The sequence below is a fragment of the Amphiprion ocellaris genome, chromosome 22, assembly GCF_022539595.1.
Source record: "Amphiprion ocellaris isolate individual 3 ecotype Okinawa chromosome 22, ASM2253959v1, whole genome shotgun sequence".
Lineage (NCBI taxonomy): Eukaryota > Metazoa > Chordata > Actinopteri > Pomacentridae > Amphiprion > Amphiprion ocellaris.
Genome location: NC_072787.1, coordinates 15961391 through 16031414, shown reverse-complemented (window position 1 = coordinate 16031414; position 70024 = coordinate 15961391). Strand labels below are relative to the sequence as shown.

General features: G+C 39.3%; 7 protein-coding genes across 10 annotated transcripts in view; 3 read left to right on the top strand and 4 right to left on the bottom strand.

Annotated features, from left to right (window-relative positions):
* The window catches only part of fam162a (family with sequence similarity 162 member A), a 4205-nt gene extending 3613 nt beyond the window's left edge, over positions 1-592 (bottom strand). The window contains exon 1 of the mRNA XM_023266273.3: positions 431-592. Within this exon, the coding sequence (XP_023122041.1) occupies positions 431-473 (43 nt within the window). The 5' untranslated portion in view covers positions 474-592. The remainder of the gene's footprint in view (positions 1-430) is intronic.
* A 1082-nt stretch (positions 593-1674) lies between these two features.
* Positions 1675-6428, top strand: mix23 (mitochondrial matrix import factor 23). Of its 2 annotated transcripts, none has more exons than XM_023266306.3 (5): positions 1675-1781; positions 4000-4125; positions 4230-4376; positions 5961-6020; positions 6126-6428. In XM_023266306.3, exons 1-5 carry the CDS (start codon positions 1731-1733, stop codon positions 6174-6176), a joined length of 435 nt encoding a protein of 144 aa, XP_023122074.1. In that variant the 5' UTR covers positions 1675-1730; the 3' UTR covers positions 6177-6428. The 2 variants fall into 2 exon arrangements, with proteins under 2 accessions (XP_023122074.1, XP_035802351.1); XM_035946458.2 differs by having other exon boundaries at positions 1736-1758.
* A 3989-nt stretch (positions 6429-10417) lies between these two features.
* LOC111563104 (E3 ubiquitin/ISG15 ligase TRIM25-like) lies at positions 10418-19402 on the bottom strand. The gene is made up of 2 exons (XM_055006930.1): positions 19068-19402; positions 10418-13082 (listed from the first exon to the last, which is right to left on the bottom strand). The coding sequence occupies exon 2, from the start codon at positions 12953-12955 to the stop codon at positions 11288-11290; it is 1668 nt and encodes a 555-aa protein (XP_054862905.1). The 5' UTR covers positions 12956-13082; positions 19068-19402; the 3' UTR covers positions 10418-11287.
* Positions 15905-16814, bottom strand: LOC111565970 (cystatin-B-like). Its single transcript, XM_023266307.3, has 3 exons — positions 16657-16814; positions 16471-16572; positions 15905-16252 (listed from the first exon to the last, which is right to left on the bottom strand). Exons 1-3 carry the CDS (start codon positions 16726-16728, stop codon positions 16124-16126), a joined length of 303 nt encoding a protein of 100 aa, XP_023122075.2. The 5' UTR covers positions 16729-16814; the 3' UTR covers positions 15905-16123.
* An 8173-nt stretch (positions 19403-27575) lies between the features above and the next one.
* On the bottom strand, positions 27576-29077 carry LOC111565952 (cystatin-B-like). Its single transcript, XM_023266286.3, has 3 exons — positions 28916-29077; positions 28710-28811; positions 27576-27886 (listed from the first exon to the last, which is right to left on the bottom strand). Exons 1-3 carry the CDS (start codon positions 28979-28981, stop codon positions 27758-27760), a joined length of 297 nt encoding a protein of 98 aa, XP_023122054.1. The 5' UTR covers positions 28982-29077; the 3' UTR covers positions 27576-27757.
* Positions 29078-29313: 236 nt separating this feature from the next.
* Positions 29314-37541, top strand: si:ch211-161h7.8 (thiosulfate:glutathione sulfurtransferase). Of its 3 annotated transcripts, none has more exons than XM_035946452.2 (4): positions 29314-29422; positions 36524-36646; positions 36723-36885; positions 37115-37541. In XM_035946452.2, exons 2-4 carry the CDS (start codon positions 36556-36558, stop codon positions 37167-37169), a joined length of 309 nt encoding a protein of 102 aa, XP_035802345.2. In that variant the 5' UTR covers positions 29314-29422; positions 36524-36555; the 3' UTR covers positions 37170-37541. The 3 variants fall into 3 exon arrangements, with proteins under 3 accessions (XP_035802345.2, XP_023122053.2, XP_035802344.2); XM_023266285.3 differs by lacking the exon at positions 29314-29422 and adding an exon at positions 34242-34461; XM_035946451.2 differs by lacking the exon at positions 29314-29422 and adding an exon at positions 34783-34926.
* A 1813-nt stretch (positions 37542-39354) lies between these two features.
* On the top strand, positions 39355-63193 carry drd3 (dopamine receptor D3). The gene is made up of 8 exons (XM_023266292.3): positions 39355-40387; positions 42287-42613; positions 47930-48042; positions 51455-51591; positions 53631-53824; positions 57471-57536; positions 59768-60134; positions 62023-63193. Exons 2-8 carry the CDS (start codon positions 42329-42331, stop codon positions 62217-62219), a joined length of 1359 nt encoding a protein of 452 aa, XP_023122060.2. The 5' UTR covers positions 39355-40387; positions 42287-42328; the 3' UTR covers positions 62220-63193.
* Positions 63194-70024: the final 6831 nt, after the last annotated feature.

Sequence of the window (70024 nt, the reverse complement as noted above, 5' to 3'; positions counted from 1 at the left end):
ATTCAAAACCTCAGAATAAACAATTTTACATTACTAAATATTCACAAGATGCATAATTACATACAATAGTATGGACTCAATAGGTGTGTCCGTCTAATGAGGCCAGAGTCTTGACAAGAGGAGATTTTATGATTACATTAAACCGGAAAATCTAATTTCACAACAGATGTACTGTCAACATACCTGTCAACATAACCTACGTGCCGAAAAACGCACTTCTAGTGGTCACATTCAATCGGATTATATTATGACAATCAAAGTACAAGAGGTAAAAGTAATCAAATATTTACTTATACAGATAAGTAAGACTACAACAAGCCCACAGCAGCTATTTTAACATTAACTCCGAGTGCCAGGTGGGAGAAAACACGGTGCCAGCTAGTTATTATTAGCCCAAAGCAACACACAAACTCCATTTAGCTGTACGAACCGAGGAGGCTGCCGATGGAAAGGCGAGACCTGATGAAATTCATGTTTTCTGAAGAAGTGACTGAGATCCTGCGTCTCTATAAAGCCATTAAAGTGCGCGGACACACTTCCAGTCCCCCTTCAGCTGCTGAAAGTCAACTCGGACCACCAGGACCCGCCAGATAACCACAGGAGGCTGCGCAGTTTGCCTGATCAAAAGCCAAACATGTCGCGTTGAAGTCCGCTTCGTAGTCGCTGTGTCTACCGTCTATGCCTGGGATTCTGCTGCACGCTTCGTTTATAGTTATGTTTCACCAAAATAATCTGGTTGGAGTTAAGCTTGAATTTAGGAGAGGGTTTCTTAAAATCAATGAAGAGAGAATAGTCTTCGACACAACACCATGGTGCAAAATCACGTTATGTAACAGTCTAACAAATTAAAGTATCTGCGCTTTTTCCCACAAGACATTGGTTTTGAGTTATTCTCAGATTCATTTATGGAATAAATTCAGCAAATACTATTTCATGTAATTCTATATAAAGCTTGACCTGACAGCAGAAAATATGCTTGCTAAAAGCCCCCCCTTTTTTTAAAATATTTGCTGGACTTCTTATCTATCATTTTGAATTTTGTAGGGTATTAACTGAATTTTTAAATGTATTATATGATTAGCGATGTAATTTGTTAGAGTCTATAATATTGTTTCATTTAAGTTACTTAAATGTAAGCTGCTTTGTATGTTGTTTTTTTTTATAACACCAATAATTAAACCTGTAACGTAAATACGTAAGGCCAGTATTTCTCTGCTAGAAAGTACTTGGTATGGAGTCACAGGAGTGCCACAATAAAATATACATAAATAAATAAATAAATAAGGAAATAAATTTGTAAAGAGAAATAAATAAATAAGGAAATAAATGTATAAATATAAAGAGAAATAAATAAGGAAATAAATGTGTAAATATAAAGAGAAATAAATAAATAAGGAAATAAATGCATAAATATAAAGATAAATTAATAAATGTTCTTTATTTATTTATTCTTTTATTTATTCCTCTTTATGTTTACACAGTTACTTCCTTATTATTTAACAGATTTATTTATTCATTTCTCTTTATATTTACACATTTATTACTCTTTTAATTAATTAATTTATTTATTATTGTGGCACTCCTGTGACTCCATACTTTGGCACAGCAGCTGTTATTTTAAATGCGTTACATAAATAACGGTGTTCTGACCTTTCCGTTGTTATTTACATTCAGGCACCGTCTTGAACAGCCACCCCGCGTCCGTTCAGCTGAGGACCCTGCAGTCCACTATGGCGGCGCCCGGTGGAACTTTAAACTGTGAGGACTTTTCAATGTTTCAGGTAATTTTAACAAAACATTCTCAGCTCTGTGCAAAGTTGTCACGCATTGACGGCCCTCCGAATCGTGGCCTCTGGAAAGTTGGGCCGCCGTGTTGCGTATTTTCCGTGTTGTGCAGTGAATTGGTGACCCTGCTGATCAGAACGCTGCTCTGGAAAGGTTCAAGGAGCCACACTGGATCAGCTCAGAGAAAACTGGCTGCATGTGGACGAGGAGTGACTTGTCACAAGGCTCCAGAATAATAAACCCGGGCAACACGTGAAAACTAACCAACTAAACTAATGGCATACTTTTATTTCTAGGTGATAAAACAAAAATGTCACGATTGTTGTGTAAAACTGTGGCTATTGAGGGGATTCCAGTTGGTCAAAAAGATTAGAATACAATGAGCATCACTGTCACACAAAATATGTCAATTACCTGTTGCTATTTTTCTTGTCAAATGCTGCAGACTATCGCCTCTTCTAGCCTTCAAAATTCTTCAGACCAGACAATCAGAGGAGGAAAATCCCACCTCAGTTGAATGCATTCAGCTTTTGTAATAATAGGTTACAAATAGGCAATGCTTTAAGGCGTAACGGTATGCTGTGTTTATGCGTGAACTTACTTTCATAGGTTGTTGTGGGGAGGAAACAAGCGTTTCTAAGTGTAGAGAAGTGACCTGTGAAAAAAGTGCAACATGCAAATGTATTCTTTTCAGACTTTGAGAAAAAAATTGAAAATCTCATGTCTATTATCCTGGTTAGAAAAGTTTTGAACTAATAGCTTTTAAGCTGTTCAACTGGTGACAAATTCTCAATTACTGAGTTAATTCGCAACCTATGCACAGTGGATAGGTGGTTAGTGCTTTCGCCTTGCAGCTAGAAGATCCCCAGTTCGTGTCCCCACCTTCCCTGGATCCTTCTGCATGGAGTTTGCATGTTCTCCCTGTGCATGTGTGGGTTTTCTTTGGGTACTCCAGCTTCCTCCCACAGTCCAAAAACACGCTGAGGTTAATTGATAACTCTAAATAGTCTGTAGGTGTGAATGTGAGTGTGCTTGTTTGTCTCTATATGTAACCCTGTGACAGGCTGGTGACCTGTCCAGGGTGTCTCCTGCCTTCACCCCAAGTGAGCTGGGATAGACTCCAGCCACCTCATGACCCTAATGAGGATTAAGCGGTGTATAGATAATGGATGGATTTTTGCTTAATTTTCGCGGTGCAAGCGGGCACCAAGAAGACATTGGAACACAAAAAACTTTGATTGAAACTATTCATAAAAGAGTACAAAATTCCAGTTCTGATGTGCAGCATCAGTGCTATTGTTGAGCTTTACCTAAATGTCAGAACATGCTTATGTTTTGTCTGTTCACAAGATAAAGTACACAGTTACTAAGAAAACATGCTATGCTGTGCTAAATAGGACTGGGTATCATTTTAAAATTTTCAGTTCTAGCATTAATACAAGGTTTTTACCCCCAAAACTCCCTTTTCATGTTAATAAAAAGTTCTCAAATGTTTTACACACTATCAGCTCCGTATGATCTTTGCTCACAAAAAAGTGTCTAAAATTGTGTTTTAATCATCAGGAAAAGAATTCGATAAACAAGTTTAGGATTCTGACCGGACTTTTATTGTGAGTTTGATACTACTTGAAGGTAGTTCTTGAATGTTTTTGATACTTGATGCTTTTTATATTAACTGATACCAGAAAAGCATTGAGGTTTAATGTCTGACCATAGTGATGACTTTCTGAAATGTAATTGACTAAATAATTAAACCATTTATCAAAAATACTTTTTATGTGAACTTCTGTGTCTATTGGTAGCAGACTTAAGTAGCTCGGATTGTCTTTGGAAGGCATATCAGCAGTTAGAATGAGAGCTTCACCAATCACCAGTTTACTGATTACTGGAAACATCATGCTAACAGACCTGTTGATCTAATGCTCCATCTTACCATTCCCTGTGAACAAGATCCCTAAACTCTTGAGCTTACATACTTGAGGAATCAACTCTATTCCAACAAGTTTTGGGAAGGGTATCCAACTTCACTCCTCTGCTGCCTCTAGAGATTCACTTCATGACAATCCGAACTTAGCCAGAGCCAAAGACAGCCTTATTAAGTGACTTTGAAATGACTTAAAGGTGTTAGTTATTGCAGTATACCGTACAGTTCATTGCTTTGATGGTTTCAGTTGAAGTGAGGGTTCTGACTGTGTGCCTATTTGTGTTTATCAGGAGGTGCTAAAGGTGATGCGCACCATAGATGACCGCATCGTCCATGCCCTGAACACCACCGTGCCCACAGTCTCCTTCTCAGGCAAAGTGGATGCCACACAAACCTGCAAACAGTTGTACGAATCTGTGAGTGCGACTTTCTTGACAAATACAGTCTGTCACAACTGCAAACACTGGATTCTCTGGATAATAACAAGCATGCTGCACACATCTCTGGTTGCATCCCATAGATGATGGAGGCTCATCTGAGCAGAGACAAAGCTATCAAGGCCTGTATAGCTCAAACATCTGAGGTGGTGGGACACCTGCGTGAAGAGAGGGCAAAAGACAGCGAAAACCTGGTGCTCATCAAACAGCTCAGGAAGGAGCAGACCAAAGTAAGTCCTGTAACACCCAGATTAAATAAAAATACCATTTGGCATCACACTGATCTTGGTTAAGCAACAGAATATACTGATGTGCAATTCTTCAGCCAGATCTATTTAAATTGAAGGACTCTAAATCACCTTTTTGAGAGCAGACATTAGTACTCATTGTTTAAGATGTTTGGGACTTCAGAAAGCAAATCTGAGTTTCATGCTCTTGCTAGTGTTTGAAAAGAGTTTGGTCAATAATCCTTGAGCAAATACAGATTTGGTATGACCAGCCAGTACTGCATTACAACACAGCACACACTTGATTTTTTAAAACTTAAGAGCAGTCTGGCTGTCAGCTCCAAAAGATTGAAGCCTGTGAAGAAAGTAAAAACACTGCAGTATCTTCTTGCAGATAAATCTTACACGAGAAGACAGAGTATTACCTATCATAACAACCAGACACTTGTTTAATTTTTGCATTTTAATTGATAATCAAAATCACATTTAAACACGCAATACTATGATATGCTGATCTCACTGCTGGCTGTTTTCACGGGGGCTATTTATTCAATAGAAGATAGTCTAAGTGAAAACGACTACAGCTCAGTCAATGTGTTCTCCAAAGGAAGGAGAGCACTTCTGGTATATTTTTTAAGGAGTACTCCTTTAGTTTTATAAATGAAGTTCATGAAGTCTGAAATTTTTTTTGATGGTGAAGTGTTTAGATCCTTAAATAAAAGTAGCAATACTACAGCATAAAAATACTCTATTGCAAGCGTACGTCTAGCATTCAAAATTCTACTTTAAGTAAAAGTGAAAATCCTTAGCATTAAACTATACTTTAAGTACCTGAAGTGAAAATACTCATCATGCAGAATGGCCCGTTTTGTAGTCCTATATATGATGTTATTGGATTATAATTGTTGATCAATTTCCTTTGCATCACTTCAGTATTGCAGATGGAGATAATTTTAATCACTTTTATACAACTAGATAGCTTAATCTGCAAAAATATTGCATGTTTCTTTAGTCAGTTTACATTTTATATTAATAATTTGAATGTCCATAATAACTCGAAAATAAAGCCTTGAAATAAATGTAGTGAAGAACAAAGTACAATATTTGTGAAGTAGAAGACAGAACTCATCACACATATTTTTCATAGGGCTGATGCATGTGAGTGATGAGTAATGCCAAAAGTTTCAAAAAGACTCCTGCACACAACTTAGAAAAATGCATTTATTATTGGTCTTTAAGCAGAGTACGAGTACAGCAAAGTTTTGCATTAGTACTGTTCTTGAGTAAATCTACTTAGTTACCACCCTCAAACTGTTACATTGAAGCCAACCTAAGAAAACATCTGAATTATGAACTGCAGAGGTAGTATTGAGGTGGTATGGGGAATCTAATGGAAAACTCTAGTTGCAATATAGGTAATGAAGTATCCAGGGTTACCCATACTGAAGAAAAAAAATCCAGATATTTCATGTCTGTTTTAGTTCATAAGGGACAGAAAATGTGGCAGAGAATTATACTGCAAGACTAATATGTTTACTTTGAGTGAACATGAGAAACAAAGTAATTCATCTTTTGTCTTGTCTCCAGTTAAAGCTAATGCAGTCAGAGCTGAATGTTGAGGAGGTCGTCAATGATAGAAGTCTGAAGGTACAGTATGCCTGCTGGTATCACTGGTAATTTACTGACAATGTCCTCTAATTACACATAAATGATTTGTCTTTATCTTACATGGCACTTACTGCCTTTGTTCAGGTTTTCAATGAAAGGTGCAGAATCCACTACACGCCTCCGAAGGTGAAGTGAAGCTCTGGTTGACAAAAGGAGCGACTCCACTCGAGGAAGTAATCCAGACTGGAGCTGAAACTGTGAGCTGCTGCTGAGTCCTGACTGCAGGCTGTTCAGCATCCAGACCTCTCTGACCTCTTCTCCATCTATTCCATTGTGATTATTGTATTGCATTACCACCGCTGTCCAGCAGTCACCCCTGTGCTTCTTTGCAGAGAAATATTGTACAAAAAGAATTTTTTAAAAAGACAGTAAAATGTTTTGGAGTGATGCGTCTTGTCTGTGTTTTCAATCGGTTGCAGCTTGGTGCTTCTTCCACTTGCAATCAATCAAAGTGGTAGAGTTTGATAAGTTTGGTCTTAATTTCCTCAAAAGATTTAAATGCAAATCTTTAAGAAGGCAGAGATGCTGCACAGTTCACTGACATTTTTTACTGATGTTCCTGTTTCTCTCAGGAGGAATTGTTAGAGATGTTATAATTCATAGCTTTGCATCTAGCACCATCATGAGGCTAAAAATAAAGTTTAAATGGTAACATTAACAGCTGCCTAACTCTAAGCTGTACTTTGCACCAGAAACAAAATGAAAACACAACAAATTAAGACAGTAAACCTGCTAAATATGTGCATGTTTTCTTTGTCACCAAAAGATTGTTAGTCTTCAGCTCAGAGCACCACTCTGTCTTAATGTTCTTGCAGAGCTGTTGTAGACTTTCTGTCTTGTTAGTCTTTCTGTTTTTGCGTGATTCAGGATATTTAGAGGAAAGACTTCAGACCTGTACCGTGGGTGAATGAAGAGGTCGAGACTTTTCTGTCTTTGGCGGCGGACCAAAGAATACAGAGGGAGCTGGACGGAGAAAGTTTATCAGGAGGTCTCAGAGCGGATGGCCGATCACATATACAGTAAACTGTATATAAAGAGGACAGAAGCAGTGTAGGGAGAAGCTGAAAAAGCTCAAAAATGACTATTGGTCCACCAAGAACCACAGCGGCCGGCGTGGGTCAACCAGGAGGTGTTGGAAGAGGTTTAATGGAAGCTATTGACTGGCACCGCACCGCCAGCAACAGGAGGGAGACTCAGCTGCTGCATTATTGGAGACGTTCAAGAATGGTGAGTGTTTTGTGACTTCAAGAAACTTTTACATCATTTATCCCACTGGTGGCAAGCTCCCTTTAAGCAAACAAGTATATTTAGAAAGTAACGTTGTTGTCTCCTGTAGCAGACAATAAGCTAGCTAGTTAGCCATCGGCGCTAGCTAGTTAGCCATCAGCGCTAGCTCCGTGCTCCGCTTGTATTTCGTGCTGCTGTTTCTAACGTTTAGCTCTCAGAAGCTAATACATCAGCCACATTGTAAATAGTTTTGATTTTGCTGCTGACTAATAAACTATTTTGTGACTTATGTGATTGCATCATAACTTTTCATTTTGTCTGTTAAGACACTGGTAGGTGAAGAGTCAACAGTCTGAACCAAACAATTCTGTATTCCCTAATAATGCATTTATGTGTAATGGGATTTAACATGTTTTAACACAAACTACTTTATGGTTCATAATTCCGTTGACTGAATTACACCAAAGCAATACTGATTTATCAAACTGGAATATTCTTAAAACAGCTGTTTTAATGTTTTGGTGTTTCATTTGTCATGTAATCTTGCTAACCTTAACAAATAAAACAATAGCATAGACACATCTGCAAAAGGTACAAAAGTTTATTGTCAGACTTGCATTAAAGAAAACAATAGCGGTCCGGGGACTGAAAAACAGAAGTATAACTAGAAGAATAACTTTTAACTTTTGCATGACACGTAGTGCATCAGTGCATCCTGTACATCTCTGTCCTCCTCCTCTACACCTTGTGTCACTGCAGGCTCATGTGCTGCTGCTTCAGGTAAATCCCATGAAGTCTCATCAGAGAGCATCTGAAACACATACACAGCATACATATTTTAATACCTAATAGCGATAAACTGCAGCCATTACAGGGTCGTTCACAGGACTGATACACGATAGCTAGCGAACTAGCATTAGCTTACCCTCACATGTCGTCTAGTTCATATCCTCTTGTCTTCGGCTTGATACTGCTGCATCGCCTCCCAAACTCTCCTGTGTGTCTCCTGAATGTTCCGACTCGCCACTCTCAGCTTTCTCCGACTCTTCTATTACTTTGAATCTGACAGAAAGCCACAGACCGAGCAGCAGGTGTACCATCGCCTCCCTTATGTTGCGTTTGTGTCGCACACAAATGACGTTAAGGGACTTTCGGCTCGCCGGGCTATGACGACTCCACCCACGATGAGGCTATATGGAAAAACAACTAAACCGAGACGAGCCGAGTCAAATACAATAGTGGCGAGACGTACCGCGCCGAGTACATGCTTGTGGAATCGCGGCTTTACAGAAGGACAGACCAACTCTTTCAGCAGTTTATTCTCTGTTCTTAGAATTCAAAGGTTCCATTTATCACCTTTAACTTCATCTCTGCCGTTGTAACATAATGATATACAGAGTACATGTTGCCATTATTTGTAGCCGATATGCAGCATTAAAACATCAACACATTCAGAGCAGGAGCTTCATTACCTTTATTGCACATTTAAAAACTACCTTATTTAACAATTTTGAACTGCAAAGATGTGTAAACACATGAAATAAATGGATGAAATAATGGGTTGCTGACAGTGAAATGCAAAAACTGAATAGTCACAAGACAAGTTGTATTCTGAAGAGAGGAGCTGAATCTGTAGCATTATTGTTATTCCTGTAAGGATGAGGAGGACATCAGTGCTGCTCTTCCTCACAGTGATGAAGGAGAAAGGACTCTTCATACAACCACAGCTGGATGTTCATGTTCTCTGTAGCTCTGAGTCCATCACACCAGATATTCCCAATGATCCAGACCAAGGTAGGAAGGAAAAGACACTAACAATGAGGAAACGATCCACAAGGTTCTTTCATTCCAAACGGTGGAACATTAAATATCAGAGTGAACACTGCAGAATACGAATGGAACACAATATTGTGTTGTATTTTGTCCTATTTTTTAATCTTATGGACATGTTTACCTGGTTGAGGCCAAAGAACATTTTACTGCCTTAGATGGACAATAAAGTTTATTCTTTTTTATTCTAATGCATCATTAGCACTCTAATTACATGAGCTCCACAGTTATCTGACCATACACTGTTGTAGAGAAAAGAACTGCTGTTCTGTTTTACATTAAATAGCAGCTGAAAGTACTACTCTGTGGATCAGTGTGATGGAGAGTAAACCTCAGTACCATTACTGTTTCTGAAAGAATCATTTCAAGAGATGTTTCTCTCAGTGAAATGAGCAGAAGCTGTTAAAAACAGTCTGAAGCAAAGAACAGAGATATTAACTCAGGACAGAACTGTTTTTCATTCATTGAACTGAGAGATTAACATTCATCAGTAACAGAATTCTGAGGAGGAACATTAACGTAGATTCATTTACATCTGATAATAATTAACCGACAGCAATTATTTCGAGGGATACATACCATTCAAAACTCTAAAATGCAATTCTTTAGCTTTCGGATAGGATATTTTAGATACTTTGAACACAAAGAGTGTATGATGTCCCCCGAGAAGACATGAGCAATGGAGTTACAAAATGACAGCATAGGGAATGAAATTTTATCACACATTTTCCTAATTGTTTTGCTTAGGATTTTGGCGGATATAAAGTTGCAGCCGCCCACAAGATGTGGAAGACAGAATCGAAGGAAGAACGCATGTTTACATCCTCCTGCAGCCCCAAGGCATTACTAGCAGATCGATGCACAGTTCAACTCTAGAGGCAGTGGCCAATGTATAAGACATTACGAGAGGATCGGTCTTAAATCAAACAATGTATGAATGGATCTATATCGCTGTTTACTATCTGCCACTGATATACCATCATACTAAAGTCCATGCTAATGTTAGGTTTCCAGGAACGATATCAAAATGTCCTCGTTATTACGAGTCATTTTGCACATTTACGACACACGTACCAAAACCGCACACAGCCTGAACCATCTAGATCTCATAGATGTGTCTGAATTGCCAGGTTTAGGAATACATATTTAAATCCTCACATTTTTCAAGTCTTTGTGCACATTTAAAGTCGGGATGGAAAAAATTTTTGTACTTGTCACAAGTGCTCCAGTGTCACATTTTCAGTCTTTTTCTCCACTTTTTTAAGTCAGTGAAACATATCTTCTTTGTACATAAATAAAATCTTCTTTCTAAACAGACCAAGGATCAAATCATCTTTATTAATGATTAAAACCAACAGTTTATTCACACATTAAGCACGAAAAAAAATTACTATTTGCTGATTTCAAAGTAAAATTCTCTTCAACACAATCATTCTGTTAAACCCAGAACCTCAGTTAATCAATGATTTCCTCATCAATAATAAACAGAATTACTGATTGAAAACAGATTGAAAACATATCAGCTGTAGATCATGTAATCATTTTGATCATTCAAAACAAATGCAATTCTAGATTTCTTAACACATTTACAAAGCGGTGAGAACAAAATGTCCGTGGTGGCAGAAGGTCTGTTGATTTCTCTGCTGAGGCTCATGAAGAGGAAGAAAAACTGCAGCATATGAACAGATCCATACAAATGTTCATGAGACATTCAGAGGACAGAGAAGCTGACATTTTCATGCTTAAAATAAAAGTCATCACAAGCGGAATCTCTGAGTTAGTGGAAAGTTCCAGCTTCTGCTACACATGCACACACTAACAAAGATAGTTTGGACCTTGATACACAGCACATTCTTATTTTCTCATAAAGTGACAACTAATTTTACTCAAACTGCTAACTCAAGGTCGTTTGAGGGAGGAAACCATAATAATCTTTCCTGCGAGATACCACTAATGGCTGCATCACATCTCAGCTAACAATGGAATAATACAAACTGGGAGAACGCGGGAAAAAGTTTGCAGGAGGGTTCTTTTCACCGGGTGCAGCTCCTGGGGATTGTCCTGTTCATAGCAGACTTTATCCTTTTCTGGGAGGCTGTTCCAAACAGAAAAGGTCCTTGTACAAGATTCTTTTGAGACACTGATATTTACAAAATAAACAGCTTAACTGGAGAGAAGTAGTCTGTCTTCTATTCAAAACAACGAGCAAACTGAACAAACTCAACAGATTCGTCCGTCCAGAATCCAGCATGTAGCAGCTCAGTGAATGTGGTCTGGACTCTGTGGAGGAGAATCATGGTGTCAGACATGCTGTAGAAAGACAGAATACCTGCTCTGTGATCCAGGTAAACTCCCAATATAGAGGTGTGAGGGGCTGAGATGGGAGTTTTGATGCTGTTGTGCCAAAATTCAAAAATGTTGTCATGATATGCTAATGCCCAGGATTTGTCGTTTCTCCCAAATCCACTATCCTTTCCTGTTCTGCTGATACTCTTGTATGCGACTGCCATACAATATCGTCCTTTCCACACCACGTTCCAGAAACAACGTCCAGACAGACTCTCTCTGCTCAGAGCCTGACACCATTCAGTGAATCTGTCTGGATGATCAGGATAATACTGATCTTGACTCACTAGTGATATTTTTCTGTCTCCCTCAGATAAAACCGACGATGTGAATGCTGTGTTTGGATCCAGAGTGATGTCACAAATATATCTGAAGAATTCAAACTGGGTCCTCGGTTGTGGTTCTTGCACCAAAAGATCCGGCAGGCTGATTATCTCTGAGATGCTTCCCCAGGTGTCCTTCAAACTGTTCTGTATTTCTTCCTTGAGCTCTTTCAGAACTTCTAGCACGTCCTCAAAGTGTCTCCGAGGACGGATGTTGATGCTGGATGAGCGTGCGGACTTAGCGAGTGATGACATTGAGGGGCAGCTGTGGAGAAACATGATGTGATCTGGTGTATCTGAGAGCTGCTTTAGCTCAGCGTCTTTCTTCTTCAGATCACTGATCTCCTGCTCCACCTTCTTCTGAAGCTCTTGGACTTGACTCTCTTCAGTCTGCTGCTGGGATCTGATCTGCCCATGCAGCACATTGCTACTGTTGTGGATGAGACGAGTCAGCGCCTCTAGTATTTTCCAACTCTTCTCCAATGTTTGATCAGCAGAGACACTGAGGTCCTTCAGCTCCTGCTGAAGCAGCCTCAAATTTTTATGTCTGCTCTGGATTCTCTGCTGGATTTTCTGTCGACTTTCGTCCAGCCCGTTCTGCCACCTCATCCTTTCTGCTGCAGCTGAGACTGTGTCGTGGCCTTTATGTTCCTCTACTGAGCAGAGATAACAGATACACTGCTGATCAGTACGACAGAACATCTTCATCACCTCATCATGACGACAGCAGATGCTCTCTTGGAGGTTCTTGGAGGGCTCCACCAGCTTGTGTCTCTTTAATGGAGGTACATCATAGTGAGGCTGAAGGTGATTCTCACAGTAAGAGGCTGGACAGTCTAAACAGGACTTGATAGCCTTCCTCTTCCTCCCAGTGCAGAAATCACAGGCCAAATCTTCAGGTCCAGCATAGTGGTGGTCAGCAGGAGCAGCTTGGAGTCCAGTCTTCTTCAGCTCCTCCATTAAAGTTGCTAACATAGTGTTTTGCTCCAGGACAGGCCTCGGTCTGAAAGTGTTCCTGCACTGAGGGCAGCTGTGAATTCCCTTCTGGTTCTCTTCATCCCAGTGGGTATTAATACACTTCATACAGTAGCTGTGTCCACATGGAATAGTCACCGGATCCTTCAGTAGCTCCAGACAGATGGAACAAGAGAAGGTTTCTTGGTCCAGCTGAACTCCTTCCTGAGCCATTTTCTCCTCTGAGCACCAGTGACTGAGTTTCTCTCTGTTCCAACTGAAACTAGTGTGATCCTGCAGTCAATGTGGCCTTTCAGCTCTTCCACTTCACATTGGTTCCACCAATCCTCACAGTGCAGACCTAGAGGGGGGAACCAGGAAATATGTTGAAGGAAGAGGGACTGACTCATTATGTTAGAGGACAAGCTGTGTCCAATCCTTTTATACAACACCAACATATTCTACTCATTCAGTGTCACAAATTTCTGCAGTTTTTATGCCATAATTACTGTAAAATGGCAAAATATCTACTGTAGAACCTGTTTACAGTAAGTTGCTGGACATCTGCAATGCATCAAAATTCCCTGGGAAGTTAAAAGTTACAGTAGATGTTTTCCTGCAAATCACAATACAGTAAATTTGGGTTGTTTTTCTTCCTACGCTTTGGATTCTCCCAACTAGCTGCTGTTATAAACCGAGGAGGAACTGGCAGCTTTATATTCTCCGTACTGATTTTATATGAAACTTCACATTTCTTTCTGTAGACCACATATTGCTTACTAGTAAAAAAAAAAAAAAAAAAAAAAGCCTTTGGAGAAATACATTCACTGTCACAAATGTCTCTTTCACCCTACAACTTAACAAAATATTACAACGATTAAACGGATTAGTGTTTTCTGACATGCTGATGATGGAAAACTGTTTCTGGACACTCAAGCTGAAGATCCCCTAGTTAACGCAAAGTCTGCACTGAAATCCCCGCTGACACAAGAAATGTCACAATTCAAAATGCAGGAAGTTCGAGTTCAAATATGATTAATATAAAAAAAGCTGACTTCAGTGCATCACTAACCTTACAGATCGCTTTTACATTCACCTCAGATGTTAACACAGACGTGTGACTAAAAGTAACAGTTATCACTTTACAGACAGAGCAGATAGCTTGTATTACTCTGGAATGTAGCTTTATTTCTTTCAGTGAAGTAATATCAGTCATATTCAGAAACAGTTTCTCACTGCATTGTTGCCCTTTGTAAAGAGATGAAATTAGTTTAATAATCATGTATTTTCATTAAGTCAGAGATGTAAGTCAGATTATAATAGCTGGCTGAAAACAGGCTGAAGAAACTAAACATAGTATCAAATTCCTGCAGTGACAATCAGATTTCTGAGGCTTGAAGCAGGAAATGGGAATACAATTAGGTTCAGGATTAGTGGGAATTTAGCAAAGAATGGTAATGATAGAAGAAAGATGTGGGGTTGAAAAGATGAGTCAGAAAATTGGCTCAGTCGTATGATTTCTCAAGAACTACCTGAGAACTACAAACTGTGCCACATGCCAAAATCGTATTCCATCTGGCAGCGGTGAAGATTTTCTCTCCCGCTCTACGCTCTACTGCAGTTTCAGTTCCACTAACAGAGATGTTTATTTAATTAAGTCTCAGCGAGTCACATTTTGTGTGATAAGACACATTGCACAACTAGTTTATCAGGGGTAAAGTTGAAGATTGTTGTGAAATAATTTACAGCAGAAAGCAACATTCTCTGACTGGTCAGTAATGAACAGACTGCAAGGCCAAAGTGCTAACCACCAAGCCACTGTGCAGCCCCCTGTTTATTGACATCTATTTCTAAATTGCCACTTTATTCTGGGACTTCATGAAAGCAAATAGTCCAACTGAAGAGGAAGGTCATGTTGAATCTGCATCTGTCCCGTACTTTGGAATGCTATGTAGCCCGATACGCTACCAGTCAAAAGTTTAGACACACCTGCTCATTCAATGCTTTTTATTTATTTGTGTTATTTTCTCCATTGTAGAGAAATACTGAAGATTAACACATTTTTGTTTGCAACATAATTCCATATGTAATCTTTTATAGTTTTGATGCCTTCAGTATTAATCTACAATGTATAAAATAATTAAATAAAAGCCAGTGGAGACAGACAGGAAAAAGGGGAGAAGAGTGGCTGGAAATGGCCGCACCATTGTCTGACCACATTCCCTATTAGTAAACGATGCTTTCAGGAAATGCTTAGGTGGTTGTGTGTGTGTGTGTGTGTGTGTGTGTGTGTGTGTGTGTGTGTGTGTGTGTGTGTGTGTGTGTGTGTGTGTGTGTGTGTGTGTGTGTGTGTGTGTGTGTGTGTGTGTGTGTGTGTGTGTGTGTGTGTGTGTGTGTGTGTGTGTGTGTGTGTGTGTGTGTGTGTGTGTGTGTGTTCTAGTCCACTGTGACTGGGATTTCACCTGACCCTAAGGCAATCTTTGTTCCCTGGTGGTGTACAGCTTTGATGAAAATATAAGCAAAGACAATATTTTAATTTTTCTAATGGTGGGATCACTTAAGGAAAAGTCTTCGAATTTGAAGTCAGAATTGAACATAGTGGCCGAGTCATTTTTGACCCTAAGACAACACAAGAGTTGAACAACTTCCAGACTTAATCAAGTTAATATCTGTATTTTTTCAGCTCAATTAGTTGGAAAATTTGCAGTCATTTCTGCAAGGCAACACGGCCTTTAGAAACCACAGAAGAAAAGCAGCAGCTGCACAGAAATCCTTTTAGTTTCTCAATGCTTTCTTCTTTATTATTTATCTAGATTTCTGTAGAATTCTTTCTTTCGTTTTTTGAAAACAGTCCTGTGATAAATTTGGCATTTTAAAATGCAAGTATATCTAAATTTACTGTAGAAAATCCATCGACATTTTTTTAGTCATTTAATGTAGTTCCATACTGAGAGTTTTGTCAAATTTAAATTGAATTAAAGCTTTAAGCACATAAGTTTGTAGCTCAGTTACCACTGGATGAACAGCCTCTCCATGCATTTTATCATCTCAGTATATTGTTTTCCTCAAATTCAAATTATTGTTGGTGTAACGTTCAGTTAGAAATGCATACTATGCAAACACAAAAAATGTAACTTTTAAACCTTACAGTTTGACTTTGCAATGGACAAAAAACAATCACAATAAATTTTTAGGACTTTTTTATTGCTTTCCACAATCACTCCTTCAACTACATCCAATGTTGAATATACAGCATGAATACCACACTCTATACTCTACATGTGGTAATAGATTGGGAGTGAAACATTATTCTACAGCAATATTGTGGTGTTGATTCTTTCAGGATAACAAAACTGTCAATTTTGGAGACAGAGAGTAGCTGAAACAGGTTGAGCTGTTGCATTAGAAAGGTTCGAGGGGATCGTCTTTGGTGTGGCCTTTTTCAACACCCGTCAGCTGAATCATTCCTCCATCACATTCAAGCTTTTTCCAGACTGTTATATGAAGGTAACTGCTTCCTCCCACATGAACCTGCAGGGAAGAAAGAGGGAAATCAAACATTTAAATGGATTGTTGTGGATCTTGTGTTGCTAAACACTGATGATCTTTGTTTTGTTTAAGAGCTCATCTAAATGCCACAATTAATTCATCCCACACAGTAAACACATCTCAAGCTTTATTGAAATTATGTGTTTTTTTAAATGATGACAAATAATATGTTGTATAATGAATATCACAACATAGATTACCTTGATCAGATAGTTCATTCCAGCCACGACCTGGTCCCTGTATTTGACTGCTATGAATTCCTCATATATCTCATTTGTCTTTTTCTCTACCAGGGACTTCACCTGTATGAATGAAACAAAATGTGATGTAAATCCAGACTGCAGAGCAGAAACTTGTGTGTGGAGGTTAGAAAGAATGAAGCTCACCTCGTCACAGATCTTCTGAATTTCCTCAGTGGCATCCTTGGTCTTTGAGTACCCTCCACACACGACATCCATTCTGACAAGGTCAGTAGAAGTAAAAAGTCTGCTTTAATTTGTCACAAATGTTTGCTTGAGGTGATTTTCAAGCAGATTTATACTGTTTACCTGGAGACCGGGAGGTGGGTGTGAGAGACAATGGGCGGAGCTACATGTATAACCACGACCCTCATGTTACTCTGTTGCTTATTTATAAATTCCTTCTCAAGTGTGAGCTTGCTGATGTAAATCAGATCCTGACGGTCTTAAGTATCTTTAAAAGCAGCTAAAGCATTTCACAAACCTTGCATTAAAAAAAACGAATGGCTGATGGTTGCTACACTTCTGAATCTGTATCTATAGTTACTATTTCATTTGATGATTTCACGGAGGAGATTCAGGCCTTTGCAGAACAGCAGAGGGGACAGTGTGTCAGCTTGGGATATCACTTGATGGTGATTTGTGTGATGGTATTGGAGCCGACTTTCAGTGTTGTTTTCCACAACAGCATTGTGAGCTCTTGATGAGTATTGTCACTGTTTAGTACCATGATACAGATTAAACAAACAAGATATGGTGTGTTAATGTTCAAGTATTATATGTGCTGAAAGGATTTTCATTTATTTATTAATTTCATGGGGCTGCACAGTGGCGTAGTGGTTAGCACTTTCGCCTTGTAGCTAGAAGATCCCTGGTTCGCGTCCCGGCTTTCCCGGGATCTTTCTGCATAGTTTGCATGTTCTCCCTGTGCATGCGTGGGTTTTCTCCGGGTACTCCGGCTTCCTCCCACAGTCCAAAAATATGCTGAGGTTAATTGATTATTCTAAATTGCCCGTAGGTGTGAATGTGAGAGTGATTGTTTGTCTTTGTATGTAGCCCTGCGACAGACTGGCGACCTGTCCAGAGCGTCCCCTGCCTTCACCCGAGTCAGCTGGGATAGGCTCCAGCACCCCCCGCGACCCTAATGAGGATTAAGCGGTGTATAGATAATGGATGGATGGATATTAATTTCATTTCTGACCTTCGACAGAATCGGGATAGCTGTTTCCCTCTGATTCCAGTCTATGCTTACAATTGTCTCTTGGCTTTAGATTATTTAGCAAACATTTGTGAAACAGATATCTCATCATTTAACTCTTGACAAATGTCCAATTCATTTTTTAATACAATATAAAATGTGATAAGTAAATTGTGTAAACATTCAATGACAAGAGTTGTTTCAATTCCAATGATATCACAAATGGATGCAAAAAAAGCTTCCTTCAACTAAATGAAGAAAACACTAAAACCCTTCTATTTGGCGGTAAATAAGGAAGGCTGTTGCTCAGTGTTTAATGTGAGTCCAGGGCAGTAAAAGCTAATAGCCAGGTTAAAAATCTTGGTGCAATCGTTGATGACGTGCCTGCACTGACTTCTTGTGAAACATAGAACTGAATTTAAGGCTCTACTTATTGTCTCCAAGTCTTTGAATGGTCTTAGAATAAAATATATTGAAAACATGTTTGCTGAGTACAAGCCAACAGACGTGCAGTTACTGGTTCCCAGAGTTCAGAAGACTTAGTCATTAATTCCTAAGTTTGAACACTCCCTATTTCCAGTGTAAGCACGCTGTTGTCTGCTTGTTGACTTTACTGATAGTATCCTTACAAGGAAAATTCTCTAGAAACCTCATGCTTGCTCAGGCAGCACATATAATAAATTGGAATCCTTACCTTTCGTTGCACTTGTTGCAATGACAATAAAGTGAATCTGAATCTGATCTGAATCTAAAGCCCTCATAAAAAATATAGAGTTGCAATGATTGACTGAATTAGGAATTCCATGTGGGTTTGAAGGAACTTCTTCACCGTGGAAAGTTAAAACATGATTGTGAGGCTTTGGGGTCAGGCCTAAAAACAAATAATATTCAGAGATGTCACTTACAGTCCAACAGTGGAGTCCACGAGGTGTGGAAAACAAGTTTGAGTTGCTATCAGATTTTTACACTGAGGAAAGACAGACAAAGAGGCAGTCAGAAGGTACTTGTAGATCAGATATGTTGTCCATAAGGTTGTGGTCTCTTCGCCCCTCCACACCTTTTGTTACCTGAGAAAAATGTGGTGCTGAAAGAACTGATGTTGAGTGAGGCTCAATAAGGACAGGTGTGTATGATGTGCATGCACCACTGTGGATGTTAAACAAGTTAAAGTTTGGTTAACACCCATTATTTATTCCCAGCATCATTACAATGAAGATTCTGTAGAAACCTCTTAACTCCTGATAATTAAACAAAGGGTCGCAGTTATTCCACTTGATCGTAAAACAATCTCCTAGCTGCAGAGACTTAAAGCACCATTGTCAGGCCTAAAAACAAATAATGTTTCAGAGATTTCACTTACAGACAGACTCTTTCCTCCAGAAGGCCTTTTCTTTGTCCATGTGATCAGCAGCAAACTTCAGATGAGTTTTAAAGTGCTGCTTCTAGAGGAAGAGCTTCCTTCTTGCACAGCAGCCTTTAAGCCCATGATGATGTAAAACACACTTGACTGTGTATACTGAAATCTGTGTTCCAGTAGCTTCTAATTCTTTGCAGATCTGATATGATAGTTTGTGTTTTCTTCCTGATCGTGGCAGTGATACTTTACTGAATTGTTCATGTTGTTGAAGCAAGATGGTGCCGCTGAGTGCGGCAGCCGTCATACCTGCTCCAGTACTGCTGCTGTCTGAATGACTACTGGCCCCTCCCTACCTGCCTCCCTGGACCTCCTACAATTTGCATACCGGCCCAGTAGATCCACAGAGGACGCCATCAACAGACTGATCACTAAACTGCAGGGCCTCAGACTCACCTCCTCCCTGTGCAGGTGGGTCCACGGCTTTTTGACCAGCAGACCACAGGTGGTTCAAGTGGGAAAACACCTGTCCAACTCACGCACCCTGAACATCGGTGTCCCCCAGGGCTGTGTGCTGAGCCCTCTGCTGTACTCACTGTACACTCATGACTGTCTGTCCACATCAGACTCTAACATCATCATTAATTTTACTGATGATACAGCAGTGGTGGGTCTGATCTCCAACAACAACGAGGAGGACTATTTGATGGAGATCGCCCACCTGGAGGACTGGTGCAGAGACAACAGCCTCCTCCTGAACATCAGCAAGACCAAGGAGCTGATTGTGGACTACAGCAAGAAGCAGCAGAGGGCATATCACCCACTCGGGATCAGCGGGACAGAGGTGGAGAGAGTGGAGAGCTTCAAGTACCTGGGTGTGAACATCACGCAGGACCTGACGTGGTCCTGTCACATCAACACCCTGGTGAAGAAAGCTCAACAGCGTCTCTACCACCTCAGATGCCTGAGGGACTTCCAGCTCCCTCTCAAGGTGCTCAGGAACTTTTACACCTGCACCGCTGAGAGTATTTTGGCTGGGAGTATCACCACCTGGATGTGCAGCAGCACCCAGCAGGACTTCATGGCCCTGAGGAGGGTGGTCAGAACCACCCTCCCCAACCTGCAGGACATTTACAACAAACGCTGCAGGTTAAAGGCCAGGAAGATTGTGAGTGAGTCCACCTCAGCCACAGATTGATCTCTCTGCTGCCACCAGGGCGGCGTTACCGCTGCTTGAAGGCAAACACGGAGAGGATGAGGAGGAGCTTCTTCCCACAGCCCGTCTGCCTGCTGAACCTGAAACAGTAGACTCAACAGACAATCAACCTGCATATCATATCCACTATACCGTTTACACTTTGCCTTGTATATATGTTATTTTGTACTGTTTGACACTTTCATTTATATTCATTTTGCTTATTTCTTTCATCTATCTATCTATCTATCTATCTATCTATCTATCTATCTATCTATCTATCTATCTATCTATCTATCTATCTATCTATCTATCTATCTATCTATCTATCTATCTATCTATCTATCTATCTATCTATCTATCTATCTATTTTATTTCTTGTGTGTTTTTATACTTTATTCTTATTGTTCTTATTGTTTCGGTCTGGAACAGGTGCACAATGCATTTCACTGCACATTATCCTATGTATAATTGTGTTTGTGATAAATAAAGGTCTTGAATCTTGAATCTTGAATTTTCAAGTCAATAATTAGCTTTTTCAGCGCTTTGCTGATTTGCTCAGACTTCCCTGCTGTCGTATTTGTGGCTGAATTTAATAAATGTATCAGATGGGCTTGATTTTAAACTGGCTCTGAGGAGTCTACAGCTGTAGTCAAACGGAATCACTCATGAGAAGCTAAGAGACCAGGTCACTAGGAAAATTTAATAAACACAACTCTCTACATCACCAAACTGATGCTGTTTGTATATTTCTGAGCAAGCATATTTTATCAATTTTTCAGAAGACCTATAATAAATCTGTAAAAGAACCTACAGTAAATGCACACATGAGACACGTATTTCATTGATCCCATCACAGAAAATGCTGAGTTATAGGAGTCCCTGGAAATTCAAAACTGCCATGATCATGACTGTATTATGTCTGCCCAGTTCACTGACATTTTGTACTGATGTTCATGTTTTCCTCAGGAAGAATTGTTAGAGCTGTTACAATTTATAACTTTGCATCTAGCACCATCATGAGGCCAAAAATCAGTTTAACGGGTAACGCTGACATCTGCCTCAGCCTCAGCTGTGCTTTGTACCAGAAATAAATTGCAAATACACCAAAATAGGATAGTAAAAGATAGAAGGATTTGCTAAATATGTTCATGTTTTCTTTGTCACCAAAAGCTTGTTAGTCTTTAGCTCAAAGCACCACTACGTCTTCATGTTCTTGCACTGATTAAAGCACCATTGTCAGGCTGTGGAGTCAGGCCGAAAAACAAATAATGTTCCAGAGACGTGACTTACAGTCAAAACAGGGGAAAACAACAAATTTGAGTTATTATCAGATTTTACACTGAGGTGTTGGAATGAATTAAACATTTTTCACAGGGAAATAGTCTGAGCAGGGAATATAGGTCCTCCACAGACTAAAAAGCATTCATGGATGCAGACTGCAGAGACAGAGGTCAAATATTTGATATTTTACTTAGTAACGGAACAGAAATCTGCATGTGGTTAACAAAGAGGAACAGCAGTCACAAGATGGAGCTAACAGTTGTGACTAACAGTGAAGTCAGACTGGTGGTTAACCAAACAGTGGCAGGATTTTTAGGATCGGTTGGACTGCTTAGATCAGATGTTTTACGGAGACAGTAAAGTAGGCACTTTAGTTCATGTGACACTACCTGAGTGCAGAGTAGAAATGTGATTGTAGATTATTTGCTTGCATACCAGAATATCTACAGATTTAATAGCTAACTGCCATTTCAGCATATTTGATATTAATGTGGTTTGGTGAGTTCACATAAAACCAAAAACTTCACAACACGTACATCAAACTGCACAGCCACTAATCGGTAGAAAATGCATTCAAAATACTGACATAATGTATGAATGTTGTAAATAATGGAGTCAGACTTGTGCTGTGGGACGAACTATGTGATAACACATACACCAGGCATCTTTTTCTGTATTATGTTCTGTAAAAGAAAGTTTTCATATCATCATATATTGAACAACATGTACAGAGATATCGATGTATCTGTGACAGATAAACATGAAATTGGGCACATCACATATTTGTGGTTTTAGGAGCAATTATGTGCTGTAACTATTTAAACCAATGAGGTTGCCTGGCAGTCAGCAGAGATGCATAGAAAACAGATAATTTAGTCGACTGTTTGCTTAGAAATACGCTAGTAACAACTCATAACACTCCCTCAGACTGTAACTTCTTGTTTTCACATTTCTGTTTCAGTTAATTTGCAAATAGCAGATGTGAGTGGTATCAGTATTCTAATATAACTCTCTACAATAAAATAAAATTTTCCATTTCTTGTAATGTTGCGTTGTTCTTTTAATGTTTTTAACTACACCTGTGGTTTTATTACTTGATCAAATAGCAGCTGAGAAAGCAGATTGTTCAGGATTCAGACCAGGAAACATATGATTCGTTTGAATTTCTTTCTGCCTAGCTGTGATTTGATAGGTTTGTGGGTTATGGACTTTGGATTAAATACAATTATACAAAGTCCAGAACATGTTACACTGCTCGGCTGAGGCCTGTTATCAGAACTTCTAAGACTGTTAAGTTAACATGTGAATTTTGCCTGTCTCAGTGCTATAAAAGCTCCAAGGAGCAGACGCTGCTGCTGGATGTGAGTCTGCTGGGCTGCAGTGTGGTCTACAAAGAAAAGCAGCAAAAGAGATAAAGCACAAGCTGAAGATCATCCCAGTAGTGGTGGAGACAATTGTGCTGGGCCTGAAGAGCAAATAACAGACTGAGCAGTAGCTGAAGGTGACAAATTCACAGCGGGTTGCCTTTAGGCATTTTTAAACAAATCCTGTGATAACATGAGAATTACATACTTGTTAATTGCTCTTTCTTTATTGCTCTCTTTTCTATTGCTCTTTAGGTTTTTCAAGAAATCAGTCCAAAGCCAGCTGAAAACTGTGACTCCCAGCAGTCTGCATCTGACTCCCCAAGACTTATTTGTGTTAAGGTACACTTCTTTCATACTTGTATCTGCTGATTTTGATGAGCCATTTGTTTCTTTAAAAGCTTCCCTTGTTTCAAATTTGATCATCATTTGCATTTCTGAGAGACGTGCCGTTAAAGAGACTAAAATGTAGATATGAACACACAGGGGGAGCTAAGTGAGAGACACTTGGTGGCTTCAGAGAGCGACAGCAGCACAGACAGCCATGCTGACACTCCAGAAAACAAAGATGGTGAGTCACTCCTGTGAGGTTTTCTTTTTTAGTTTCTCTGATCAAGCTGGTTCGAACACACTCTCAGAGAGACGGCAGTGGGATGTGAAAGCAAAAACACTTTTTTAAAGAATCATGTCACAATTTGTTCTCTTTCACTTCTTGTCTGCAGTGAAGAAAAAATATGGAGCAGGTTTGAATTTCAGCAACCTCACAAGCATTGGCAAAAAATCCCTCCTCACTAGAGAATCCAGAGACATGCGTTGACTTGTCAACAAATTGTGAACAAATCTACTGTACGTGCCATTCTAAGTTCAGACGTTGTTTCTCTTTGTGGCCCCTGATGGATTGTATTTGTAAATTATTTCATGCAAGAGTAAACATGCCAGTAGTTGCCTAAATGTAGCATCTTATTCCAAAAATGTAGTTATATTTACACAAAGACAATTCTGGGACTCTTTATATTTCATTTAAGCCACACATTTTAAATTTATTAGCCAAAAAAGAACAGATAGATTTTCCTGACAACTCTCTTTTTCATGGAAACTTTCCAGGAAATTTTCTTTTCCCAGAAATTTCCCATAAAATTCCTTGACAATGATCATAAAATTGCCATAAAATTCCTGGAAAATTCCAGGACAATTCCCATTGAATTTCTATACAATTCAGGACAATTCCCATTGAATTCCAGGAAAATTCACAGATGATTTCCATAAAATTGCCAGAGAAATTCCTATTGAACTCATGGAAAATTCCCTTCAAATTGCTATAAAAATTCCCAGAAATCTTCTGTAAAATTCCATGAAAGTTTCATACAATTCCAGGAAAATTCCTATAGAATTTCTGGAAAATTTAAATAGAATTCCTGGAAAATTCATATTAAAGTCTTGGAATTTTTTTTTTTTTAAAATGCTGTAGAATTTCCATAAAATTGCCTCAAAATTTCCATAAAATTTTGTAGCAGAAAATTTTCTGGGAATGCAAATTTTGTGGAAAATTCATATAAAAATTCCAGAAAAATTCCCACCAAATTCCAGGACAAGTTCCAAAAAATTCCAGGAAAATGTCCATAAAATTTTAGAAAAAATTTCAGGAACATTTCCAAAAAATTCTACAAAAATTCCCTAAAATTCCTGGAAAATTCCCATGACATTTCTGTAACATTCCCAGAAAATGTGAGTGTGCTTGTTTGTCTCTGTGTAGCCCTGTGATAGACTGGCGTCCTGTCCAGGGAGTCCTCTGCCTTCACCTTAAGTCAGCTGGGATAGACCCCACCCCACCCACGTGCCTATTGAGGATTATTATTTATAGATAATGGATATATGAATTTATTTTACAACAATTGCAAAAACTTGGAACCATTATTTTCCAAGCTCTCCCATTAGGTTTATATCTGATATAATATATTTGACACATGTATACAGCCCCACATATCCCTCCCTAAACAACGCTGATAAAATATACCTTAAAAAATTTAGATAATAAGGAAAACATACAAAAGAAACAAAATCATTATCAAGTGCATCACGAATAGTGGCCTTAAAACCTTATTTCATATGTTTTTTGATATCCATACCATAAAAATGCAGCTCTCCTTTACATGCCTGTCAGTCATCAGTCTCATGGTTCACACCCAGTGCAGTGGGTGTGATTCATAAACGTATGTTTAACTTACATAATTTACTTTTGTTCAAATTGAGTAATATATGTACTTATGTGCCTCCTATAGTAGCCTTAAGGGTGTGGTGCACTTCACAGCTCATTGCTCTCATACAAAACATGGTGTTTAACTATCACACTGTTATGGTCCTGCTCTAGCTCCTGCCCTTCTTTCTCCTTCTTCCTCTTTTCTTCCTTTTCCCTTCTTCCTGTCTTTGTCATCTGTCTCTTTTGTATTTTTCTCACTCATCCTGTCATCTCTCTCCCTGTTGTCTCTCTGTCCTTGTCTTGTCCCTCTGGCTCCCTCTGTGTGTCTGTTGGTCTCTGCATCTGTCTGTCTCCCTTGTTTCACTCTCCTGCCTGCACCTTGCTGATTGCAGTGATGTACGTCAGCTGCACTAATTACTTCACTCTTTTCACCTGTTCTCTACTTCACCTCCTGCTATTTAAGCCCTGTGCTTTCATTCACTCCCCACTGGATCATCCATCCACATACCTTCAAAGATTCACATCCTTATTTATTTATTTGTTTTTCTTTCAGTTTTGATTTGTTCTATCTTGTATTGTTCTAAGTGTATGTTTTCAGTTACTGCAATTATGTATTTTTATACAAGTTCTGTAAAGGTATGTATATTGCCTGATTTATTTTCTTTTTTCTATGTTACATAAAATAAAAATTTGATCACAAAAAAAAAAAAAAGATTCACATCCTGTCACGGACTCGGTACACTCTTTTGGATTTGCTTCCCCACTTTTTGGACTCCATTTTCCCCCGTCCTGGATTTTCTCACACATGTACTCAGTTCTCCTCCCAGATTCTCATCAGCCCTGCTTCAGTCTCCAGCCAGTTGTTCCTACCTCATCTACATTTGCCCCTGGACTTCCTCAACCTGTTTTGCCCTCGGTATTCAGTTCCCCCATCTTGTGAGTACCCCTCCTTAGTTTAGTTTTGTAAATTCAGTTTAGTTTTGGTCGACTTCTGTTTTGTATTTATAGTGGGTTTTTTTTGTGGAGTTTTGAGTTGATTGGTTTAGTTCTGTCCTCTCACTTCAGTTCTCCATTTATGTATTGGTTTAGTTTTTGGGTTAAATAAATCTCTTACCTTTATTCACCTGTCTGCCAGTTTCTGTGTGCCTGCGCTTGGGTTCTCTGATCCCTTCTCATAACACACACACGTTACAGAATGACAGTTTATAATGCAACTGATTGAATTTACCTTTAAGTGATGCCGTTTTTGCTGTATATAATTATATAGATAACCTAATTATTCAGTTGTTACCATTGTCAGAAGACTTTATGCAGGTTTTTTTCTTCTTTTTGTGCCATAATTCAATTTCTAGTGCAAAACTTTAGAATAAGATAACATATCATGACTGTATCACCACTGCAGGCCACATTTATGAATGTGATATGTGTGTATAGCGTATAGTAATTTATTTATTAATCATTCTTTTCTTGCACTTGTGAGTGTTTTAGCTTGTACAGATCAATAAAGGTGTCTTAAAATACAAATCTGTTTTATGAAGTGGTTGGACTTATATTGAGAATGAACATAATCTGTTAAAATTTGACATTTTCTTTTTCTTATTGGTGTTGTACTTTGTATTAGTGAATGCTTATGTCATTTGAAAACTTTGTATCAATAAGTCTAAACCATAAGTATGTTCCACTACCTGTTTAAGGAATGTAGAATGGATACACACCCTAAAAAAATATTGCACTACTTTCCAGACCTTTACAAGGAAGTGACAGTTAAAGCTGCTGTATGTGTAAAAGTAAGAGAAATGGGTGTTGATTGGCATCGATCCCATCCATGGCCCTCGCTTATTACCAGTATTAGGTCTTTGAACGACATACATGATGTCCTGGAGAGCAGATTGGACTGTCTTGTACTTGATCACATCAAGGTGAAACATCAAAAACAAGGCATTGCTGTTTGGATGAATAAAGTTGTGTAAAAACTCTTGGAGAATCTGAAAAAAAGGTCAGACATGTCTCCAGTTGAGATGGCTCATGTTCATTAAGGGTGTCAGTAAGACATGAAATTGTGAACCAGCAAACATGCAGGACAAGCCAAAATGTGTCCTGCATGAGCCCTGCAAGTGAAAGAAGATGTATAAATCCTAAAGGACGCTGAGGAAGCGTTTGGTGTCAAGAAATTTGCTGTCTCCACTATGATTTCAGTGTTGTGGGTTTGAACACTCATGTGACACTAGACAAACTGGAACAGCTTCAGAAAGGACTTTGTAATCCTAAGATCAATAAATCAATCAAGTGCCTGTAGCCATGCTGCCACATTTAGTAGAGTCTTGTGCAAGAGACGTCCATCTGTCTTCACTGCCTCTGTGTCACTGTCCAACCCATCTACAGCACATTATCTCCTAGCTGAACACATAGTGTAGTTACTTTATGAATCAGAAACTACAGCAGAAAGAAAAGCAACACGGAACAGAAACAACAAATCTGTTTAGTTTTTTTAATTATTCATACAATATAGTTCCATTTTGACATCTGTCTGTTATCATGATCCACAGTATGTTATTACATGTAAGCAATGGTAACTGCATTGTTTTGTATAAAGAGCCAGGATTTTAATGAGACTGCAGCCTGTAGGCACTGATGCTTTGCTTGGTCCGTGATCCCATTAGAAGAACTCGATAGGGTCGTGGTGGGTTTTGGATTGCTGCATAGCACTCAGTGAAGTTTCTCCTCCATTGCACGGCAGCTGTTTGTGAACACGGAGGTGAACATGATCATCTCCTCCCACATGGACCTGCAAGTAAGTACAAGCAAAGTTAATTTATTCTTCTTTTAGCTCTGTTGACAAAAGAAAGAAAAGAGATTCTGTTCTTTGTGGGCCTAATGGTAAATCATGCTCTAGACTAGAGACAGCTGCTAACTTTCCTGCCTGCTGTTTGGAGACTGACTTTCAGTGGATTTAAATGGCATTTTTAAAAAATGAAAACAGCTATGAAAATGAAAATTCTATGATTCTCACTTCTAAAATTCCCATATTTTGCTGTTTCTTTATCCCTCTGCAACTGGCGGTAAATCGAAAATTGTTGGGTTGTGAACAAAACAAGACACTGAGGACGTCATCTTGGACGTTGATCAATACTTTTCACCATTTTGGGCAATTTTATGGCCCTAGCAACTGATTGATTAAACAAGAAAACAATCAGCAGATCAGTGAACAGGGCGAATAATCAGTAGTTGCAGCAAGAGATTACAACTTTCCTTGGTTCAAAATGCAGTTTCGTTTAGCCAATTTCAGGAAATTTGTTAAACATCTGTGGCAAATTTGGAGGGAATTTGGTTTGAAAGGAAGAAAGGTGGACCATAACTTTAAAGATGCATGCTGGAAACTAAAAATGGCTGTAATCAACCTCCACAGACAACAGATCATGATCTGTTGTCTACATAAAAACTACTGAGAACAGCTTTAAATCTGACCTGAGAATAAAAGGCTGTGTATAGTCATGGTTTCCTGGGGAGCCATCAATAAAGATCTATTACTATCATGAGTGCACACTATTAAGAAAGGATCATGTATAGAGACTTCTGGGGTTATTTGCCTTGTAAAAAACAATAATTACCTTGATGAAGTAGTTGGTCCCGGCCACCACCTGTGTCTTGTAGCTCCTGGCAGTAAAAACATCATAGGTCTTCCCTGCTTTTTGCTCTGCATGAGGCTTCATCTGAGCAACAATGAGACAGAAACACGAAAGTGAAACACAGGCCCGGTGTGAAGAGTTCTGATGGAACAAAGTCAAAGAGTAAAAGTATTCCTTCTTGTACTCACTGAATCACAGAGCTGCTGGATCTCTTGGTCGGCTTCCTTTGCCTGGGAGGTTCCTCCACACAGCATTGTGACAGTTTTAGTTGCACAAATCAACCAAGAAACGGGCAAAACGGAGTGTTTATATGAGGCGACGTTCAGGTTGAGTCACTGGATCATGTGAGTTCCTGGATCGTACCATCAGCGTGGGGAGCGGAGGGGTGGTCGAGGATGTTAAACGACGTCACAAGCACAAAAACAACAAAATGCTTCTGACTGTGAAGAAAAACAGTATTAATTCCATTTAAATATCTAGTTCAAATGCTTAAAATGGCAAGAAAGGCAGAAACTCCAAATATATCCATCAAATTCTTCCACTCTCTCTTTTTTTAATGGCATGTGGGTCAGTCCGGGGCGTGGCTGTGTTACCAGGTGACAGCTGAGCCTCCTGTTCAAAACACTGCTGGGAAACCAGACTAGAAAAACTGGAGGAGGAAATAAAAAAATGCCTGGGTGCTCTTGTTTGGAGAGGTGAGTCACTGACTTGTCATTCAGCTTCGTAAGTCTTTCCTGCAGTTCCTCCGTTTGCATTGGAGCCAATCACTTCTCATGTTGTTTGCACCACATACTATGTACATTTCCACGTTGTCAGCTGTTCGATTGGCACATTCCTACACCCTGGAAGCATTTCTATAACTTTGTGTCACTTTTTTCTTGGATTTACTGCACTTGATATTGATTTGATTTCTTATTTGTCTGGGGACAGTAAGTGTCCACTGACTTGTGACATTTTATGCTTTAAAAAAAGTCTTGTTATCCTTTAAAAAAAAGAAAAAAAAGAAATCCATATGCTAGCATTCACTGTGTTCACTCCTGTATGAAAACTTACTTAGCCATGAAGCAGATTATGATCACAGTTCCAAAAAATACAGAGTTGATGCTATTTTAAAATTCTTTCTCTCACTGTAGCTAAATAGGATTTTAAAAACTGTGTACATGCTCATACAGATGTGTAAATGCTGTTAACACTGTGACATACAGCTGTCCTCTTTTGTTTCCTCTTTAGTAGATTTACGCCGAGGTTACGGAGGAAGTTGGTATATCAGTAAAAACAAAATGTGACAACGCCAAAGAGAAAAACTCTCCTCTGCTCGAGCTGCAACAGTTATTCCATCAGTCTGTGACTACTGCATTAATGCTCAGATGTTTTGATAATTTATTGAAACATAATTGTTAAACATCAGATTTTAAGATTTAAAAAAAGTTTTCACTGTTTTTTAACACTTAATATAGTAGAACACTTTTAATTTGTCCCACACAGCCTCAACTTGTTAAAACTAGAGCATTTTATTGGGTGTCATTTGGCTAACTGTTGTATATTTTTCCACTTCAGCCCCAATTTTGTGTGTGTGTCATCAAACAGAAATATTCTTAATATCTTTTTATATTCTATAAATTTCCACAAACATTCAAAGCCATAAACTTTAAAAGATTTGCTGCTAGCAATAGAAACTAAACTTTTTTTAACTTTTGTTTTATCAATTTAATCAGAGTTTTCACACAATTAGATAACAGTTAGCTTTTAAAAAAATGAATTAAGGTGTGCAAATATAAATGAAAAAACTGTAATATTTAGTAAGATCTCTATAACAACCATACTCTAACTGATTTGCACTTCTGGATATCGAAAGCTGATAAACATTTACAGGAATGTAGTGACTTATAGTGGTGCATTTTGAATTATACAGAATATGTACGTACAAGTATGTCAACTCATGTACAGGTTAACATAGATCACTTATTTCTTATAAACTTGATTTGATCTTTTATTTAACAGATACAGCCCAAAGCCTTTCCCCAAAAGCAGAAATCAGCTAAAATTAAAACTGTCATATGTAATTTGTGTGTAATTGTAGCACTTTTGGCTTTAATTAGGGCAGCTATTTATGCTCCAATGTACAATATTGTCACAACAGAGTGATTGTAACAACATTTTTAGTCTGACTGACCTGAGCTTCAACCCTCTGAGATGTGAAATGAAACACCAGTGACTGTGCGCCGACCTTCTCACAACAACATGACTAACGAGTCTGTGGCCTAATGGGAGTAAATGATGTGGAAACTTTTCCCAAAAGTCTGTGTACAGAATGTACTGCTATACAACTGAGTAATCTTTTCTTTAGATCAAGCTATCCATTTACCTTTGTCTAGAGAATTTGGCAGCTCAGACCCACACAGGACCAACAATGAGGACATCTGCTGGACAAATGTATCTCTTACCAACATCATAATCCGGATTTTCTTCCATATGGACGAGCAGATTCATTGGTGTAAAATAGAATAAAAGACCTCTTATTCTAAATTGGCCACGTGACCCAGATTCACAACACTGTGTTCAGGCTTTTTGTGTTCACTTCCTGCTTATGCCAATTAAGATTTGCTGACAAAAACATGCAGCAGAACAGACAGAACACTTATCAGGATTCAGAATACCCGACAGTTTTGATTAAATTTAACTGGAGAAAAAACCTGAAGGAGACATTAGCAGTGTTGTTCAAAGAGCAGGTAGCTTTCAGCAGCCTTTTATAGTTAAACAAATCTTTCTGCTGGCCACATACCTCTACTGCAACCAGTTCCAGCAAACAGTCATGACACATTTATATTATTCCTGCTAAGCATCAACATGTTAGCACAAGCTAAGAAAAAAAGTGATTTTATATTTTGTCACCATTTTTTCTGTATTTCTGAAATACATTATAATATTATACAATGACAAAAAACAGACCAATAATGTAGATGTTTAATGCAAAAAAAATAAAAACACATGACTGCAAATAATATTAAAATTTCAATTTTGCAATAAATTTTCCCCCCTAAAAAGACCGTTAAAATACATTTACAAATCTAGTATAATTTCATGAATATTGCCACTTCATTTAAAGCTTGAACCATTAAATTAGGGTTTTAAAAAAATGTATTTTAATTGTGTAAAATCATTGAATATGTGTGAGATGGTTATTTTAAGATATTTTACATTATTGTTTCGGTGCATCAGCAGCTGTGATATTGCTGTTTTTAACAGTTTTTGTTTGTTTTTGTTCATTTCTTTGTTTTTTTATACTTCTTTTTTTTTACAGTTTATGCAAATGTTACAATTTAGTCTCAAGGAGCTGCTGGGATGGTTATACATTGTTGGTCCTGTCTTAAAACAGGACCTCAGTTAGTGCCAAGTGTACCTCCTTGTCTGGTTAAAATCTGTCAGCTGGTAAATATATAAAAACATATCTGGTGTACAGGCAGAAGTCTTTTTGAAAGAGCATTTAAAAGAAAGATTTTTCTCAATCTTGATAATTGTCTCACAGATTCTCTGATTTATCTTGTAACTGCCTGTGTGTCCTGACCACAGGATTGAAACTGTATATATACAGTATATATATATATATACATGTATGTAACTGTATATACAGGCTGTAAATGGAATCAGCTTCGACTGTATTCTGTCCACAGCAGCAAAACTAGTAGTCTGCAAGAATTTGACAGCAAAGATAAATATATTTCAGCAATTCTACATCATCTGGCAGTGCTAATATACACACAAACTGACAGTATTAGAGACTTTGCAGGTTGTTACTGCAGTAATATGCACACTGGGATCTCGAGGGCCACTGAACAGATACTTTAACGAGCACAGACAGAGTTCAGTACCGATAATGAAGCCGCGCCACATATAATCTTTCGCCAATATGCCATCAGGTAGAAAAAACTTCCCCAGAGGCACAATGAGTTAAGCTACATGCAATTGTCTACCATCAGGAAGAGGTGGGTGGTCATTGGAGAGCTGCTTTCACTGACTATTACAACTTTGGAAGCTGCCAAGAAGATGAATGCATGTAATGATGGCGAAAAAAAGAAGAAACACAGAGAGTGATTGTACACTGATGGGAAAAAGCAATTCTCTTTTTATCGGTAGTTTAAATAACACCAAGAGAATAGAGGCTATGCTGAGATAAATAATGGAAAGTAAAGAAGCATGTGTATCAGGATTATTAGAGAACAAACCTTGCAAGAAGCATGACCCTCCCAAGGTCAAAGTAGTAGAAAATATAAAGCACACTGCAAAGGGTTTGGACTGTTTGACTTTGTAAAAGGTTGAAATATTCGTCCTGTATCTTATTTTACCCTTTATGGAAGCTGCACTAAAGCTTAGGGTGTGTCAAGATGTAAACAGAGTTGAGAAGACAGATGCAGCTCAAGGAATATTGGTGGCCTCTGAGTCCCATCTAAGACTAGAAAGAGCAAATCAGTGGGCTTTGGGCTTTGATGAGAAACTGACTTGGAGGATTTGCAGACAGAAATGTGTAAGCTGCAGCCTTCAGGGGTTGCTGTGAAGTTTGTTGCTTGGCTTCAGTCCCAGCTGATGGCTGCTGAAATGCACAAAGTCACTCGAGATGTGGATATTTGAAAATGGCTTTAAGCTGTGAAACCGAACTCCAAGGACACGAAGCTCCACCAGCAAACCTCAGGCTGTTTTAAACTAGAAAACAAACAAGTTTTTTTTTCTCTAAATAGTCTGAGAAAGCAGCTGTCTAACACTTGCAAGCAGTGCTCAGCGCCTGCTGACCTGCTGCCCACTCCTCACACTGATGTTTGCTTCCTGCTGCACAATGTGTGAAATAATGCAGCTCCTGGGACTTCAGTGGGACAATAAAGTGTCAGCGTCCAGACTTTAGACTCCGTATTACATGGAGCCAGTTGGCAACATGAAAAATGACTGAAAATAGGTCTTTCTATCATTGGCTGATTCTGGTTGTATTTTTTTAACCAATCTGCAGGGATTCCATTAATTTTGGTGCAAAACCAGCTCTGTGTGTATGTTAAGGTGGTACTAAAGTACATATCTGGGTTAAAGATTAAAAATATACATATTATTTCAGTTTCTACTGCATTTAGTGTGACTGAATGGGGAAGTATTTAGTTTTTCCATCAAATATAACCTACATAACACACGTATTTGAAAGTGATTCATTCATTCAGTTATTGTTTCCTTCTGTTCCTCGGGGTTAATGAGGTTTGGAGATAAAAGCGTTGATTTCAGGTGGAACGCAAGAGACACAAGAGTACAATTCCAGCAGCTTTCTGTGCCTTCTTTTACGTGAAAAAAGACATTTCCACTTTAAATTAGCTCAGAAAAGGCATAAATTGGTGCGTAAAAGTTACCAAAACGCAAGAAATGAAGAGTGGGATGCCCACAACTTCTTCTGTTCATCAAAACCCTGCGCCATGTCTGGAGCTATAATTTTTCCAACCTGAGGGTGGCGACAAATGCAGGATTTATTTGGGGTTGAATTTCTGAAGAAGAAGGAGAGAAGACGTCTGCGGTAGTGCGTAACACCGGGAGGTCATGTTTTCAGTTCACGGCGCGTCCGTCTCCATCATGCTGTCCTGCGTCTTGGCACAAACCTTCTGCCAGGTCGCTACTGAAGCCAACAGCAGGTTTTACCCGACTCTTGGTTTGGTTTTTCGGGCTTTTACAACCTCAAGTCCCAAATGCGGGGAAGCATCCGAAAATGGTAATAAAACACAATCAAACATCCATAAATATATGTATTTCCTGGTGTTGTGAGCAGTGCCAGAGTAGGCCTACATGTTTATATCTCACTAATTAATTTATAGCACTCTAGCTGTCATAATAATCCGATAACACAGAGGAAATGTTGTTTTAAGGCCTTATGGGGAGCTCGTAAAAATATGTAATGCCTCGATAACTGAAGGCGTTTATGGTTTCATGTGAAGCTGCTGCCAGCATTTTCCAGCTGAATGAAGTGCAGGTTGTGCAGCCCACTCAGGGGTTTTCATGTGATTGTTGGAAACCTGTGAGAGTTTGGTTGACTCTGGCATTTTTTGTTTGAAATGGAAAACAATAGTCTGTCGGTGGTTTTAACTGTGTTCAGGTAAAGCTTCAGTTTAGCCCCAAAGCAGGAAAACACATACAGCAGTCAGTAGGACTTGGTGGGTTCTAGTTGAAGCAATGGATGGTGAGTTGATATGATTTTACAAATAAGAAAGCATCAGAAGCCTACAGTGTAGCCATTTCTGCTGTAAAATGACAGTAAAATACTAGTATTTCATTATAGTTTTACAGTGTTACTATTCTCATTTCCTTGAACACTCTATTAAGCAACTGTAAAATGTATTATTCTGTTCTACTGTACAACGTGAAGTTTACAATACAATGCTGGCAGCAGTGGTTGCCAGAATAAGTGTCATTTATTTAGCAGAATATGAGGTTCACTGTTTCATACTGTGTTTAGACTTTCTAAGAATGTCCCAATATATTGACATAGTGTTGCCACTGTAATCAATCATTAACCGGAATTGTAGATGCCGGTAGATTACAACATTTTCTTCTTTTTAGCTGTGAATCGCAGACATATACCATAACAAACAATGTGTCTTTAATCTTTGTGATCAATAATTGACATCTACCAACTCTGTTTAAAAATGTGTGTACCACCAAAACAACTAAAACAATGAAGGATAAATAAAGTTACATTTACATACACAAAGCAATGTATGACATACTGTGGCCTATTAAATATGTATTTTAGAAACCAAGGAAAAACAATTCATTTATTGTAAAATAAATGTGTAAATGGCCTATCTCAGTGCAGCAGAATAAAGTTAGCAATAATATTCTTAGCTGATTAATTAAGTCGCTAAGCAGTGCGTTGTTCAGTTGTCAGTTTTACAGTAGCTTGCTGTTGATGGTCATTCTTGTTTATGGCTCCAAAAAACATCACATTTTAGATTATTTAACCCTATTTTTTGGAAAAATGGTGCACAACTGTTAGGGTTTGGGGGTTCTTTAAACACTTTGTTAGGCTGCTGTTAATTTATTACTGTATTCTAAGGTAGAATGTGAAGCAGTGGTTGGCAATATTAGTGTAAATTTACTTATTGATTTCAGCACTCTACAGCAGAATATTACTGTTAAATACTGTGTCTAGACTTAATACTAATGATTTACTGTATTTATATAGTGTTGCCACTCTAGTAGTTGCCTGTAAATTACAACATTTTCTTCTGTTAAAACATGTAAACTGTGAATTGCAGACAGATAGCATAACTAACAATGTGCCTTTAATCTTTATGATCAAAAATTGACATTTATCAACTCTGTTTAACATGTAAAAATGCACATATCACTGAAGTAGCTTGAACAATAAAGGAGAAGGAACGTTAGATCTGTATTGATTGGGGACATTTATTTAAAGGCAGTAATGGGTGACGAATTCCAGTCTGTTAAGTATATTTTAGAAACCAAGAAAATGTAATTTCTGTTAATGTAAATCACATGTGAAAATGACCTTTTCTAGTGCATCAGTGTAAAGTTATAGATATTATTCTTATTGCTTAAATTGAGCCTCCAGTCTAAACAGTGTGTTGAGAATGAACTGTTCTTACTGGCCATTCTTGTTTTTGGCTCTAAACATCAGATTTTATGGTATTTAACCCTATTTTTGGAGTTCACTACTGTGAGATTTTAGTGGTAATTACAGTGATATTTGGATAATGGGGTCCAGTTTTGCCGCTTTGTTAAAATGTTTGCTTCCTGCTGTGTTTCTCCGTAAGCCTCGGTGGTGACCTACTCGCAGCTGAAGACCATGCTGTCAAACCGGGACGTTCAGCTTTTTGATGTGAGAAATCCTGAGGAATACCAGGCAGGACGCATTTCAGAGGCTGTCAACATCCCACGTAAGTGATAGCGCATATGCAGCCTAGTCCTGAGCTCTTCTGTGTTTGAAATGTTTCGTGTGTGTTTGTTTATCAGTGGGCACCCTGGAGGAGTCTCTACAGCTTTCCCCCGAGCTCTTTCAGCAGAAGTTTGAAGTGAAGGCGCCTCAAAAGGACGACGATAACATTGTGTTTCACTGCGCAAAGGGCAGCAGGAGCCTGAAAGCGTTGGACATTGCCCATCGGCTGGGATTTAGCAGGTAAGCAGCCGCGAATGCACACAGGAAGCATCCAAAGGTCCAGCTATCACTTCACCTACAGCTATGAGTGGTAGATTGCATGTGCCGGTAATTAATTATTAGTCGGTCCTGCTGCTGCAGCTGGAGACAAAGTCCTCAGAGGCTGCTTTGGCCTCTTGCATGCTGCATGACCTTTTAGTGAACAAACAAACATCAGCTAAGTTCTGCTCTCGATGCTTCCTGTTCTCAGGGCGAGACATTACAAAGGAGGCTACGCTGAGTGGGTCGAGAAAGAAGGAAAATGAACCCGGGATGAAATCTGCACGGCAGTTTCCTCGTCTTTACACACAACATACATAACAGATGTTACACTTGAGCAACCTCAGTGGTACGATTTTATATCACACTGACTGTTTTAAGTTGTTCCAGCCATCCATCAGTGATTCTAAATCTCCATTTAACCTGCAATGAATGTCGTTGGACTGTAAGAGGAGACCGAAGTTCAAGCTCTGTAAGTTCTGAGTTAAATTAACCATTTCCTGTCACTTTCTAAGTTTCACACTGGGTTCATATCAGCTGTTCAACCACAAGTGTACTTTTATTCTGCGTAGAGACAGAATGTGCAACAAACTGGTTCATGTGACAACAATTTAAAATAAATTTTAATAAAGATTAAACACATCTTTGCATAGACTGTTTTGTTCACAGTTCTCACAGCAGCAATATGTCATAGGTTATTCTTTGGTAGTTAGTAAGAAAAACAACATATTAAATCTTTTTATCATCATTTATTTTTTTTTAAATACCTCATAGCAGTTTGGAAAAAACGAGCAAAGACACAAAACATGCCCAAAATATAAGCCAAAAAAAAAAAAATCTAAAAATGAGAAACAGAGAGAAGCTCATTAAAAAAGACAAATAAATGAGAGTTGTTTCATGGGCTTAAAACATTATTTATAATGAGCTGTTGCTTTTTTCCCCAGCACTTTGAGGTCTTTTTTTATTCCTTTAATTAATTTATTGGGGATTTTTCAGTTTGCTCGCTTTTGGTTGTTTGATTTGTGGAGTGTTCACAAAGATGTTTTAGCTGTTTTCAAAAATAGTTTCAGGCTCTTTCGTGTCTTTTGTACAGTGGATCATGGGAATTAGGAGACCGCTGTTGTTTCGTAGCTCCAAAAATTACTAAATGTATGCACTAAATTGCAGATATTAATGGTAAATGTAACATTCACACTGTTTTATACAGTGTCAAACAGCCAGTTAAACCTGAACAGCACAGTGATTTTTTTTTCAATCTAATTCTGTATGTGCATGCTAATTTGGAGCTGTTTCACCATCATTCACTGTTTTTTTCAGCTTAATTCTCTTTGCTTTGCCACTTTCCCAGTGTGAACATACAGGCTCATGGATTTGGGACTCGGCTGCTTTTTCGTTGTGGGGTAAAAGCAGTTCAACATATGGACCAATAGATGGCAGCAAATTTTCAACCAACTCTGGAAATGTCTTCCCACTACCGCTGTCCTCCATCATTATTTCAGCGATGCCCTCTTAGTCCTGACCTTCACACCAGGCAGGTATAGATCCTGTGAGCAAGCAGCTGTCAGGAGCTCGATTGGCACGTGGGAAAGCAGAACGCACTTCACTCCCCGCCTTCCACTCTCATCCTCTGTGATCAGGGCTATTTGCAAAACATCACTACAGCAGCTTTGTGTGTGTCTGTGTGTGTGTGTTTGCAGGGGTGGAGAAATCAATGTCGCCTTTATGATCTCTGTAGGAGGGACCGAAAAGGTTGTGATGTGGGTTTACACGTCTTAGGTCATGAATTTGAAGGAAGTTCCACCCCAAACACCTTTCTTTTGTCCGTGTTCAAGTCTATCATCAATCACCAGGTGAAAGAGGCAGTATTCATTCCAGGAAATATTACACACTTCCACTAGCTGCCACTCATATGGGAGAAACGGTGATTGATTTCCTGAATGCTGCATAATGTACATAAATGGAATGCAAAGGAAATCAAAATTTATTGGATACTGGCTTTGGACGAATGGAGGAATCACTGCGCAATGTAATATCAACCAAAGTCAAAATTTAACATGTGTTATGGATGTCACCCACCATCAATTCAGTCAGGTTTCCAATCCATGCCTGCTACGGTAGCCTACGTATTAGGATTCTCTCCAGCTCTGCACAGAGCCAGAGGTGTTTGAAAGCGTGCTGCTGTGGAGAAGAAGGATGGGCCAAATTTCCAATGAGCACCAAGGACATTTGGAGACTTTCACATTAGTTAAAACACAAACTGACGTGTGGTTTAAAATGAAAAATGATCAGGTAGAGGTTGTTTATCAGCTACTGCGGTTACATAGAACAGGCCATCAACTTCCCGCTGCTCAGTGCTTTTTTTTTTTTTTTAAGTGCACCTTGCCAAGGCTTTGTAATAAAATCTGCAGCATGGGTGGACTTTTGTTGTGTGTCGTTAGTTAAAGATAAAAATATCTGGAAATATGAACCTTATGGTCTTCATGTGGCTCTCAGGTGACTACTTAATGCAGTACTAAAATTTACCCACATGAAGTATCAAAATCTATTGAATTTTTTCTAGGTTTTCTTTCTTAAGATAAAATTCAATCCTAAGTTGGAACTTGATCATAATGGGAAAAAAATAACACCTTCCTTCTCTGTACTTCATGTGGTTTGGTCCAGATCTCACTTGTTTGTTGTGCTCTGCAGGGGCTCCTGCAAGGCTGAGTGCTCCTATCTTAAAATGCCATGTAGAAGACAGCAAAACAAAGCACACTGGCTGGGAACATGAGATATAAGACACAAGCTCCAGGTACTCTTATCTGTAGTTTTTTTTTCTTGGCATGTATTGTGTGAACGGCTTATAAAGGGACCCACATGATGCTGGAAACATAGTACACTCAGACTGACCTAATTTACGCTCTGTAGATCTCACCGGTTCTCTCATCTGGTTGTTTTATGAGGCCACCAAAGGGCTATTTTTACGCGAATGTCACTTCTAGGAAAGCACGACCCAGACTGGCTCAGGGTCGCACCGAGGAATGCAGCCATTGGGCGAGTTTTTACGCAGCACATGCAGATACTTGTTTCATTGAAAAAAATGCGTAAAATAATTTAACCCTGAAGTTTTTTTCCCCCATGTAGTAACTAGTGATTTTTATTTGGCGTCACTAGATCGCTAGACGCGCAAAAGCGGAGACACCTGACGTCTCCACCACGTACGCGCGCCTCCGGTGTTGGCTGCAAAAAACCAGCGAGGCTCAACGCGTGTTCGCGGATCCACGGGGATTTGGGGCTGAATGAAGTAAGTGAGCGCGTTTGGCAGAGCAGGCGGTTCATCTGTGAGACTCCTACATTCACATTCGCCTGTGCGCAATGGCACCGAGCGCTCCTCCCGCTCCGCCGCGCAGTGCAGGACGCAGTGACCGAACAAGTTTGAACTCCGCACTGGTGATGCTTTTCCTCGATGGCATCTGATGAATCCTTCACTGGGACACAGTAACAGGTACGTAAGTGTGTCTACGTTTTGTTTGGAGAGAAAAAAAACACAATGCATTAGTATTAAACGCACTGTTGAAATGTTTTTTTACGCTCCTGTGTTTGTGGTGAATAATTTGCTTGGTTTCTTTAGTGTTTCTTTGTGCTTATGCTGCATGTATTGGGGAAATGATTTTTTGCGTAATTTCTCCTCTGCGTTCCTGCTCTATGTTTGACCCCAACCCCTCTCCAAGCGTTGGCTGCTGAGCCTGATAACCAATCAGAGGATTTAATTGAACTGCACGATTAAGGTTAGATTCTGGCAAATTAAGATTCCTTGACAGCTGTAATAAATTCCAGATAACAAATGAACATGAGAAAAATCAATTAGAAGCTGTCAGCTAAATGTAATTTAGCAGCAACCTCCTGATAATTGATTCACAATAAATTATAATTCTTGTAAATTGTCTTGAAGTCTTATATGCAGCCTTATACAGTGAATCCATCCCCCATTACTGTAGTGCACTAGTGAGTCCAGAGCATGTGGATTGAACTATTTGCATATGAGGATTCATGATTGTTCCTGTGCACTGAAGAGTCTGCTGATGCCCGTTTCACACACACTTGTAGGAGGTCAGTGTGTTGCACAATGACACACTGAATGAGCAGGATCAGTGGTTAACATGAGAGAAAGGCTGAAGAACAATGGTGGACAATCTGTTTCAATTAGGACTTGTTCCACAAGTATAAACAAAACCTTTTCGCTGGAGCTGTGTGCAACCTTGCATCACATCAGTGCCCTCAGATTAAAAATTCATGTGTGTTTAAGGGCCTCTCCCTCTGTGAGTGCATATCTGTGGTTTTCCTCAAGTGTTTTATGATTTGCATTCCTGTGACCTGTCAGACTTAATTTTGTGATAAGCTCCCTGCTGCACTCCCTCCTGAGGAGACTTCAAGGTGATCGGTATTGGTGCCTGGTTTTCCTCGGCTTTCTCCAAGTTCTCTTGTGGACAATAATATGATACCGGAGCCATTGAGGAACTGAGTGGAATTATAGACTGAGGAAATCTTTAAAAGCCTCCTGGGTTGGAGCCAAATCTAAAAATGATCCATTTTTCTCAGTGTCTTTCTACCTATTTCTGTCCCTGAAAGAGAGGAATAAGATGGATCAGTTTGTTTACCATCTAGAAACAGGTGTGAGCGTTACCACAGCACTGTTATCTGGACTCCGGCCAGATAGGGAGGTTTGAGGATAAATGAGAGCAGTGATGGAGTGCAAGGAATAGAGCATGGGACCAGAGCCAACCGGACCTCTCAGGGTGGCAGCACAGACTTATTAGCCCTCCCCAATGAGTTAGCCTCACTGACACTGCTCAAAGGCACACTGCCAGCCCCTCATTAAAGTTACCATCTCTGCTTTGTAGTCTCCGTTTCTATTAGTTGGGTTAAATGCCATTACTGGAAGGAAGAGGGGGTTCATTTGAAAGGCTGACTGGAACAATCATAAATGCACTGCACAGTCAAAGTTTGCTGTTAAGAGCATGGATTTCTGCTGAGTCTTTCTGGAGGTGATTGTCTTGATAGGAACCAAACAGCCATATCAATATGTGCTTCCATTTTTCATCGAGCAGGAAAAATAAAGCACTTGCGAAAGCATTCAGCAGCGATGCTCAGCAAAGAGCACTACTGCTGGGATGCATTTCAAACATTTTCTTTTATCTATTTGTTCATTTGCCTATTGTTGCTAAAAGCCAGGATGTTTCCCAGCGGGCCTCTGGTATGAAATGCTGCTTGGCATCATCCGAGGGCTACTTACCCGACTGATGAGATGTGAAAAATGTTATGTCTGTGTTTACACGGAAATCCAAAAGAGAGGAAGTTATGTAAGTAATGGGTAAACATGAAATATGATCTGTTCTTTGGATAGGTCTGCCAAACATCTCACCTCCCATGTCACCGGGACGTCTCCATGGCGATGTTTAGCAGCGCTGAGCGGCTCTGGAACGAGTCGGACCGCCTGGGATGGGACGAGAGGAACGAGAGCTCGGAGGCAACAGGGCAGGACGAGCGCAACTACTACGCCATGCTGTACTCCCTGCTCATCCTGGCTATCGTGTTCGGGAACGTGTTGGTGTGTCTGGCTGTGCTGAGGGAACGTTCTCTCCAGACCACCACCAACTACCTGGTGGTCAGCCTGGCCGTGGCCGACCTGCTGGTGGCCTCCCTGGTCATGCCCTGGGCTGTGTACCTGGAGGTGAGTGCCTGTTCTCTTAAAGCTGTGAAAGGAAAGTATGGAACGATTGACTTTCCTCACACTTCTTCATGTTCCATGTGTTCATTTCAATAGATTTTTAATCTTTATGTAACTTACATACGAGGGTACGTCACAAAGTTCTCGGCCTCAACGGAAATTGTTCTTGCACTTCTTTCATCATAGTCTCCTTTAACTTCAATGCACTCGCTCCACTGATGTTGAAGCTTCTTTATCCCTTTACGAAAGAAGGTCACATCTTAAGCCTCCAGACTCTCCTCAATAGCATGCATGACTTCATCATCACTCTGAAAATGGCAGGAAAGTGGGATTTCAGTTTTGGAAACAGAAGTCAGATGGTGCAGGTCGGGTAAGTAAGGTTCATGGGGCAACAGTTCAAATGGTTTCTGCCACCTGACGCTGTGTGGACAGACGTATTGTCCTGTGGCAACAAAAACCAGGTCGAAGCTTTCCCCTTCTTTTTTCTTTGATGGCTTTAAACATTTGAGTTTTTGTAGAGCGTGATATAAGGCTTTATTGTACACAGTTATCTACTAAAATGGAAGTTATGGCCCTTCTTTACGAGTGAGATCAAGAACTTTTTTCATACACTTGAAATGATTCAGTGTTTGGGTTGTTTGGTCAAGGTTGCATCCCTACTACCTGTATTCAGAGTAGCAGAAGCTTCACAAAGCCATATAACCATGTACTTTTAGATATTACACTATTTACTCTTTACCTTTTAGCTATTTTAAGTATTCATTTAACACTAGTTAGCTGTTATTTCAATCAACAATCCATTACTTTTAGCTAAATATTTCAGCTGTTTATCCATTATATCAGCCATTTTAATGCTAGATTACTAATGTTTTCGTCTAATTACAGGTAGCAGATGTCTATTGGTTTTAGCAAACTCTTTCAACTGTTCATTCATTACTTTAGCTATTTCCACTGTTTAACAGCAATTAACTGTTATTCAGTTAAAAATCCATTACTTTTGGCTAAATATTTCAGTTGGTTTTCTTTATCTCTAGTGCTTCTCAATTAGACCAAACTTTTGTTTGATTCAACACTAGTTAACTGATATTTCAATCAGTAATCCAGCAGTTTTGGCGAACTTTGCAACAGTTTGCCAATTCTATCTTTCTAAATCTTTTAGTTTTTGCTAACTATCTTACAGTTTATTCTTTATTTGAGGCTTTTGCAACTGTTTTCTCAAACTAATGTTATGCTAATCAATAATTTATTACTTTCTGTTAACTGTTTCAACTGTTTTACAATCCTAGCTAACTGTTTGAACCATTTATCCATTACATTTAGCCTACTCTATCAGTTTTTAATCCCTCAACTAACTATATAACTGTCTACTTTTGGCTGATTTAAATTTCCACAGCTTATAATGTACTTGAAAACTGCCTAATTATTTAATATATTTATTAAATAGTTAGGCAGAAAGTAATATTCATTATTTTTTGCTAAATATTCTAAAAATATGTGTCTTTTAGTTTTAGCTCCCATACAACTGTAATGTATCAATTTTCTTATTTTAGTTAATTATTTTATCACAAAAGCCATTATTTTTACTTAATAATTTTAATGTTTTTCCATTAACCACTTCTACATATTTCAAACACTAATCTGTAAAGTTGAGATAGTTTATAAAACAGTTTTAAACGTTACTGTTGGATGAATAATCGTTGGTTACTTTTAACAATTTCATCTTCTCTTGTCCCTTGCAAACTAATTTCCATGCATAAGCTGTAGCTGTTACTTCAGTTATTGTGGCAATGAATTTACTTACAATCAGAATTGCAACCATTTGTAATCCTAATTGGATGTTTGCTTTTCTTCCTAAACATAAATGCCACTATTTATCAACTGCTTGTAATCAGCTACACCACAATGTTTCTGCTGACTCCTCTGACAACTGCAGAAGTAAGTCTATCCCCTGTGCTACAAGTTCCTCTAACAGAGCTGATCAGTCAGAGAGTCAGAGAGCTCAGAAGGACAGAAGGGTCAGAAAGTGGAGAGGAAGTGTTCGAGTGGCAGAGGATGCGGAAGGGAATGAAATACTGATGCTTGGCAGTGAGCGAGGATCTGCCACTGGAGAGGAGAATAGAAGGAAGTTGTGTGGGAGACGCAAAAAAAAAAAAAGGAACGAAAGTCAAAGAGAAAAAGGATGAGAGTCATTTGGAGCTTATTACGTGGCGACAACCGTGTGGGTGATCAGAAGACAGTAATGATGATGAAAGATATTTTAGATAGTGCTTCACTATTCATGTAGATTATACATAATTGCTGAAGGACATATTGAATATTAAATAATGACTTCATCTACTTCGGGTCAGGAGATGATTTCAAATGACAAAGAAGCAACCTGTGAATTGAGTTTCATTTTTATCAAATCCTTAGAGCAAATAGCCATTTATGTGTACTGTTAAAGTGTATTTGCACTGTACAGGTTTCTCACTTGCGTAACATAATTAGTCTGCTCGTTCATTTCCCCAGCCTCCATACTCATACCACATGCTGTTCAGCAACTCGCTGAAGTGTACAGACGTACTTGACCCTGGGGCATCTACAATTCATCAATCTAATATACAGCACATTGAAAATGTACAGAAGCAGCATTCTGTTTGTATAAGCATACGGACACTGTGTGCTCATGATAGTGTCCTTGAAGCTTGGAAGGACAGAGTGTGTTACTCATGGGCAAGTGTTTGCCCACAGAGACCTAAAAATCAACTGGTTAAAGTTGAGTGCTGCTTAACTTGCAGCCCAAACTTGGCTCAATGTCAGCAAAAACTCACATTTTTCTCACGGAAGATTCAACAGCAGATCAACCAGAGGAAGAGTAGCACACCCAGTGAACAGAAGATGACAAATTAAAGTTGATTACATCCTATGAAAGGTAAATTAATGTAGCCCGGAGCATCAACTTGATTCAGTCATGAGTTTAACTTCCGTGCGGGTAGTCATGCTGTAAGAGCATGTGCTACATTTTTCATTTCAATACGTATCTCTTCATTTCAGGCCCAAAGGGGAGCTCACAATCCCACAAGGAATGGGCCATTAAAAGATAGTGTGACATAAAAGTGCAATAGTCACTAATATCCTGGATAACACTGTAAAAAAAAACATATATTAGTTCAGCATCAACGGCAAAGACTTTGAACTCTGAAGACTGGCACTGTGAGCACCATCACCCTGTGAGCTCTAATCTGAAGGACGTAGGATTAGCTGGTTGTGTAGAGGCTGCTGGTTTGCTTCTGTAAGTCTGCCTTTGAACAGTGACTGAGTATCGCTCTCCCTGCCCTCAGTAGGTACTGATAGTGTGCCCTTGAGCAAGTCACCTCTTGCTTTAATGGTACAGTTGATCCATTGCTTGTACCTGAGTTAAATGTGGTCGTATTGGCAACATTGACTGAGTGCTCACTTTCTACATTTCATCCTCAGCGATGGTGCTCAGCCTCAGCCACATGTGTAGAGCGTATTTTATTCTTCTCCAGGTCGGTCAGGTGTTTTATTCCTCAGAAGACCTTCAAATAGAACGAAATGTGCATGACATATCTACAAAATTGTGTTTTCTTGTAAATGCTTCGGATTTTACTTACTAAAAATGACATTTGCACGGATTTTACTTACTAAAAATGACATTTGCACCCAAATTTCTACCCATGATATCTTATCAAACTGCCATTTACTGATCTTCTGTCTGTGTCTCAACTATTTCTGCACCCCAAAGACATTTAACACACTTTACTTCTGAGAATATATCACATATGTTCAAACACAGTCAGTGAACATATCCACAGAGGCCCATTTGAGTCACCATCACACATTGTGCACACGGTATTAAATATGTGCCTCAGTCTTTTTGTGTGTGGGGGGTGACTGAGTACAAGCAAGTGCTGTATGCATACATTATGTACTGTATATTGTGTGTGGAGCAAAGATTGAGATATGTTGTTTCTTTTCCTCCAACTGCATACTTTACACTAAATGTATACAATTTATACAGTCCTAATGGTCACGGTGTACTGGGTTTTCAGTTAGTTTGTGCAAAAATCAATAGCTTTACCATTTTATAGCTATAGGAAACAATGCAAATGTTGCAGGCAGTGTCACTGTTTTGTTATTTTCCCATGTAAACAAGTGGAATACTCCAAACCTGCTGAGAAACGGCATGTAGTATTGAAGTAGGGAACTAGGACACAATGTTCGTATGGGTCAGAAAAACAGGGATCGTACATTTTCTACATTCACTCACTGCATCCTACCTGCCTGCTGAACACCTACGTCTTTCAAACTCCATATACTCACTTTCCTGCAGGTTTTGTGTTTGAATTTTGTTGTCCCTGAACCCAAACCAGCCTTGATGGTATCACCACAAAATCATTAGGGTTGGTTTTCTGGGACACAACAGACTTTAGACAACTGTTTTCACAGATTGAGAGATACTATTATGGACAAGTAAACTGATTTTTATGTGTAAAATTGGTGGAATTTGCCTTTACAATGAAGGTTAGGGTAGATATTGGATTAAGGTGAGGCATGTGAACATCAGCAGCGAAATGTTTCCACATTAGTATGGTAAAAGCATCAGTGTGTTTGTAAAACTATGGCCTATACAAGAGAGAAAATGCTGTCTATTTACATCTTTGTGTGTCTGTGCTGTTCCCATGTGTGCCTGCCGCCTCCCTCTGTAAGTAGGCGTATATTCTCATCCTGGATTTGAGAGATTCAGTAGTGAGGCAATGGCACTTGGATCCCATTTATCTCTGTCAGACAGTTATTACCAGACATTATGGAGCTTAAGTTAAAGGCTGTCAGCCTGAGAAGGACTGTGCTGGAGGGGTTTGGTGGTGCAGATGTGGGAGTTTGTGGTACTGTTGGGTTATCTGGGGGTTTATGTGCTGTCTGAAAAATTGAAAACCGCCTTCAAGATGATTAGACCCTGCATTAGACAGGTTCCCTCCTTGCGTGTCGTCCATCACGGCACCATCGCCACACAACATTCACACTTGACTACGTCAGAGCGCCTTGATGCTAATGTTTTCTGAGGACATAAACACACGCATAAATTAGCCTAATTGATATCCCTATAGACGTAAATGCTGAATATATCATTGTGACGACGGCGCAGATGTTGGCAGCTCACGCCTGTTTTTCCAAACCATCGCTTACGTGCCCTTTTATCGCCTTCATTGGCCTATTTGTCACCTGTGCGAGTGTGTGCGTTCACAGGTGCGTCACGCTTCACGGTAAAGAAGCGGGAGAGAAACGTGCGTTGTTAATCTGCCTGTCTGTCCTGTGCAGGTGGTCGGCGGTGCCTGGCTTTTCAGCCGACTCTACTGTAACATCTTTGTCACGCTGGATGTGATGATGTGCACCGCCAGTATCCTCAACCTGTGTGCTATCAGCATTGACAGGTGAGTGTGTGTGTGTGTGTGTGTGTGTGAGTGTGTGTGTGTGAGCTTCAGGTGTTATTAATGTTGTGGGGATTTGAATCTGCAGTCACATTATGGGGACGTGTGTTCCTTCTCGGGACAAAAAGCAAATCCACATATTGTAAGTTATTGAATTTTAAGGTGAAAGCATGTTTTAAGGTAGTAGTAGATATGGGAAATAATGCCACTCAATTCAGTGTCCTTTGAAGTCGTAGATACACAAATGTGAGAGTGAGTGTTCGCCTTCTTGCTGGAGTTATTGTATGACTACTAATGCAGCCATGACATCGCCAGTGTAAATGTCATCCATGTGAGATTTTCGTATTTCCAGATGTTTTTTTTTCCATCACATCATCTCATAGATATTTCAAAGCTGGGTGCAGGAAGACAGTATTGTCCTATGTTGCTCATATCTTTTAGCCAGATGAGTGTCCTTGAGGAGATGACAGAACAGACTAGGTTTTCTGCACATTGCATGGTTTTGGGGGTTTTCTTCTAATTGCCGTACACTTGTTTGCATTAATGCAGGAGGGACTATGTTGTGCACGAGTTTGAATCTTTACTGTAGATGTGCATCAACGTTTTACATTATTTATTTGTTTTGCCGTCTTCGTATGTCAGCGTTAATATTTAATATCTCTCTGTGGTCTTTGAACTTGTAACCCGCAGGCATCAAGAGTTCAAATGCAGAATGAAGAAAGTAGTACATAAGAAGTAGAAGTGTCAGGGGGATCTATTTGTACTGACTGTATGGGCTGTAACTGAGGCATTTGTCTTTCTCTGCAGTTAGTAAGACTTCAGAGAGAGATGAATGCTTTCTTAAGATCAAATAGTGATTAATCCATAAATCCCAACTTCACCGTGCATCTCTTGCTTTTCAGTGATATGATTAATTGCAAATGGCCAAAATATAGCTAAAAAGCATGTTTTTTCAGTTTCTACTGTATTCATTGTACAGAAAATACACCTGATTAATGAGAGTGGGTACAGATATCTTTATAACAAAGGACAATTTGAGAACAAAGTGACAACGTGAGGAACTCAAAGAAACCTGCAGCTCCACTCACGCTTACAGAGCTTTTGGGTGAAGTGCAGGTGATTGTTTAGCTGCTTGGATTCATAGCATCACTTTCAGGCAACAGGATTCAGCTGTTTTCATTCATAAAGCTCTGGAAATTTCCTGTACAGTAGCAGCCCAGCAACAAATAGCAGATTTGGCAACCTGCTAGTAAAAAAAGTGGCACATTCAGAACCAGATATAACGGCTGGATTTGTAAACGAGCAACTTTGCTTAAGGACACACGTTATGCTTTTTGAGTTTTTTTCCTTTCTTTTTGGGTGTTATTTATTTGTCTTGTGCATGTGAAAGGTCTGCAAAGCCCAAAGTCCACACCAAAGGGAGTTATTCTCTCCCACAGAAAGCACTTCCCGTACCTGCCTGAAAATCCTTGTTTGAACTTCAGGCTTTCTTCAGTTACTTATCTGTGTCACCAGGCACCATATTTGCATAAAATCTGACTAGTGGCTAATTTAGTACGGCCTCAAACAAAGAATGATCAGCTGCCGTGCATCATTTCCTCTCTAGAGCCGTGCCTCTCTGCCTCTCTACTCAGAGATCTGGGGTTATGGAGCGTAACCAACACTGACTTGCTTTTGTGGGGCCAAATGACAATCAGAGCAGATTGGACTTTTTGAGAGGAGGGCGATAAAAACACGAGAATAGACTACAGTATGAGGAAAATAGCATGTTTTTTGAACAATAAAGCGTATAAACACATTCTAGTAGACCTCAAAAATATAATTATGAACCTGTTAATGAGCACAATAGGAATCCTAAAATCTTAAAAGTTGATGTCATGTCAATGTGGGGTCCATAAATGTGTCAGCTACCACCAAGCAGCTCCAAAATGATTAGAATTTAATTAATAAAGTGGAAAAACTGCAGTTATGAACCCCGAGGCAATGCAGAGATTAGTGGGAGGTCCAAAAGCAAGTTCTTACACAAGGCTTTTAAACATTTGACTGTGGCCATGTGGTGTACAAGGTATCCTAATTCTTCAGATTTTTTTTAATGTGCTTACTTATTTATTTGTTTATTTATTTTTGTCCTGCTGAAGGCTTTACTCCTCAGTGTGTTGAGGGAATCTAGCAAACATGGATTCATCTTCCTGCCTCCTATCTTCTCAAGTACATGAGAGTCACAGTTAAACAGTTTAAACGCCCTTCAGCAACAGCCTGCTGATCTTGGGACTGATTCGCCGACAGAAAATTCCTGAGCACCTGTAATATCTTTTGTCTCTTTAATTGCATATTGTTAGATGCTTGCTTTTCTTTGTATGATACATAATTTGCACCTAAGCGCTGAAGGTACTCAGAGCCCTGTGGTTCTTTGTGATTGATTATTACACGAGTCAACGGCTCCTCCAGAGCATCATGTTTGTGAAGCTCTATATTAATGTGAAGCCCGGGGGGCAATCTGTGGCGCTGATATTGTATAACACACCTGTATTGCTTTTGTCACAGCACTGTTTATTAAATTCATAGCAAATATTCCTTTGAAAAGAGGGAAGATTTGCTCACTGTTAAAAGCAAGAGTCAAACTGAGATCCACAAAAGCAGCATAAATACACCAGAATAGAACTATTAGCATTGAACTTCAAGGTGAATCGTCTTTGTGAAAGTACTCACAGTGCAGGTCATTTTTTAAGCAGTGACTCGGAGCTGATGAGCCTTGTTTTCATTCTGAACTAAAACAGTAACTTAAAGCAGCACTTGATCTATAAACCATGTATATTCTTTTTTAACACTCCGCATTTTTCCTCTCCGCTCTTATTCAAACAGACAGCACCATGGCAGGAGGGTAAAGACCGAGCAAAGCGGCGAGGGAGGAGTATTTGTAGTGAACGTCTGGGCCTCTTTGGCTCCGGGTTTTACTCTACATTTTGCCCTCAGAAGACCTGGAGTAATTAGTGTGATGAGGATAAACAGTCGTGGCATTCATCTGGCTCTAAACAACATAATGTTGCATCCATGTTAGGTTGGAGTCCAACATAATTGCTGCTTCTTCAGAGCCACTGCTGAACCTAGTTTTTCCAGGCTCATTATACACTCTTGGCATATAGTGTGCTGATTAACTCTTAAATCAAAGCCCCACTAGGGTTATTGCCGAATACCCAAATTGTTTCTAAATATGCCTGGTTTGCTTCTCCATTGTTGGTATTTTTGTCATCCGCTTTCTCCCATAAGCCCAGTTTTTTTCTTTCAAGGGCGCTCATTCTCTCCTCCTAATTATTGCCTTCTACTGTACTATATCAGCACTTTTAGCTTCATTCAAATGTCACCACTGTGCACACACACGCTTGCAAAGCTCTATTATGTGTGTGTGTTTCTGCAGGTATACAGCAGTCGTGATGCCCGTCTTGTACAATACCACCCATCGCTCCAGGAAGAGAGTTTTTGCTATGATTGCCACTGTGTGGGTCCTGGCCTTCGCTGTCTCCTGTCCCCTGCTGTTTGGCTTCAACACCACAGGTCAGGTCAACGACGTTTTGTTCTCCAGTATTGATGTTTTTCTAGTGGAGAAGTTGTGCAGGGTGTCGCTCTGAAATTCAGGATCAAGCTCAAGTCTGCTTGCTGCTTACAGGGTTTAATTGGGATAGGAAATGATGTGAAGATGCTCTCAGCCTGTAAGAATATGATGTGCAGTGGGACTCTGTTTTTAGCTTTGTCAAAACTGAGAAAATAGCCACTAATGAGGGTTAACTTTTCAATGTTACAGCATGCTGAGTTTGAAGGATGTGGGTGTTTACCAGCCAGGCAGCATCTAATACAGCACTTCTGCATCACATGAATTTGGCCGTAGTTACGAGCAACTCACTGGGAAAAACTACTCATGGCAACTTTGTCACATAGTTTGAGATATGGAGAATTTCTAACAGCTACAATAACTCTACAAACCACAGCCTAAAGTGCTGCAAAGCCACTACAGGTGGCAACTACAGCTTAATAAGATCTAATATTAACAATATTTCATTCAATTCAGCTAATTGGAAATGAGCTAATTTCGACTAATTAAAGGACTACCAGTGTGGGTAACCATGGTGGGAATAAATTAATGTAAGGCAGGTTCTTCTGTTTCTTTCAATTCTGCAGCAAAACTAATTACCTCCATGAATTGTGCAAAGGAAATGTAAGATTCAATGAGTTTGAGGCGTGATCCACACTAGGAACTAAATGTCCAGATATCTTTATCTTTGCTGCTTCAGTTTTTTAAAAAAAATTTAAAAATCTAGATCTAAGTGCAATACTACATTGCAATGTTACATTAAATCATTTCTTTGTGAGGTTTAGTGCGCTGCTGGAGATTTTTTTATTTATTTATTTTTTTTAAACATTTAAGTGACGGTTTGTTGCATTTCCCGAAATTTCCTTTGGCCACGTTTATCTCAGTTTCTCATTTTGTACTTTTCAACTGTGACCCTTTCACTTTCAGTTATTTGTTACATTCATATGTATTATGTTGTATGTATAGACTGAGGGACAGTTGTAGCAGTAGAGAAAAATTTAAATGACTTCTTTTTTAAAATGTCTGTATTGTTTGCATTGCATTCCAGTTAAATGGGTGGACAGAAAGTGTCATCTTGCCTCTTTGATATTCCCGAAGGAATGTTTTAGGAATTATTCACAAAACATGCAGTTTTGTGAATTTTGCTGTAACGAGAAAACAACATCTTCTGTGACATGGAAAGAAGAAAAATCCACAACAAAACAATGACATGTGAGGGACATCGCCAGTAGCTATTTTCATTTTAATAGCCAGCCACACAGATGCACGGCTGAACACACACAATTAAGAGCGTTAGTCAAACACAATATAGAGCCACTCAGATACAAGCATTTAGTTGAGTCCACTTACAATCAATATGAAACAATGGCTACTGATTGCGGGAATCCAGCTGTTTTGTCACTGTGTGACCACACATCACAAATGCCACCAATTTCTTTCAAAGCAATGGATTGATAAAGAGCAAGGCTGCAGAAGTGCCTTTCAAAATTGCTAAATGATGTGATCCTAGAAGGTGAAGGTAGCTTGGAGAGTGGCTACGAATAGATTGTGTCTGCCTGTCCTTGTTTCCATCTCTCTGTGCATTATGTATGTGCGGTATTGATCGAGGAGAACGTACAGAGAGGCAAACCATTCCAGTTTGTTCATGCCACTTACATATAGCATGCTGTCAACAGCTGCTGTCAGAGCTTTTTTTTCTTTTCAAACTCCAGTTTACTGCTCTATTGGCTCACTTGATGCATATTTAACTCTAGAATTTTGATTGAAAAATGACTCTATACTCTATCTGTCAAATGCCGCAATTACTGTCGAATCAATCATAATGTGCTTCCACCGCTCAGCCATCCTTGTGAGCGCATGTACAGCTTAGTCTGTGTGCAGAGTATGAAAAAGGACGAGCTGGTCCAGGGTCAGAGGTCGGCTGTAAATTACACCTTCCATCTCTTATATTATGTTGTGATTTCGGCGCCGTTTTGCACGATGATTTTTTTTCCGATGATTGCAGTCGACCCTATGGTGTGCTCCATCTCCAACCCCGACTTTGTCATCTACTCCTCCGTGGTGTCGTTCTACCTGCCGTTTATCGTCACTCTGCTGGTCTACATCCGCATCTACGTCTTCCTCAGGATGAGGAGGAAGAGGATCACCTTCGGACAGGCCAGCGGAAAGGTGCAGCCAGGACCCACACCGACGTCTGTGGTGAGACCAGCACTTTGATGCTGTTTCCTGTTTTCACTTTTACTGATTTATGGCACCACATTATGAGAAGAGACCCATTATCAAGTATTCATAAGCTATAACTAATTACTCTATTAATGTTGAATCAATAATTTAAATAAGTTGTTAACAAGTGCAACTTTTGGGTTGCCTGATTGTGGCAGGTGTTTATCCCTCTCCAGCAGGGTTGGCTTCATCTTTGTAGAAAAATAAATAATTGCACAAATAATGTTCAAAGCAAACAATAAATTTTCCCTTTTCGCTGCAACGCCCTGAGAATATACAACAGTTCAGAAGCAACATCAGAAGCCATGAGTTAAGCTCGTGGTTTCTAAACTAAGAAGAAATTTTAATTTTAAAAAGCCATTTGCTGATATCACCATAAAGAGTAGATTTCTGTCAGTTTTTGGGGAAAACTTATGGAACAGTCTGGATGATGATCTTTAAATGAGTAAAACTATAAAACATAAACCTTTAAAAAGAATATAAGAAAAGATTGTTTGAGAAATATAATGTGGAAAAATAAATTTGTTCTTGGAGTTTCTAAAGAGCTGTAGAAGTATAAGATTGGATGCAAACAGGAAATAGTAAGATATGAGATGAACGGATAAGTAGCAGGTCTGAACTAATGGCTTCAACTTTATCCTACTCATTTTCAGACATTATTTCAGGATGCAAATTTGGTTTGGTTGTTTTGTTGTGTCTGAAATAAATCACACATAAACACAAAGATAAATAAAAGCTGAAAATTGCGGGCATTTACAATAAAATCGAGTATTAGAAAAGTACAAAAAGTTACAATGTGAAAATAGAACTAATATATTAACTAATATTGGCTTTATCGCACAGTTGAGTTGAGTCACTGGAGTGATTAGCTCTTTAGCTCATCAAGAAGTCTTGTGTTTGATCGCGTCCAATAAAGCCACAAAGCATTTAAAACCAAATTCATAGACAAATAACTTTTCAATGTTCCCTTCTTTTATTATACTAAGATTTCTGTAGAGAAGCCTTTATTAGAGCTCCTCTTTGAGCATTGATTAAACCTCTGAAAACTCATCTTTGTGTATCAAAGTTTCATATTTATGTAACTTTAATCCCCACTGCTCTCCCTAATTACTGCAGCTCAGCACACCAGCTCACCTCTGCTCAAACACTACAAAACTACTTTACACTCCAACATGGGAGGAATTCAGTCACGTTTGAACCAAAATCTTAATCTGAAGACAAATAATGGTACAAAAATCCCAAGTTGATGAGATTTGTTCCTTATGTTTGCTTTTCATGAAGTCAGATCTGTGTTTTTGAGATGACACAGTGGAGTTTCAAGGTGGAAATGCTCATTCATGGTATTATTAACTTATATATTGGCATGTTATCAGGGTAAAAAAAATAGATTTTTACCTTTTATTTAATAACATTTACAACTGACATGTTGGATTTATCTTAAAGTGAGACGTCCTTGACAATGTATTAATGAAAACACTGTGACTTTAGTGAGATTTTCTTCCACCACTTTAAAACCTTTTATGTTTGATTGTGTAAAGATAAAAATTCATCTTGGTCCAGCTCCGAATATTTCTACTATTTGTTCGCTCCCTCTTCTCCTGACAGCAACTATATATTTCTGGTGTAGATACAGCCTCTCTCCCTCATTTACATTCTCCTACTTTATGCACAGTGATAATGACTTGCAAATTACAGCTCACCTTTATATTGGACCTTTTCTATTGGATACACTGACAATGCACACGTACATCCCAAGTAAAAGCTTCTTCAAAAACCTCATAACTGGTTTCTTTGTTGCAAGAAATGTAGACAGAGTGATAGACAAGAACACGGCTGGTGAAAAAAGTGTCTGTAAAATTGCCTCAGTAAAAGCTGTTTTCTGATACGCAGGAGTTTTTTTTTATTTTATAAATCACTTGCAGGTAAAAGGGTTCAGAGCCAATGTCAGAGGAATCTCTGAAATAGCAAATAGTGCTACAGGATTATCAGAGAAAATGATGTGATTTGTGTGTTTAGGGTGCTCTGTAAAGTGCAACAGAAAGTCCTGACAGCACAAGTGAAAGATGAAATATAAACGTATAGGTGTTCATATGAAGCTGTCACTGCAAAACTAAGGCTGTTCTTAATTAAAATGACAAGTTAAAAATAGGATTTAATGAGAGCACATTCTATGGTTACATCTCTTTTCTCTCTGTAAGCTTTGCACCACACTAATGAAGTGAAAGTGAAGTAAAAAAAAAAAAACTGCAGAAAAGCTACAATATGTGCTGAGAGAAACAAATGGCCTCACTTACAGCCTCAGAGACTCACAAAAGTAATATTTGCATTTAGGCTTTTGGCTCCATAGTGTATTTTTTTTTCAGGGCTATAAACAGTTGATAAAAAAAATGATTTAGGATGCTGAGACGGTTACTGTCTTCGTTAGTCGTTAGGTAGGTTACAATGAATACAAAGTACAGTAGAAGCAAATGGAAATGGAACACTGTGGGATATAAGAAGCAAAATGAAGTATAAGATACATTAAACACAAAGCAAAACATAAGAAAGTAGCCTGATTGTCACAAGATGCTATGAGACAGACAGACAGACAGACAGACAGACAGACAGACAGACAGACAGACAGACAGACAGACAGACAGACAGACAGACAGACATGACTGAACAAACAAATGAATGTTAAGTACGAAGGTCATAATCTTCTGTTTTATTTTGAGAAACAAGCTTAAGATTTATTTTAGCCCTTCAAAAATGATCATAATATCGTCTCATTCTTCGACTGTTAGTGATTTTGTGACCAGAGTGACATTGTTCTTTAAATGCTGGTCTCTTATTATAATGCAATTTGGAGTTTTGTTCCTCAACGAGCTGTCAGTTCTTTGATCAGATCCGTCACTCTAACGTTTGTCCCAGTTACATCTATCATACAAATGATGGCTTTATCTCAATAACCATGGGCAAGGAGACACCAGGTCATGCTCTGTGCATCTGTATCTGCCCTATTTTTAAAATAATAAGGGGACACTGTTAGATAAATCTAGTTATTAACTTGACCAGCTCTGACACAAGCCTCCTGCGTAATGTGGCCGGATTCATTGCACTTTGTTTTTCCCCTTTGATGCGCACAAATTTATAGTCAGGTCCTCTATTTTAACACCAGGTTATAGATAATTGGTTGTCGTAGAGCCCTGGAGGAGTTCAGGCTGAGAGAGTCATAATGGAAAAGTGTTATGAAATATCATAATAGGACTCTCACTCAGTCAAGTCAAGGAACACTTGATATGAAGGAGGAGTCTTTCATTTCTCTCTTGCCGTGTTTCAAAGACACCTATCTTTATTTTTGCGGTGAGCTCTAATTGAGTTGCACAGCGTTTGGCTCGGGACTGAAACCATAACAGACATGAATCCTAATTGTCTTGATTTGTTGTGTCTATGTCAGGGACACTCGTTGAGAGTTGTCTGAATTTCAATAAAAACCTCTCCTGAGATGAATCCTGAGTTTCAAGTGATTGGCACAAAAATGCTTCACCTGTAGACTGATGGAGTTAAGGATGTGGGGATAAACGGGGGTTGAGCGTTTCTCTGGAAAATGTTTTCTATCTTGAACTTCCTTCTGATCTCCTAGGAGACCTGTTTGCAAGAAGAGGCTCCCAAGACGAAGCAAGACCTGTCACCTATAAAGATTAAAGTGGTAGGTGCTATTTTAAACAACTGTGAGAGTTGTGAATAGTTTTTTTTTTCTAGTGCTCTAGTTTTGCTGATTGCAGCGCAGCCTAATGCCTGACTGAATCTCGTTATGATTGAGTTGGCGTTTTCTGACATGGTGGCACGCAAGGTGATTCTGTTTTTAGCTTTTCTTGTGGGCCTGTCCATCTGTATGTTCATGCAAACGTGAGTTTTTCATTCCGCCAGGCCAGAGGTCTGAGAACGAGATCGCAAACCGTGATTCTGAACCGTGCCCTGCGTCACCTGGTCACTAGTCAGCTGAGCAAAGTCTGAGGGTGACGCACTGCAGCACCTGCATGATCCACAAAGCAGAGGAAATAACAATCTGTTATTTTTCCTTGAGGGAAATGGGTGGTGAGATGAGTAAGAGAATACCATGAATATTCATATTTGTGGCCATTCTCGAAATGCACGTTGCACAATACTTAAAATGGACTTAAGAGGGAAAAGGTTCACTGGAATATTAGAAAGTGAAAGTATTTAATGTTTCAGGCGGTACATAAAAGATCACAGATACTACAGAGAGACTATGGAGCTTTAAAAACTTTGAGTGAGGTTGGCTTTTAGTCTGTCTGAACAGCACTTCTAACATGAATTGGCTATAACTTACAATTCTCTGAGTCTGAGTCACCACTTTGTTGGCTTAGTGGACTAGCACTTAGCTTGGAATAATTTCCACTTGAGGTTAAGGAGGATAAGCTAAAGGCAATCTTTCAATAGATATTAAACTGCAGATTTGAGGGAATAAAGATGAAAGTGATGAAGTATGATCCATTTTAATTTAGACATTACAGCTGCAGTTATTTTGTTTTTGGAGCAGCAGAGCAAACTGAAAACACCAAATGGACCCATCATCACCATCACCCATTTGCACTTTCAGGAGTCACAGAGCAACATTTGTACTCGTGTTTCTGTTTTTCATATATGTCAAATGATCATGATTATTCTTTAAGCTCTGTTTTGGTCATCATCAACTCCAGAAGAAAATATCTGTCTCTTTTGCTGCTACATGCTCTGCCGTTTACAAGAAAATCTGTTAATTTAGTCTGACATTGTCTGACATTTGCAGAAAGAGCTTTTGTTTTTGGAAAAGCTGCTTCCTGTTGAAGTTGATGTTCATGAAGGTGCTGAGAATGAACCAAAACACTAAAGCAGCAGGCTAGAAAACCAAAACAATGAGCTAAAAGACACTAAATGCTCCTTAGAGCTGAATGGGAACTGCGTTTAAGATAAGATAAGATAAGATAAGATAAGATAAGATAAGATAAGATAAGATAAGATAAGATAAGATAAGATAAGATAAGATAAGATAAGATAAGATAAGATAAGACAAGATAAGATACACTGTATTGATCCCTCACCAGGGAATTTATATGTTACAGCAACTGGATACGGAAAAGGCATGAAATAAATAGGATAAGAGTTACAAAAGTGCAATAGGGCTAAAAAATGAAGATATAATAATAAAGATCTCATAGAGGCAATATACAAGGCAAAATTAATTTACATATGTATACACTACCAGTCCAAAGTTTGGACACACCTTCTCATTCAATGCTTTTCATTTATTTGTATTATTTTCTCCATTGCAGACTAATACTGAAGACAAACATTTTTTTGTTTGCAACATAATTCCATATGTATTCTTTTATAGTTTTGATGTCTTCAGTATTAATCTACAATGTATAAAGTAATTAAATAACAACCACTTTTGACTGGTAGTGTATATGTATGATGTAGTGAATTTGCATATGGATAAGTACATGCTATGACATGATGGGTGAAAATATGGATATGTACATATATGACTTGATGAATTTACATATGTACAGGTATGGCATGGAGGATAATGCACCCACATTTCTCTTATCGCACTCAAACATGTTTCTGGGGGGAAAAGACCAGGGTTAAGCATGATGTGACACATGACGAGCTGTAAAGAGAGAATACAGTTCTACATTTTGCTGTTGGGTTGTGTGGAAGAAAATGCGATTGAAAATTTGAAGAGCTGTAGAGAGAAAACCCGTGTTAAGAGTAGCTATGGCATTCAGATGCTTTTGTAACAGCTGACACCGTTCATGTTACACATTAAATATTTGATTTACTGGTTCTATTAAGATGTTAGAAGGTTGTTGGAGTCATGTCTTTATTGATTCCAAGTTGTGGATAATTGTGTGTGACTGATCGCTCCAACAGAGTGTGGAACCAACGGGTCCCTCTAAGCCCAACCTGCTCTCAGGATGTCTGTGGCGCAAACGCCCAAAGACGGGACCGGTGGAGAACTCAGGGCTGCCCCCGGTGGACACGCAGAACTACTGCAGCATCAGCCACGCCTCCTGCGGCCGCACTGAGCTGGATCTGGAGCAGGACCGAGGGGGGCAGGACGCGGAGGAGAGCAACCAGATCGAGCGTCCCCCAGTCAGGATGAGCTGCGAGGTGAAGGACCTGTCCAATGGACGAACGCACACGTCGCTGCGGCCGTTGTCTCACATCAACAATCCCCGATTCAGGAGCATGCACGCTCGGGAGAAGAAGGCCACACAGATGCTGGCCATTGTGCTTGGTGAGTAGAGACTGTCAGAAGTGGAATAAGCTGAGGAAATAAAATTGTAAATGTCACAGCAGCTTATAATTCAAGCAATTTTAGAGATGCAATATATGACTGAGGTGCTTATTCAGCCTCAACACCTTCAACATTTTTCTGATGAACTTTTTTGGCCACCTACACTCTTGCCCGGCCGTGATAATACCGCTGCATTTGCTGACTCTGACTGCATTTGCTGCATATTTTGCAGAGCTACAATAAATCAAGCTGAAATGTCAAAAAAGAAAAAAAAAAGAAGTCAGGTTCGCAGTGTGTGTCTGGACGCATTCTGTAGCTCCTGACACAGCTTCCACACGCTCCAATTATCAGCCAGGTTACTTCAAGCCTGGTCTACTTAGCGCTGGCACAGCACAGATCTCACTGACAAAAGTTGTAACCAGAGGTGTCTGATTGCATTACACTGGTGTCAGTGAAAACAGCCGTGCACACACGGAAAGTGATGGCAGTCCAGCCAGCTTCCCACCTGCGTTTCAGCCGCCTGACCACAGCTTCCCCGTGATGCTGTGACCCCAATTATAGGGCTTGGATTAATGAGTGTTTGAGCTCGACTGCAGCTACAGCTACAGTTTGTAGTCTTGTTTATACATAATAAACTGTATCCTGCTGGCTGCTGATGGGTTAGACTCACATATGAATACCACAAGAAGCAAAGGTTGAAAATGTATTAAATGGCTTTGACATGTGTTTCTTCAAAACATATATTCAGTTAAAGATAGCAGTGACATAGAACACAGAAGGAAATAAAAGCAGGTTTCTCATTACTAGTAGGCAACTGTTTGTTTTCTCTTCTTAAGCAGACTTGTAAATGTTTCTGTCTCATGTGCATAGTTTTTAAATATGAATATGATGGCTACACGCAGAATACAATGCTGAAAGACCCAGGCTCTCCCAGCTACAAAGTTAGCATTCTCACCAACTGATGGAAACATTAGAAGAAATAAACCAAACAGCAGATTATTTGTATTGCAGAATAGCTTTAGTTGTTTTAGTCCATGATAGCAAATGTTTCTAACTGTGTTGTTTCATCACCTGCAGTCCCACATAGTTATTAATGTAGCTGGTTTGTGACTGCAGCAATTATTGCACATTATAGTAGTAGCTAATCCTGGCTTTGGATGTAATGCTCATCTAACAAGCTGGTTATCTGGGCCTGCTGATTGCAGCTTATGTTAGACCAAATAAACACATTTTAACAAACAACACTTACACAGTTTTTAATATGGGTAAGGTTTTAAAAACACCAAACAGTCCAAATGCTTGTTGCTCTCCCACACAATGGCAGTGTCTTTATAATGCCACCTGCTTTACAGCTGATGTAGTTAGTTGATGATCACATTAATTACAAATAACATTTTTAGGCAGCGTTGGAAATAATATGTCTGTGGTCACCTCTGTAGGTAGGAAAACTAGGAATAGTAACATTTGCAGCTTACTCTGAAACAGATAAAACCACTATTTTAGGTTTTGGAAAAGCTAAAAGCAGACACCACTCTCCAGATTCTTACTCCTGCTGCACCATTTCAGCCCAGCAGTCACATTATAAAACTGTAAGGTTGTTGAGCAGTGATTAGACGATAAGTGTTCAGGGGAGCTTTTAATGAACAAGAACTGTGACCATGATTAACACGAAGTGTCTCTTTTCTCTCTCCTTTTCTATTTTACCCATCTTCTTCCCACTTTTCAAACACATTTCCCTCCATTTCACATTCATGTTTTTCCATCTACTCTCTGTTCCACTTACTTTTTTCCTCTTGCTATGTCTACTATTCCTACCACTCTGTCCTACTTACAACTGCAACTCCCTGTCGTCCTCTCTCCATGCCTCTCTGCTGTCTGGCTGCTCCAGGGGTGTTTCTCATCTGCTGGCTGCCTTTCTTTGTGACTCACATTCTGAACACCCACTGCAGGACATGCTACGTGCCTCCTGCACTTTACAGTGCTTTTACCTGGCTGGGGTATGTCAACAGCGCCCTTAACCCTGTTATCTACACGACCTTCAACATCGAGTTCAGGCGGGCTTTCATCAAGATCCTCAGTTGCTGAGGAAGCAGACACGGCAGCACATTAACGTGGAAATGAGGCTGTGCACTCGTGCTCCAACTCAGGCGTAGCACATTTAGTAAACACTGACCACAGAAGGTCACGATCAAATGGAGCAAACTCGCTGTGTATCCTACAGGAGTTAAACAGTAGCAGCAAGGTGAAGCATGGAGACGGACCGATGCTGCATTGTGCAATAAACGCAAACAAAAGAGGATTTTTACTTTTCTGACTCCAGCAAAGACTTTCTTCTTTTGCAACAGGGCTGGGATTACAACTGAACAGTGTTACTCCTCAAATAAGACTTTTCACATGCACACAATGTTATTGATAGCTTTCTCGTGGATATGTCTTGTACAGTATGTGTACTGCTCATTGGCACAAGTTCCTCAGTTCAGGACTTTCAGGTCAATGTAGTTTAAAGGCTCTTTGAAAAGATGGAGCTTTAAGGCTGACAAACTGATCGTAGAGCTGCAGGCCACTTCGTCCGGAGGCCCACTGCCATCGCACTGTGTGCATTAACTGATGTTCTTCACCTCCCCCACATACCCCCACCCTCATCGCTATGACCATCAGTTATTCACCGGTGCACGCACCAGTCAAAATTCACGACCGTGTACTTGAATCGTACTGAAACGATCGTACTGGTCCCTGCCAAGACTCACATCATTTGGAAGATTGTCATATAGATATTGATGTGGAGGCATTGTGCTCAGTGTGTCTTCATTAGAATTTTAAAAAATGTGAGATTTTGATGTAATGCACAGTGGAAAAATTCTCAATGTTTTTCAAAGGGACTGTCTGTTTACTGGCAACCCTCCCCATGATTTAGAGCTGCCTGCTGGCTGCTCGGATGTTGGCAGAAGCTTTGCGATCTTTACAAATCAAGCAGGATTGTAAAGTATGAGGTGGCCAGGTGTGTCATGTGCAGAGCTTTTACTGCATTGTGTTGTAAATAAAAAAAAAGATGAAACATGTTCCAGGCTCATGTATGCATGTATGCATCTGAATGCTGCTTTGTGATTTAAAAAAAAAAAAAAACGCTATTAGATGTTGGTGCAGAAAAGTGTTGGGGAGACCACAGAGGAGCTAAGCTGGTGATTTGGGGAGATTTGGAAACAGAAGGAGCATGAAGCTGGTGAGAAAAACTTAGATAAGGGTTTATGGGAGAGCTGACGCAAAATGGGTAAGAGATGAACTGAAAGAACGAGGATCAAAGATGACTGTAGGAGGGGGAAAAAAAGGTTGCTGGATTGTGGATAGGTGCGGAAGGGAAAAAAGGGAGAGCTGGTCTTTCTCAGCCTACATCTCAGCCGCTCTTATTTCTCTGAGAGGCATAAACACCTGCTCCCCTGACACTGAATCAGCCTCGTTCCATTGAGACTGCTCATGGTGATGACGCACCAAGTGTGTGTGCGTGTGTGTGTGTGTGTGTGTGTGTGTGTGTGTGTGTGTGTGTGTGGTAGCAAGCTGTGATGTGAGAGGAACATCCAGTTTGTGATCATCATAATGCAAACATCAATGACCCATAGCATGGATTTATGTTTTCTTTTAACAATAATAATAATAATAAAAACATCTGCTCTCATGCAGCTGAAATCAATATATAATTCAGTGTTATGAATTAAATAAATGCATATTTACCGGGCTTTAATCAGGACATAAAACAAACTGCAGCTGAGCTTGCATGGTGATCACACGGGGGATTTGCTCCTCTGTTCTTTAATTGAATCTGAATATGAATTAATTTAATTAAAGATACATTTTATGGTGTAAATACTGCACAGCTGCGCGCCACTAAATTATTCCCACTAATTCAGACACAATAAAAAAAAAAACCAACACTCATTCACCTCTCAGTGCAAACGGACTGCATATAAGTTTAAAGCCCCAAAAGCCGAGCGTCAGTTGAGAAGCCTCTGAAGGGTGTGATGTTCATTACACAGAACAATGTGAAACGACTACAGGGAACAAATGTATTAACAATACGGCTATGCATCTTTATCAGCAGTGACACTAAAAATGTTTCATTTGTTGTTAAATGCTGCTGGAGGAAAGGTTACAGGGTCATTAAAAACAAAAGAGTTCACCCCTTTGGGATCATGGATGTGCTCATCCAATTTCATGGCAATCTGTTTTTACATCGAAAGACATTTTGTCCTGGAGGCAAAGCAGGAGTGAGAGCTTAGTGAGCGTCTGCGATTACATGGACAACGTTTATCCTGACATCAAAATCAAAACCATTTTCCGAAACCAGTTGGATTTTGTACTGAGACGGAATGAAGCAAGTCACTGTGATTCAAGAAAATCTAAATCTAATTAGTAATAAATCACATATTTTTTTCAAAGAAACTACCTTTTTTGAACTTATAACAAAATTTACACACCTGTAAAATAAAGTCTTTTGTATGAAATGAAAATGTTTTGCCTTACATGTCAGATACACAGGCGCAGAGGAAAAACTGTCACCGTCACAGACTACATTTATATGCACAAAATGTTCCAGTTTTTGTCCTTCATCTGAAAAAGGATACTTCTATCCAGCTGTTTACTTGGCAAAAGAAAATGAATATTCCACTTATATTCCCATTTACATGTATCTGTGCATCATTAGCATCATCTGGTCTAAATCACCACATCCCACATTAACACTGTACTTGGTGTGTATGACAGAGGTCGATGCCCTAACATGGTGTTTATTAAATTAAAACATAGAACTGGAGCTGTTTGTGCCAGCATCAGAATAGGATTTTTTTTCACCGGTAGCGCACACAGCTTTCCTTTTTCATTCCTTTAAACACCTTCTAGAAAAGGTCGGCAGTGCATTTTCGCATTATCGACAAACCTGTTAATATCCAAGTCTTTCATAATGTCTAAAAGTAGATGTGTTTCTGCTGTTTCTTTACTCACATTTCTCCTCCTTAAGGCAGAAATGTAAGATTTTGTGTTGGGCATTCATCATACACTAGCCTTCAAACGGCTGACTAGTTGTTGCAGCAAAAACCAATAAAACTAATATACCAAATGTGCTGTATAGATGTCGAAAGGATGCTCCTGAAACCCAAATTATATCTGCACATCCAGAATAATGTGTAATTCAGAGTATTCAAAATGAATATGCCATTTACAAGACTTACATCAAATTGTCACATTGGGAATAATAGTGTAAAGTTAGTATGAATATGAATGTAGAGATCAAAGTTTAGGTTGAGTCTTAACTTTGGACAGTGTTCAAAGACCTTGTTGCTGCACTGCTTCTGGTTCGTTGGAATGCTTCATGGAGCTGCACGGATTTCATATAAACCTCTGTGTGCACTGAAACCTCCCGGTGAAGCCCCAAGCCATCGAATGTAAAGACTTTTCTGTCAGTTCTGTATTTGTAGTCTTTCTTTAAGACTAACCCCAATGTAGGGGTGGTGGTGCACAAATGGCAAGGGAGCAAAATATGGAGCGGAACTAAAGTTGAATCAACCTGATTACCAGATTAGTGCTTTCATTGCAGCGAGATCTGGGTAACTTGGAAAAAAGTAAAGTACTTTTCCATTATTTGACAAGCAGAAACTGAAAACCAGGTGATCAAGCAGATGTGTCAGGCCGGACCAAGCCCCTATATGACAAAGCTGCCGTGCTCTGGATTTTACCGTCAGTACTGAGGGAGAGTTTTTCAAAAATCTCTGAAAGTTTGGTTAAATTTTAAGCTGTAAATTTTAAACAGCGCTCAACATAAGATACATGCCTTGTCCTTGATGGTGTTATTTAAAACATCCAAACTAATTTGCTTTTAATCTCTCCTAATGGGTGATCATAATTAATTATGTAAGACAAGCATTGATCTAGCCAGCAGGTTTTGATAAATCATTCTCTGAACCAAAGTGATGGAGCAGCCAACAAACATACACGACCCTCCTCAGACTGCTGCTGCGAGTGGACCAAAAATAGAAATACACCTGACACATGTGCTCTCAAATACCTCCGAATATTTCTAGTGGGATAAAATGCTATGCAAACAGATTTTACTCACCAATTCATGCTGCGCTTCTTTGTATGTGCACGCAATACTTGATGTCTGTATGTATGCTGGACAGCTATCTGCACATATGCCTGGGTGGACACATGCATGGGCTTATTCACACGAGTCTGACGCGCGCATGTCTTTGCAAGCACAAACAGGTGCTTTCTTTTTTCTGTCTCCGTGCATTTATGCGGTGTGCATGATAAAACAGGTCTAAATGAGGGGGGAGGCTCACAATCGAAGGAGCCCATCCATGAGTGAAAGGCAGAGGGAGGATTTAGCTGCACTGCTCAGTACGTTCCTGCTGGTTGAGGATGACACAGAGGAAGGAAAAGATGAATGCGATACAGCGTTTGCATGTTTATCAGCGAGTCTCAGAAGCAAGAGGATGCTTGCTTGAGCGATGGCGGCTCACTGTCTAATTACTCCGACGTGTTTGAAAACTCCAACTTTTAGTTTCCACAGAGCCGCTGCTTTGCAACTGAGCAGGTAAACACAGGGGGCAAAAAATAAGTCAGTGACTGAAAGTCCCACCATTCCCGCTCCTGCACAAATAGCAAGTCTCCTCCTGCTTCTGTCCTTCTGTCTCAATGGGTTTGAGAGGCTTTGTGCATTTCTGTGGGTGGAAAACAGATGTGAAAGGCACTTGCAGCGTCTAGCAGCAGCTAATAATGATGGATAAAGATGCTGATTACAGTCAGGAGTGGCTACACTAGTCAGCTCCTGTCTTCTTTCAACACAGCCCCCCACTTTTTTTGCCTCCCACCAGTGTGTCAAAGCAGCATGATAATCATCCTCCCCTCTCAGTCTCTCCCTGTTGTTCATATGCTGCCTTTTCACTTCAGTTGATGCCATTTCGGGGTTAAGGGGTCACGTGTGAGGAGGAAACTAATCCTGCGATGGTGGGAAATGAGTTCTGGCAGTTGGACTGGTCAAGATGTAGCAACACACACTCACACCATGAGCACTGTGATCATTTTAATGAGTATATTCTGTCATGTGTGGGGGCCAAAAATGTGTTCACAGTCACATTATAGAGGCTTATCTGTCATTTGAGACGATTTCCGTCCTGCAAGGTTAAAAGAGTCGCATGACATGACTCTCTTGATCAGAGATAGATGAGAATATTGATACCTCTCTCATATCTGTTCACTAAATATAGCCTCTTTCTGTTATTAATCTGATGGCAACTGGAAAGGTTTCTTCTTCTTGTCTGAATTAGCACCCTGGTCACTAACGGCAACCTAACAACAACCCTGGGCATGCCTCTGAACTGCACCCAGTCATATTATGGGATTGGCAGAATGTGTGGAAAGATTTCAGTGCCAATATTGCTTCAAAAACATCACAGAGAGCACAAAAAGAACTGCATAAATCATTTTTGTCATTCAGATGCTCTATAATTTCAACCCCATTAGGTTACAAATTGAAATATCCATAAAAATAAAAACAGACACTTTCAGTTTCTGTTAATGATACTCACCAATACAGAAGCTGAAGCTTAGTTTGTTGTTTCCAACAGTGCAGTAATTTATTTCAGTATTTATAATCAAAAATTATTCCTGACATGGAGACAGGATCAGTTTAGGGTTCAGGATGAAATGTCAGGTGTACTTTTTTTCACAACAGGCAGATGAGTTGTCACATACGGTTTATTTTGTTGCTTCCAGCACTTTGTAGGAGTCTTTCCTCTGAGCACCTTAAATACCTGCAGCATCAAACCACATCAGGATGCATACTAGCATCTCCAAAAGGTAAACAGTTAAAACATTAAAACTTCTTTCTTTAATCCACCCCTGAAGCTGAAGTAGAGATGTTATACACAAAATAGTTTCAACACAGCACTGCAACAATGTTTTGAAACCTCACTTAACCACTTAAACATTCCTGTTACCATCCCAAACCACTGACCATATATAAAGATAGATGAGCCCTCTGTGATGTCACACATCACACAGCTTGGTGTGGTAACTTCACCATCCTGGAGTGCGTGAATCCTCCTAATTCCTGCCTTATCTCGAAATGGTCAAAGAAGTGGAGCCTGAATGGAACTGAAGCAAGTCATGCAAACATCTCTATATCATGGCTAAAGCTGCCACACCCTTAATTAAACCTAAATCTGAGCCTTAATACAATTTAAATGGGTGAGTTATATTAAAGTTCACCTGCCTATGATTGTCATGAATAGAAAAAGTAGCTATAGAGACCAAAACTGTTTCTGTACCACATTGTACACATGATTAATTCTGCTGTAAAGTTGATCATTTTAACTGTCTATGGGGACAGACTTGCTTTTGGAGCCAGCCTCTAGTGGCTATTCAAGGAACTGCAGTTTTTGCACTTCTGTATTAGGTTCATTTTTTCTGCCTCTGAGGTTGCCACCTGATCCGAACAAATGCTTCCTTCGTTTTGCATCTAGAAATAGCTTTTCAAATTCAAAGCCTTCCATGACTCATACTACCGAGGGTATCTAAGCAATGAGGGAGCACAGAAAATGTGTTTCATTGTGGTATTGATGCTTATCGAGAAGAAAGAATGCAATGCAACGTGGAATGCAATGCCTGGAAGCAGAAGTCTTTTTGCATTACATGTATATCAAAGAGGTGCTGCCCTGACTTCAAATGCATCCTCTTTTTTAATCTGGCGCACTAAAGCATCCAAACACAGACTCACATCTACATTTTTGCATATGTGCATGTGAGTGTTTGTGTGTGCAAGCCACGGCAACATATTATTGCCATAACAATCTAATGAATGCATAATTAGAGAAAGGGAATGTGAAAGCCATCTGAACATGTAAACCAATTACTGAACATCAAACAAGTGATTAAATGAATCATATGCATACATAAACACCTACATGTGCTTGTATACATATAGGGACGATAACGTACAATCCCAGTAAGGCTGATGGGTTCAAGACGGGATGGTTTTTTTCAGATTAAATTTATGTTAATTTATGTGTGAAAACCAGTAAACCTTCTGGGGACAAAATGAACTACATGTTTTAAGAATCTATTTTACTTTGCATAATGATAATACTTTTCACTGTACTGTTTTACTCACCCAATGCAGCAACATGCTTGAGGAAATTTGAGAAAACAATATGTTTCTTTTACTAGCTTCATTTTGACTTGAAATAAGGCAAAAGAAACACATCTTTCTGTGCATTTTGGTTACTGTCATTGGGTTTTGGCTTTGAATTTCTTCTTTAAAAGTCTAATTTAAACAAATATTTGGTTTTAAATTACTGGAATCAGCCCACTGTTCATTAGTTATTCAGAAGCTGTACTATGAAAACTCCCTGGTGATGGTTATAACTCACAAATTCAAAGAAAAAAAATACAGATGACACAGATTTTATTAGCTTTCATGGTCGAGCACAGAAATCAGTTTCTATGGAAGCTTATTCCTGAGTAGAAGATAAAAAATACATCAAAGGCATGGCAAATGATGTTTATAAGATGCTACATATTGAGGCCAAAACTGAGATGCTTAAGTACATTAAAATTTTGAGATATTTTAATGTTGCTTTGTGAACTTGTAACTGTGACTTTTTATTCATTTGACTTACATTTTAAATTGTTAGGTTAAAATTCCAATTTCAAGTAATGCTCGCCTTTTCTTGACTTTTGCTTTTCTTTTACTTTTTTCAGGGTCATTCCACATTGATTAGCCTGTTCAGTTGTCGTAGGTTGAGTGTTAAAACCAAGTGTGACTGGACTTGGTGGGTTTTTTATTTAATCTTCTCCAGCATTCTGGAACCTGGCTGATAGCATGCAAATTCCAGTACATG

Excerpts from the sequence above, each read along its gene's own strand:
- LOC111565952 (XM_023266286.3), bottom strand. The coding sequence starts at position 28,981 with ATGCTGTGTGGAGGAACCTCCCAGGCAAAGGAAGCCGACCAAGAGATC. Across the intron at positions 28,812-28,915 it reads TCCAGCAGCTCTGTGATTCA|ATGAAGCCTCATGCAGAGCA; the intron begins GTGAGTACAAGA and ends ATTGTTGCTCAG. Across the intron at positions 27,887-28,709 it reads GGACCAACTACTTCATCAAG|GTCCATGTGGGAGGAGATGA; the intron begins GTAATTATTGTT and ends ACTTACTTGCAG.
- si:ch211-161h7.8 (XM_023266285.3), top strand. The coding sequence starts at position 34,293 with ATGTTTTCAGTTCACGGCGCGTCCGTCTCCATCATGCTGTCCTGCGTC. Across the intron at positions 34,462-36,523 it reads CGGGGAAGCATCCGAAAATG|CCTCGGTGGTGACCTACTCG; the intron begins GTAATAAAACAC and ends TTTCTCCGTAAG. Across the intron at positions 36,886-37,114 it reads CATCGGCTGGGATTTAGCAG|GGCGAGACATTACAAAGGAG; the intron begins GTAAGCAGCCGC and ends TCCTGTTCTCAG.
- mix23 (XM_023266306.3), top strand. The coding sequence starts at position 1,731 with ATGGCGGCGCCCGGTGGAACTTTAAACTGTGAGGACTTTTCAATGTTT. Across the intron at positions 1,782-3,999 it reads AGGACTTTTCAATGTTTCAG|GAGGTGCTAAAGGTGATGCG; the intron begins GTAATTTTAACA and ends TGTGTTTATCAG. Across the intron at positions 4,377-5,960 it reads TCAGGAAGGAGCAGACCAAA|TTAAAGCTAATGCAGTCAGA; the intron begins GTAAGTCCTGTA and ends TCTTGTCTCCAG.
- LOC111563104 (XM_055006930.1), bottom strand. The coding sequence starts at position 12,955 with ATGGCTCAGGAAGGAGTTCAGCTGGACCAAGAAACCTTCTCTTGTTCC.
- drd3 (XM_023266292.3), top strand. The coding sequence starts at position 42,329 with ATGGCGATGTTTAGCAGCGCTGAGCGGCTCTGGAACGAGTCGGACCGC. Across the intron at positions 51,592-53,630 it reads GTTTGGCTTCAACACCACAG|TCGACCCTATGGTGTGCTCC; the intron begins GTCAGGTCAACG and ends CGATGATTGCAG. Across the intron at positions 53,825-57,470 it reads GACCCACACCGACGTCTGTG|GAGACCTGTTTGCAAGAAGA; the intron begins GTGAGACCAGCA and ends CTGATCTCCTAG.
- LOC111565970 (XM_023266307.3), bottom strand. The coding sequence starts at position 16,728 with ATGGATGTCGTGTGTGGAGGGTACTCAAAGACCAAGGATGCCACTGAG. Across the intron at positions 16,573-16,656 it reads TTCAGAAGATCTGTGACGAG|GTGAAGTCCCTGGTAGAGAA; the intron begins GTGAGCTTCATT and ends TCATTCATACAG. Across the intron at positions 16,253-16,470 it reads GAATGAACTATCTGATCAAG|GTTCATGTGGGAGGAAGCAG; the intron begins GTAATCTATGTT and ends TCTTCCCTGCAG.